The following is a 72,089-nucleotide window of genomic DNA, read 5'->3' as shown; positions in this document are numbered from 1 at the left end:
TACTGGTGGTAATAATCTAGTTAGTTATCTACACTGCTATTACTTTTCTAGTTTCATACATATGTATAGATATTTTCTGTTGGCAGAAAGTACAAAGTTTTGAAGGTACTCATCTGATCTACGGGTTTAAAAAATATTTCTTTACTGTGCTTAAAGGAGTGCTACGTATACGACAAGGGCTCAAAAGCTAATTAGTAAATTTAAACGACTTAGTTATTTATGCTTTTAATTTGGGTTAGTTCATATGGAAATAAATGACCAGCTTGGCCTGTGCGTGAGTCTGGCAGGACGTGAAGTCTCTCTCCTTGACCTGCTGACAGACGTGCTCTGTCTAGCATGAAGACTCGTCTGTCCAAGACTTCAGAACTTCACTTCTAGAGCAGTTTCCAAGCACAGACTTAGGTTTTATGAAGATTTTATGAAATGCTTCTATGAAACAGAGTTGATAGTGCCAAATACTTTACTTTTTGGATCAGGATTTGTCTCTATTTCATGTTGATGTTTCTTTACCATAGTCTATGGACCACATTCTGTTTTCATAATGCCTGCAGCACTTTCCTGTAGCAACCTACCCAGTCCTTAATGTATTCTCTTCTGACTTATTTACCAATTGAGGGGAGAATGCTTATATGAGAATGTAGGATAAATAAACAAAACGAATAGGACTTTGTTCCTAAGTAGCTTAGAATTTCCTAATTTTTTCATTTACTAATTCATCCACTCATTCTAACAAACATTTTCAAATATGTATGTTCTGTGGCCTCGGTGCTTGCTATACTATGGGTGTAAAAATGGTAACATAAAGGATTTTCCATCCCTTCCATCAAGAAGCATGCTTTGCTGAGAGAGAGAAGTGGCCACTGAGTGCTGTAGGAGAGAGGAGCGCAGGCTTTCCAGAGCAGTTCATTTCCCAGAGGAAGTCAGTTTTAACTCTGAAGGCTCACAGTAAGCCAGATGAGAATATTCTTAGCATAGAACAGCTTGGCATTTTCCAGTTTGAATCATTCTTTCAGATAGAGAGTACAGCTTTTGTACTCTTTGTGCTTCCCTGACCGATTTATTCTGAAATGCTCTCTGGCCCCTCTAGTCTGCAGAATGTACAATAAACATGTTTTATTGTACAGACACCCAGGACAGGTAAGGAGCAGGAAAGACTGATTGTATCTTTCTCTATCTGTTTTCTAGTGCTTTTCTGGGTACATGTCTTTCCACTTTCCATTCCCACTCATTCTGACCAAACTGCTGTTCTTTTATGTACATTGCTCACACAATTTCCTGTCTTTTACAACAGCTACTCCCTTGGTCATATAGGTCCATATCTCCCTCTCCTGTCTGTGCATTACTAACTCCTGTGCATCAAAGTCACATCTCTTTTATGTACTATTTCCTTGATCTCTATGGTTAGTTGCTCATGCAGCATGCTGTCACAGAACTGCAAGTACTCATCTGAAGTGCCCTTATAATATCAAAGAACAATTATCTTTACCACTCATTCTCCAGCAGATGCTGAGCACCTTGACACTACAGACTGTGTCTCATTGATCTTTCGATCCAAAGTGACTTGCATGGTGCCATGTGATAGACATTCAGAAAGTATTTAATAAATGAATAACTGAAATGGGCATCAAATTGCCTATTGCCTCACATGGTTGTTATTAGTAATTTTTATTTATCCAGTCCCTAAACAATATCTTTTGGCTTCTGTAGGCTCAAATGCACCCTGCATTTAATCACAGATTATATCATTATCCTGAAGGATAGAGGAACATCCATTACCCTCTTAGTAAACATATTCCAACTTAAAATCTTTATGAAATAGGAGAGCTGAAATTGGGTAGAACAAATACAACCTACTAATTAAATTACCTGGAAAAAAATCTTTTGATTTTGAAGAAATTAAGAGACATTGTACTGTGTGCTTCTGTTGGCGACACAAATTAGTTCTCATTGGGTAAAGAATATTAATATATGATATAATGTCAGGAATAATTATCTTAATTGGTGATGACAAACTGTCTTTCTAGTCTAACTTGTATTGAAATGAAATTGTTTTAGTCCTCTCCTGAGATAAAGTAGGAGTGGGGAAGATATTATGTCTCATTTTCAGGGTAATTTACTTTAATGAATAAATCACTCTTGGTGAGATCATTTGTGAGTTACCTATAGGAGATTTGAAAGCCAGATTTACAGTTTAAAGTTAGAAATAATTTGCTTTATGAAATAGTATCTTACAGGCTCTGTGAGTGGGTCCTCTCCAAGAGTTGTTCAGCTGCCTCATAATAAAAGGAAATGTCCTTTCAATTTAGAGGATGCAAGTGATGACAACACATTGAATGGAGGATATAGAACTTATGAGTGTAGGTTGTCTGGAGCTACTGGAAGAAAAAAAGTACTCATGGCAAATTACCAGCACAACTAAGTGTAGCTTAAAAATTTAAAACTGCAAGAAGTATTAATCTCAGAGGGATATTTTCTGTTTTTTCTCTGAATTAAAACAAACAAAAACAAAAACAAACAAACAAACAAACACTTTGACAGGAGCATGAAATTCCCAAGGAAAATAATGATAAATAATTAAAAAAAAAATCCAACCTAACCCAACCCAACCACAGCCAACTAATTTCAAGTATCAAGATGTATGTTAGGCTACCATAATATATTTAGAGTGGTTAGTGGTTGATGGCTTGAAGAAGGCAGAATGAATGGAAACTTTTGAATTCTTATCTTTTTTGTTAACACATATTAATTGTACATATTAATGGGTTCAATGTGGTATTTACATATATGTATATAGTCATTAATCGAATTTAATCTCCCTTTATTTACTCAACTCTTACCAAATTCTATTAATTAATAGTTTTAAATTCAAATACACTGCAAACTTTGGTTTCTTAATACCAGAAATAATAATAGCTCCAGAATCATTTTAGGTCACCTCATGTTGATAAAGCACATGTCACAACAAAATTGAAATATAGCATTTAGTGATTCCATTCAATAGACTAAGAAGGGTGACAAAAAATCACTTAGTTGTAGAGACTAGAGAGCTTGTTGGAAATGTAGACTCAGAAATCCCAGCTAAGTCCTATACCCTGATGTGTGTGAACAACCCCTTCAGGGTACTCACTGCAAGACTTTACCTCAACCATTTTGCCCCTGTGGGCCTCAAGTTTTCTATATGTAAGTTGGGTGAAGGTGTTGTTAGTCACTGGCTTGGAAGGTGACACTGGGAGGGACAAAGCTTGGCTGTAAGATACTTGGTGTAATGCTTTGTATTGTGTGAAATTCATTATGCATGAAAAATTTTATTCTTAGTTGTTAAAATACCATGTCTGGGAAGGTGATATTTTTCCTGTGCAGTGCTATGCTGTGATAGCAGGGGATATTGATCAGCAGTTCTGGATACCAGGGAGATGAAGGTGTCAGAGAGAGAGAGAAAGGGAGCAAGAGTCTTTGAGCTCAGAGTACTACAGCTGCAGTGATCCAGGAGGGCAGGACTTGGTTAAAAGCAAAGCTAACGGAACCTGAGCCCTGGAGCTCAGTGAGGAAGCAATTTACACAGGGAGCAGATCAGAGGAGCTCGACACTTGGAGGGTATAAAAGTCCAAGAGGGAGAGAGTGTGTTTGATGTGATTCAAGAGATATTTAAGCACGAGGTAAAAATGATAACTTCAGTGCAGGATTGTGCAGAATTGCCGATGAGAAGGGGACAGACTCTCAGGCTGCCTGACAGCTTGAATCATGCAATGGACAAAGTTCTGAAGGTTATACCAAATCAATCTCTTCTGTGCTGTGTAGGAGTAGGAGGAAAAGGAATTGGAGTCTTAACAGTTTACCTTCCCCCATCTCTCTTGGAACTTTGTCAGTGATGGAATCATTTTGCTTTTCTTCCTCAGAATCCTCAAAGTACCATCCCAGGTACTCCCACCTGGTCTTTCCTGGCCTCCATATCGTAATCACCACTGTATATCCACCTGGTCTTTTTGTGCCTCCAATCTCTTGCTCTTTTAATACTAGCCTGTAAGTCCCAGAGTCTTATATTTCTCACTTGACTTTCTGTATCCACCTCTTCAAAAATGTCACCATACGGATCACAGGTGCTGCCTGGCGCTGACTAACAGCTGTTCAGTTAAGCTGTTCCTTTTCAGTCCCATCTCTTGCCAAGTTTTACCAGTGTGTTAGATGTGCAGAGAGACCAGAAGGAGCTGAAAAGCTGACATTCTACATGGTGTAAAAAAAAAAAAAAAAAAAAAAAAAAAGATTTGGATGGTAGCTCGGTGAAGTCTTACACAATTTGGAAAGATTATTGCACTGGGCCTCTACTGGGACCTCTGAGAGAAACCAGCCTCTAAATTGTTGTGCATTTAAAATAGACATATTCTCATATTGCTCCATCTTTTTAACATAGGGAAAAAAGCGGATTTAATCTTGAAAATTTAGTTGGTTGGATTGCTCTTTAGGAATGCTATTTAAGGGGTCTCTGACACTTTTGCTGCGAAGGGGCTTTGGTGTAGGAAAATCAGCTCTTGGGCTGGGATTGGAAGGCAGGGTTCTGACTCATTAACTGAGTGCCCTTAGGAAAGTCACTTTGTCTTTCTGAACATCTGTTGTCCTTCTAAAATCTGTTTCATCCTCCTGGGTGTTCAGCTGCCAGGCTGAACACTGTATTTCTCAGCCTTTTCCATAACTACTCATAGATTTTGTGGAGTTGGGAATGGGGTGTGGGGATGGGAAAGGAGAGTGGAGGAAGAGGAAGTAAGCAGGGTCATTGTGATGTGCATTTATAGCAATTCTTCAGGATGAGTGTAATTATTATGTATCACAAACATGTACTCATTAAGAACACTCTCATCAATGAAGTGTGAGGTGATGTGTGGGGAGATTGCCTCTTGTGCTGTTTCTTCTTTTCTGGGTCTGGGTACTGGAGCTGGGGGTGACATAGCTTCTATGGTGCACATGAATTAATGTCTTGCTAATTTTGAATAGAAGCTGAATAAAAATTTCCAGCAATGTGATTCAACTGAGGGAAAAATGATTAAATCAAATAGAAAAAAATTGATGAAACCTCAGTGATTTTTGGCATGGCTAAAATTTGTACCAACGATACGAAAAGTTAAAGGAGTTCACATGGATTGGAAAGACATCATATTAGTGTGACAATACTCAGAACCACACTATTCAAAAATTATCAGCCCCTCTAATTTACTCTACAAAAATATATGAGATATTCCTCAAAGAAGATAAAAAACAGATTGATGGAAGGTGACTGGTTGTAAAGGGAAAACTATAAACTTAGTTGCAATAAACATCTTGAAGCTGTACCTAAATCATCAAACATGCTTGTTCTTTATATAGTTAATGGACATGCATCTGAACTGTTAAAGAGTAAGTACACAAACATTTTAGGGACTTGATTATTATTTCCAGGTAGCATGGCCATAGAGGGACAATTCTTCAACATCCCCAGCCATAGGACACGTAAAGAGAATTTGAAGGAGGAATCCTGGCTGTTGTCTAGAGCCTATGTGGTGATAGAGTCTGGTAAGATAAAGGAAGTGTTAGTAACAACATTGGTAGAATGAATGGAAAGAGACTAGAAGAAAGCCCTAGAGACAACGTTGGTAACTTCTTTTAAGAAACACAGCATCTCTACAGCAATCATGCATAGCAAAACAAAGACATCAATTACTCTGGCACTAAAAGTGATTCTGAGGGCTGGGCTCAGTGTGAAAACATTTAGAGGATGCTGTACACAATTTATTTAATATATTTTCCTTTTTAAAGAATGTGAAGCTATCTATGAAATAAATATATATATATATATATATATATATATATTTATTTTTGGTACCAGAAATAAAACTTAGGATCTTGTGTTTGATAGGCAGGTGCTTGTGCCACTGAGCTACACCCGTGGCTCAGCAATTTACATTTGAATAAATCTAAAATATTTTTAAAAATTAAAATGAAAGATTCAAGTAATAAAAATGCATTGTGTTATAGTTTATCATCTTTCTTTTTCTCAGTGCTTCATAAATGATGGCACAAAGTCCAATTGACATTCTGCTAGATCAACCCAGTTCTAAGACTAGAAAATTGATGACTCTGGAATGATCCAATCTTGTACATATTCATTGCTACTATGCATGTTTCATGAACTCTCAAATGTATTTCTCTTGTTTGTGATCTAGGATCATTTAGTTGCATTGTATTTCCCTCTCCACCTCGTCAGGTGCCTTTTTTCCAGAGGTCTGATCCCTGAAGCATCAGCATCAGCTGGACCGAGGGTGTTCTGGGAGATCTTGGTCTCAGACTGGAAGGTTCTAACAGCCATCTCTCCCTTGATTTCCCGAATCTACGGATAGCTGTAGGAGTTTCTTGTAGTTACTATTCATGTATTATCTCAGGATTCACATTTTACTTTCTTAGTTCATTCTGCAATATCTGTTTAACCTATTTCCAATATCAAATTTTTTCTGTTAAAACAGCTGTTATATTTTCTGTTTTTTTGGATGGGCCTTGACTAATATATCTTTAATTTCATCCCAGAAAAAATATTTACTGTTTTGAATTTGGCATACATCATTACATACAGCTTTGATACTTTCAGTTTATATGTAGCCATCCAAAACCAATATTAAAATAGTGCTTATTACATTTAAAATTGATATAAATAAAACATTGTGTAGGTATAATTTTACAAGTTGTTCTTTTCTTACTATTTTTTAAATGAAAGATACATGTTGAAACAAAGATCTAATTGCTTCATTTAGACTTTAGGATATGACTAAATTACATTTGCTTCTATTTATTCTCCCACCGAAGAGTTTCCTTTATTGCTACCTCAAGCATTGCTGCAAGGAGGATTTTTGTTTATGTATCTTTGGGTACACATGCAAAAATCTCTCCAGGGCATAATCCTAGCAATGCAACTGCTGCAAAATAGGATATACAGCCATTCAGATATATTAGGTATTGTCAAATTGCTATATAAATTCATCAGCACTGTGTAAGAGTTTTGTTTCTTCCTATCCTTGCTAGCTATCACTTTCAAGTTATTTTTGCAAAATGATGGTATAATATGCTATAGAACTTTTAATTAATTTGTGTTTTCCTGATTGCTAATCAAGATAAGCACTTATTGTATTAATGAAAAAGAAAGAAAGTGCTCAAAAGAAAGAACAACTGGTAGGTATGCACATAGAACTCTGCATTTTTAAGTGTGCAAGACAGATAACCATACTACTAATTCGCTATTCATCAAAAGAATAGTTTGTGCTGTCATTGTTTGTCTGTTCATTTTTTATGCTTTGATTTTGTAACTTGAGCAACTACTTCTAAGATAACAATGTGTAATATATTAACTGGTATTGATTTCTTACTGTTTTCTTCTTGAAATTCCATATTATTTCTACCCTTTTTTCTGCTTGGCTTTTAAAAAAAAATTCAAAAGAAGCATGTTAGCTACTTGGGTTTCCTTTTCCATATTTCTTTACCTGTTGTGTTGTTTAAGTTTCTAAATGGCTATAGAGTAGACCCTGACATCAGGATGTCGGGAGCAGAGAGGACTACAGAGGCGCAGAAAGGGGACAGGGCTGTAGCTCATGATTTGCAGCCTGAGGACCTGCAGTTGTGTTGCGGTACCACTCTAATCAAAATTAGCATTTGTAAAATTGAATACATAGAGTACTAATGTTAAAATTACTATAAATATAACGAACATCTTAGTATTTAAAATGTTTATATGGGTATAATAGATTTAAAAATGCATATTTGCACACACCTATAGTTCTAGCACTATGGGAAGCTGAGGCAATAGGATTAGAAGTTTGAGTTCAGCCTGGGCAACTTAGAAGGTTAGTGTGACCCTGTCTCAAAATAAAAACTAAAAGAGGGTTGGGGCTGTCACTCACTGTGAAGGCTCTGGATTTAAACCTGAGTAAAGAAAAATTTTATATATATATATATATATATAATATATATTCATATAATACATAGATATAGAATACATATATATTCTATTTCTATTCATATTATTTAAAATATTCTTTTCATGCCATGGTTTGTCATTTAATTCTCTGTTCCTTATTTAAAGCTTCATGGGGAACTTTAAATGTTAAAAGAGATAAATTTATTAATCTTTTTCTTCATGAGCTTTTACTTTTGGATGTCTTATATAAGAATCTGCTTTTACCCCAGGATCATGAACATGTTTCAGTCCTTTAAAAGTTAGAATGTTTTGTTCTAAAATGTATTTTGTTCTTCAATCTACTTGTATTGAATTAATATATTATATTAATATAAGATCATATTATAATATAATCATAATATAATATTATCATTTTCCACACTGAAGCCTTTGTGTTGTAGCACAATTTATTCCATCCTACTGATCTATGGGGTGTTCCCACACCACAGTGTCAATTCTTATCACTTTATAAATTTATGGCATGGTACCAAAGGTGAGGGATTCATTATTATGTAATTTCTTCAAAGTTATCTGGGTTATTTTTGGTCTTTTATTCTTCTACATGAATTTCAGTGTCAAATGTTGTGAAAGATCCTGTTGGAATTTTAACTGGAATTGTCCTAAATTTATAAGTTTGCAATTTTTAGGGGCATTGTATCTTTATGTTAGGAAAGGAACCTTTCACCAGCCAAGATCTTGTTCTTCAGTGTGTGATCTTTGACCAATCAACACTGACATCACTTGCATTTTATTAGCAATGTGTACTTGGGGCTCCAGTTTATAATTACTGAGTCCAAATGTGCATTTAAACAAGAATTCCATGTTTGCATTCACTCTCAAGTTTGAGAAATGTAATAAAACCATCCCTTTCCTCTTTGTAAATGTAACTATTGATTTAGGGCTCAACTTTATTTTTCAAACTTTTTCTCTACTAGATTCCCTTAAAATATACTAGGTTATCTCTATACTCCCACTTCTGACTCTGGCTTCACCCAGCTCTTATCCACTGTCATTCCTTGACTTCTTGTTCACAACCTGTGGCAGAGAAATCTGTGCTTATAGCCCACACTTCCTCCCCTTCCAGTCCTTGGTCAATCTTCTTGCCCAGTCATTTCATTAGAAACACTGGAGCTCCAGTTACAGCAGACCTTGGTCACCTGAGGTCCACACACACCGGTGTTTCCCAGGGCTTACTGTCCTTGATCTTATTGCAGGATCTCTGCATCTCACTGCCTTCCATTCTCTTTTCACAGTAGTTGACTTCAGGCTGAGATCCTCCCCTGTACACCCTGGCAATTCTCTTCTAACCAGTATTCTCCCCAGCCTATGTGTTTAGTCCTCTACAAAATTCCTTTGGTTCTCCCAAAGGTAATTCAGAGCATGTTATTGTTTTACTTAAAACCATTCTCTGAGGCTCATAGAGATAAACTAAAATTTCTTGACCATCTACGAGTGCCTTGCTCACTGAACCCAGACCTGTTTCTCCCGCATTTCGTTCCTCTAAGCTTTGCTTCCATGAGCCTGAGTCCAGCCAGACTAAACAACTCAATTTTCCCTCATCCCATGCCATTTCCTGCACTTCTGCATCAACATTTCCTTCTAGAAATTTCCTCACCTCTTTGTTTATGTATCAAACAGTCGTCTTGTGAGTCCCAAACTAAATGTCCTTTCCTCTACAAACACTTGCTTCCTGTGTGGGCAGAGGGGTTTTTTTTTTCCTTCCTATGGAAGCTGACTGCACTTATAGCACAATCAGTGTAGCAATTACTGTTTTCTTTTTCCTTTTTCAGCCTGTGAACAAGTTAGTGGCAAGATTTGATTGTCTATGTATAGACATACAAGTTATAAAAAAATAGAGTGAATGCTTAAATTTTAAAAACTTATTACAGTAAAAGATATACTGTCATGAATCCTCACTCAAAATAATTCCTCCTCACTTGGAACACATTTATCTCATTCTTCTTGCCACTTTCTAAAGCAGTTCTGGAAATCCTGTTTTGTGGGTATCTAGCTTTGTCACACTGTCTCAATATCTTGAATTGATTAAAAATGTTCATTGTTCATGGTCATTTTGATCTGAAGAAGAGCTGGAAGAAATACGCTGCCAGAGACAGTGAATAAGGTGGATCAAAACACACTGTAATGTTTTTAAAAACTTGCATTTCTAATGGATAGCACCCAGCAGTAGCATTCACAGTAATTTTCATGAGAAAATGCAAAACTGAATCAAGGCAGTGGGGATACTTGTTCCTGGTGTTTACAATGTTTGCACACAGCTGTCTCTGCTCCTGACATTTAAGAACATCATTCTGAAATCATAGCACACACCTCTGACTCTGTGTCTGGCTCTGTCTCTCTGTCTCTCTTTCTGAGATGTTTCAGCTGGATTGGATCATATCCCTTCCTCTCAGCCTCTCTCCAGGCACTTCTCTCTTTCATATTTATGCCTCTGTCATCAACTTTAGTCATGTGCAGGACCCCTGAGAAAAGGGATTGTGCTTTACTTTTCTTTGTCCTTTGGTCAAGTGTTCAGTGCCAGCCCTTGATGTAGAAGGAACGTGACTGTTCTCGATCGAAAGGAATCAAATTGTTTTAACTCAAGCAATGAAATGTTTTCCAAGTACACAAGCAGATATCTAAACTGGCTAGGACATTATGTGGGTGGAGCACATACTGAGTGATGATTAACACAGACAGGCAAGCCCTTGTAGAAATCAGAAACAATAATAGCAGAGAGATCTTTAGGTTTAAAAAAATTCCCTTTCCACTAGGAAGCTGCCTCCCAATAATGCTCTTAAACCACAGTGGAGTGCTGGGTGGGAGGAAAACCTGCCTTTTCACCGAGCCTATCTGGACTTCTAATTGGACTTTGGGGTAAGGTATGCAAAGCTTTTGAAAGGTTGTTTTTAGAAGATGTCAAAGCGGGATTGTGATTAAATCTTTCTGAGCTCTAGGAGACCTGGAAAAAATGCATTTCCTCCTCCTCAGTTCCCTTGTCTAGAACATCACGGTTGATGAGAGCTCCTCTCTCACTCCCACAGTCCTTGGTATTCTGATCTCTGGTTAAATTAAGCAGTCCTGGAGAGGAAAAAGAGCCTGACTTACTAAAAACAATGAGTTAAATGGAATAAACTGAGCTTGTGGTATGGTTGATGCCCTTAGCAATCCAATCAGTTCAGCCTTTATCCTAATTCTCATCTATACTTTTGACCAGAAGAAGAAGGGGGGCCTATTAATTATCAAGTGTGCCAGTGATCAACATATCCTTTGATTTTTCTCTTGAGGCATCAGAGATTTCAGTATTTCATTGTAATATGTTTTCATCATATACTGTTTGAAAAATTGTCTTCAGTTCTTAAAAATAAGCCTGCAGTTCCCAGTTCCTTTCTTGACAGGTTAGGAAACAAGGCTGTGCCTGCCCACAAGTGACCAATCCTCAGATCCTGGCAATGCCAGGGGAGCCAGGTGAACACTGGCTCCTCTCACAACAGGTATGAAGTCCCAGCCAGGTGACTTTGGAGTACTAGCACTTGAAAATGCCTATCAAAGTATTGGCACACAGCCACTCTACAGCTCAGAAATCATATCTAATTTGAAGAATTTTCTCATCATATTAAACCCCACCAAACCACAAATATGGTATTTTCCTGTAAAGACTGAAAGAGAGCAGCCTTTAGTTGTCTCTATTTTTTTTCTAGTAGAAGCAAAAAGGAAAAATTAAGATAAGTACAAGAAAACTAACTTTGTTATAGTCACATAATCAATGAACTTCCTGGATACCACCTAGTCTCAAGATTAGAGAGGCATGGATCTTTCTCCCACAGAAGGCAGAAGTTTGCTGAAAGATGTTATTTCATTTAAGTGCAATGATTGAAAGTGTCTTGGACAAATTGGGTGTGTGTTTGCCTGACTAGCTCCATACTCATTAATTTCTCAGCTTGCTCTGAACCACTGGAAGTTGACCATGATAGACTAAATCAGAGTTTTCTTGCCTTCTGGTTCCAGATGAGATTTGATCAAAGGAAAGAATTAGCAACAGATCACAGGAGAGGAAGGCCATAGTTTGTGAAGCTTACTCCCTGGCTCTTCACTAACGGTCACTGTATGTTGCATGAGTTCCCTGGATTCTGTCAAGTGATCTAACCCTGCAATTTAGTCTCAGCTTGCCTCCTAAGTTGCAGAGACACAAGGCAAACACAATTGAGAAGGAGTCACATTTGGGAGGAAATAGCCAGAGTGTGTGGTGTGGTTGCCAGCCAGAAGAATGGAAGCTTCAAGAGGAGGGTTCGCTGTTCTGCTTCCTGAGGTCAGAACAACTGCTAAAATGAATCTGTTTCTGTGCATAGACTTAAAAGGATAATCGGAGTTTGCTGACCTGTATGGAATGACCTGCCGGAGTGGATATGTGCTGACAAGGTGAGGGACTGGGAGGCAGGTTCACGGCAGGAGATGAGCTGGGCAGGATCAGGCAACAAAACACAATAAGCTGCCATTGTTTCCTACTAACTAGAAGACATTCTATTGTAAGAATAATACTTGACTTTGGTAAAGACTTAAATGATATAGAAGCATAACTAAAAGGTAGAAGTTCTTTCTTCACATCTTGGACTTACTCTTCAGAAGGATTGAAAACCATTAACATAGTTCTACGTTTAAATTTTTTCAGATATTTTCTGCATATATTCATAAATGACGTCATGCTCTACATACTTGTAACTTCTTTTCTTTTGGCAATTTAAGAAAGTATAATTCAATTTCCTCTCAGCTCCTCTTTCAATTATAGCCTGATACTCTACACTGGGAATCATCTTAGTGTATTAATCAAACCAAATGTCTGCTGCTATAACAACATAAGTATTTTGCTATTATAATCAATGATGAAGCAAATTCTTTACATCTCTGTCTATATGTGTCCACATGTCTAAGACAAATTCCTAAATGTGGAATAGATATGTTTTAGGGGCATGGATAGTTTTAATTTTGATGCCCATTACATTGTTCTGCAAGAATTGCATGTTTTATACTCACACCAATATAGGAGAGAGCTGAATACTAAATTTTACTCAGAAAACCTAGTTATTATTTGTTAACATTTCACAAAGTTGATCAAGATGAAGTCTCTGACCTTGTAATAATTGTCTGCTAGATGGACTTCTATTTATCTTCTTATGCCTCTGATCTCTTTCAATCAAATACTTAACTTTGGCATAGTAACTTCTACTGGTTAGGTGAAAATTAAAAACCCCACTTGTAATGAAAAGAAAGAAAATCTTTTATGTACTAATTAATTTTTATTTTTATGAGTTTCCTGCAGGGCATTTTTATGGCTTCTGAAATGTTTCTTTTCCTATCTTATATATGTGACTATTTTGTTTAATTTATATGTTTTCTCCCCCGCTGTGGTCCATCCTTGGTGTTTTCACTTGTTATTTAACATTTCTTCTTTTTTCCTTATTACTGCTCAAAGATAATACAGTACTCTTGATTTCTGTTGCCGTTGTAGTTAGGGAAGCAGAAAATAAATAAGTGAAAGACAAATCAATATAATTTCAGGCAGAAGAAAATTCTATAAAAATAAAATACAGATAGGTTTAGAGGGACTGTGTACTGGAGATTGTGTATGGAATCTGGTGTTTGGATATACAGATAATGCAAGGCCATTTTGATGAAGTAACATTTGTGAATATCTTCAATGATCAGGAGGAGTAGGACAGATAAGAAAGATGGGGACAGGGGAGTGAGCTAACAGAGAGGAGGGTGTGCAAAGGCCCAGAAATGAGAAGGAATTTAACACCTTAAAAGCTAACCAGTTTTATTATATGTGCTACTGAGAAGTGCAGTGAGAAGCCAGCCTGTTAGGGGGCTAATTAGCAAGTGAGAGGAGCCAAAGTCTTGCAGACCATTCATTATAAGTAGTCTGGATTTGGTGAGGCTGAAGGGAGACCGTTGAAGTATTCAGCTGAAGAGTGACTTGATCTGACTTGTGTTTTTAAAAGTCCATTCTGGAAACACGTGCTACACGGGATGCTTTTGTCTTCTGTAGCCTACTCGGTCTCAGAAATTTCCCTCTAGTGTAAAATAATTTGCCCTTTATTTTATTACTAGGCAATTACAAACCAAAAAGTAAGGATCAAAGGGCAGATGTGCCTTTGTAGTAGCCTTCTACCTTGCCTTAGGTCCTTCAAAGAATTTTAGCAAAGAAAGATGAATTACATGATGTCATTCACAATAAGCTAAAGTATTTTGAGTAGGTCTGTTAATAATTAAATGTCATTAAAGACAATCATTGTTGTTCTATGAACAGTAATGGCAAACATTTTAGTTTTCAATGATACAAACAGCCCATTGCATCTCAGATGCCAAAGGTTTGCCCTCACTGCTGTAGAAACGTCTAAGTACAGTCTGCTGTTTACTGTGAGCTGCTTTCTTCAGCCCTGCAGAGATGCCTGAAATGCCCCATTTCTATGACAGTTTTTTAAAAAGCAAATAAATCTTTCTTTTTGTTATCTCTTTCCAATCTTTGCTGAATTTTTCTTTGTTTGAGAACATTGCAAATAAGTCAGTTTGAGTATAGATTATAACAAGAGGTACAGTCTGTGAACTTGCCAAATGGTGTTCTATGCAGATCTGTGAATGTTTCCCCAGTTCTCTCTCTTCTGATGTAGATTCATTTCCAGGAAGACTTTTGGCTGTTTCTCTAGGTATTCTTTGCACATTTGTTGATATGTATCAAGCTAATTGCTGGCTAATTCTATAATAGATGCATGCCAGCTGTTTTTTTCAGTCTCATTAAGGTTGTACTCTATTATTTTCTGCTCTCAGACCCCTACTTATATCTCTACCAACTTGCATAATGCATACATATCTAGTATCTCAGAAAGCACTGCCCTTTTCCCTGCAGTCAGCTCCGAGTTAATAAAAATCCTTGCTGACTACATTGAGTTCAGTTTAGGACTCTTGATTAACAGCAGAAACCAAGAGACTTAATTATTTTGAACTCAAATCAGAGAATACATAACTGAAAAGTGTGAGCACAGAATGAGTTTGGGATTGAGAATGAAAGGGAAATGATGCAGGAAGTAAATAAGCGGTGCTGGGTTCTATCCTTGCAGGCTTTGCTGTGTTGCTTTCACTGTGTCTCACACAGGGGCTGTTAGTACACCTACAATTTTAAGGTGATTCTGTCATGCTTTTCTCACTGCTTTTAATCCAGAAGCCCAGACGTTTGCAATCTGACATTTCCTAAGCCTTTGTCAAATCCTTTAATATCATAGGTGAAATTTGTTTTTTAGTTATCTCTTGAGGACACAGCATTTGCCAATAATCTGTTGGAGACATCTTTTATAATATTGCTTCCCAGCATACATTGACCTGAGCTATTCAATTTAAAATTACAATCCTCCAGACCTCCTTACTCCCATATCTCCTTTTGTTCCATTTCTTAGCATTTATCACATTTTGGGTTGCTAGGTTACTTATTTATTATATTCTTTATCTTTATCTTTCTCCCTCATTGAGATCTGAGCCTCAAGAATGCAAAGATATTTGTTTGTTCACTCACATATTCTATGTTTCACTTAGAACAGTCCTGGAACATAGGAGATGGTTAATAAATGATTATAAAGTTAATCAATTAACGAATGTTTCACAACAGGAATGGATCATAATTAGGAGCTATCATGATTATTTCTTATTTTGAGTGCCTAATTCATCTGACCCCTCAACTAGTCATCAATTATAAACATTTTTAGGGTACAATATCAAGCATATTGATACTGTTCAATACGATTTCCTTAACAACCATGTACCTATTAGTCTTACTCTCAGAAATCATAAAACTAGCTATTATCTACTCAAGAGACATATTAATTTAAAATTTTACCCCCATGATTGTGTAATACTGTGTCTTGATATATTTTTCATTGAATGTCACTTTCTATTTTATTTGCATATGACCATCTCTTTTCTCCCTGGATATAGCATAGTAAAAAGCACTTAGTAGATTGCAATTAAGCACATGGTGATTAACTGTAAAATGTCATAGAAATTGTAATGCTTTAACTATTATGTTTTAAAATATAAATCATTAGTCCTGTTATTGATGGCTACGTAACCAAAGGGTTACCTCATGAAAAGTAAATCACGCATTTGCTTAACACAAGTGTCGCCTTCTGATTATTTCCCCTGCCTATAACCTTTTTCTCTACCCTATCGTCAACAGCTTTTCAATTTCCCTCTGCAATCCAGCTCTGACGATCTCAAGTTCATCTTAGATATTTTCACTTGTCCCTCGTCTCCATTTAATTAAACATAAATTCTATGAATCTTATTTAATGCATATTTAATTGTCTCATATTGTCTTCACTGCCTTGTGTCCCATTTTTACGTATTCCAGAAAACCAGGAGAATCATTTATTTCCTCCCTGTACTCTGGGCATTTCTGATTGTGGAATTGGGCTCACACTGATTCCTCTGACCAGGAATTCCCTCTAGTTTGGATTCCATGTGTCAAATTCTTTTCATTTGACCCTGTTCAAAGACCTTTTAAATGAAACTTATTCTAATTCTTCCAGTTGTAAATGCTTCTCTACATCACCATAGCGTACTTCCAATACATACTTAATTTTTGTTCAATCAAGTTAATGTATACATTTGTAAAGTTTTCCTTCTCTACCAGAAGCTAACTTTGGGTAGAGACTGAAGTCAAGGATCATATGTATGGTGCTGACAAGTGATATTTCACTGTTACAATGAATTGAATAAATCAGGAACTTTATCCCAAATAATTGATTACTTTTCATCTTTCTTTTGGCCTTATTTCAAAAACTTTGCAAGTTGAATTTCTCTGGTCCGTCATGTCAGCCTTGAGGAATTACTTCATGTGGTTCTCTTCTGAAATATTTAGCTCTGATTTAGTGTGAAGATGAAACAAAAATAAATAATAGAATGAATATGAAGGTGCTTTAAATTTTGAAAAATACTGTGCAAATGAAAATTGTTTTTATTTTGTAGCTTTAATATAGTGCTGGAAATAAGGTTGGCTCTCCATAAACCTTTGTTAGTTTGAATAGAATGAACAATTAGCTAGACATTCCAGTTGTATAGTAATAATAAATTGATTGCTACTATTAGGTACTTCTACTAGGCATTTAAACAAATTTCTAGGCATATAAAGGATGAGATACTTGTTTGACTTGAGAAGCTTAGTGTCCATTCAAGGAGGAAGTCATGTAAAAGACATTTTATCCCACTCATGATTGTAGTATGGTGGGTTAGGAATATGAAAGACAAGCACTTAATCTATTTCAATGTTCAATGAATACTTTATTAAAATATTTTTAAGCTGAATATGGAATGATGCATAAGAATTGAAGGGTTTGTAGAAAATGAACTGTTCAAGAAAGATATCGTTGATATAGTGGGAATGACGCAAATCCCTGGAGAATAGAACTACATTACATGACTATATTACATGCAGACTATTTGGGCTTACTGAAATGTACAGTGGGAGTTAAGGAAGAATAGATTATAAAGAAGGTAGCTTAGGAAAAGAAAGGACTGAGATATTATGCTGCAGGTAAAGAGGAGAGAAATGCCATTACTCAGATTTGTTTCCTAAGGGAGAAATAAGGACGAAAGATTTGAGGGCACCATACGAAGGACAAATGGACTGACTGTCAGGTGATTTTGACTGTTGAGAGTAGGGCAGTAGGAACAGAATGAGGAAAGGGGAGGCTTTGGAGAATTAATTAAGGATAAGATTGGCAGGATCCAGTCATTGGTAAATATGGAATGGGGGTTAAGAAAAGGGAGCAGGGCAGCAAGAGGCTTGGGTTTGTGCTCTGGTGAGCTAAGTGAGAAGTGAAGGGCAGTCACTGACAGAGTTGGGAAATTCACAAGAGCAGTTTGGAGGAGGAAGTATGAAAACTGCTTACACTGAACTTCAGGGAGCTCTGTGTCGTCTGAGTGGCACCTGAGGATTAGAGGACAGAGTTCAGTGACCAGTGAGAGTTGGACACATGGTGCCACACATCAGTAGTTGATGTGATATCAAAATGAAGGTGGATTAGGTAGCTGAGGGTGATCTTATGATACAGGGGAAGGAAATTCCCAACCTACCAGTTGTGCAGTAAGAGTTCATGTTCTCTAAAATCAAAGAATGAATTTCAGTAACAATGCAAGTTACGAGCAGAAATATTTACTGAGAGAAAGAAAGCTTCTGTCTGGGGGAGAGACAGAAGGGGTCCCAGATGAGTTGCCAAAGACTGTCCTTTCCAGGGACTTTTATAAAGTAAAACTATGAGGTGAGATGGGTCCAAAGTGGACAAAACATGGGGACTCGCAAGGCAAGTGGCATGAGGTGGGACAGAACTACGGTCAATCAGTAAGATTAATTGCTCAGGTAAATTGACTAAATTGGGGACAAATGGAGAAGCTCACATAGCAAGCTGGCATGCTTACAGACCAGTGACTCTTCCTGGAGGGGGTTGGGATGGTGACTCCTGGCTTCCCCTGGGTGATAGAGACCTACTTAGAATATCAATCCTTAGGGTTTGGGTGTATTTGCTTGATCTTTTGTTTTGAGGCCTGGCATACAATGGGAGGTGTCTGTCTTCCCCACAGTTGCAAGGTATCTGGCCTTCTCACTCGCTACTTTGAGGACCTATCCCTGTCTCACTGCCTATAACATTTTTAAATCTAACTCAGTGGCCTTTAACACTTATATAGGAAGTTAAAAAAAAAACTCATAGGCTAAAGGCAGAAAGTTGTATCATTATAGATGTGGGGAGAATAGAGAGTTCACACAGGAAAGGCTAGAAACATAAGACAAAATACCCAGAACAATGTTAGGGAAAGCATGATGAAGATTCAAAGAGGAAAAAGAGATCTAGTCCCTAATGAAGCAGAAAGTTATAACAAAACAAGCTGTCCACTGGATTTGATTTTATAGATGTTACTACGGTCCTGTGCTAGAGGCATCTCAGAGAGGTACTTGGAGCCAAGCACATGTACTGGTGATTGAGGCATGAACAGAAAGTAGGAAGTAGAAGTAGTTACTAGACTGCCTTTCAGAAAGAACATTAAATACAATGGATTAAATACACTAAGTACAATATTTTTAAAAATTTTTATTTTAAAGAGAATAAAACCAAGTGCAATAAAACAAAATAGAGTCAACCAAACAAATAGTGTGATGCAGGACTTCAAAAAAAGATAACAGGAGGTCAACAATAATTATCATAATGCTTCTTCCACTTCAGTTTTTCCTCGTTGTTTTCTACTGCTGCTCTATGAGTAGAAAGCTGATCTTTATTATTAGGATCATCATTTTTTATTTTGTTATTTAGCCATAGATTATAATGAAGGCAATTTTTATATGAGTGCAATTGAAAGGGCAATAAAGTCTTATTGGCTGTTTGATTATGTAGTTATTTGTTTGTTCCATAGTCATTTATTTGGTCATGTAATACAGTAAGGATCTCTAAAGTAAATGCTGAAATAAAGGTGCAAAAGGGTAATTTCTGTCAAAAAGACTGATCATGCTAAAATAAAGATAAATTTAAAACGTTTTATCTCAATGCCACTAAGTAAGAATTCTCATAGAGGTTTGCAAAAAATAATAGGTGTCTTCCTTGAGATTTTCTGGGGATGCCATACTAGAAGATGATATTTGAATGGTCCCTGAAGATGATAACAGGGGCACATACAGGGGTTGATATTCTAAGCAGTGGGCCCTGTACGTGTAGGATCTTAATCCCATTGTGAAAGGCAACGGGAAATATGAAGTGTGAATAGTTGATGGTGTAGGGAAATCAGGGAAGAAGGGACAGAGAGGTACGTGGGTGGGACGAGATTCTGAAATTTATGTTACAGGCTGGAGGTTAGACCAAAATTCATGTTCCTTTTATTTCCATCTCAGGTTGGCATGCAGAGGTTGCACTCAAGAGGGGAGGCCACAGAATCAGTTAAAACCGTGCTAGAGGCTGTTTATAACAGCCTTGCTCTGAGACGCTGAGACAGTCACTCGGCCACAGAATTGGAGCAGGGGGAGCTGGACTCAAGGAAGGTGTTTCTGAAGAAGCATCAAGAGGATGCAGGCTTGAGGGTTAGATACAGAATATGAAGTATGATGGAAGGAAAAGAGACGGGAGGCTCTCGCTGCCTGACCAGATTAATAGGCTTGTATATCAGGACTTGTGGGCTTGGCCTGAGAGCAGAAACGTGTTTTTATTTGCATAGAAGTTTGATATGCTTTTGGGTTACTGAATAGGGCTGGAATACAGGTAAGAAGCTGTGGAAGAGAATGATGAGCCAGAAGTAAATAGACAAATGTAAAGTTAAAGCAGGTAAATAGAGAGAGGAAAGAACCATAGGTGGACCAGCAAGCATAAGCAGGGCTGAAAGAGTTAATGAAACAGAGAAACAAGCACCACAAGAGCACAGTGAAAAGTAAAAAGGAGGGAAGACAGGTGCTTAGGAAGATACAGGGAAAAGGAGAGAGAGAGAGAGAGAGAGAGAGAGAGAGAGAGAGAGAGAGAGAGACAGAGAGACAGAGAGAGAGACAGAGAGACAAAGAGAGACAGAGAGAGACAGAGAGACAGAGAGAGAGACAGAGACAGAGACAGAGAGAGAGAGACAGAGAGAGAGAGAGACAGAGACAGAGAGAGAGACAGACAGACAGAGACAGAGAGAGACAGAGACAGAGACAGAGACAGAGACAGAGACAGAGAGAGAGAGACAGAGACAGAGAGAGAGACAGAGACAGACAGACAGAGACAGAGACAGAGAGACAGAGAGAGACAGAGACAGAGAGAGACAGAGAGAGACAGAGACAGAGAGACAGAGAGAGACAGAGAGACAGAGACAGAGAGACAGAGACAGAGAGAGAGACAGAGAGAGAGAGACAGAGAGAGAGAGAGAGACAGAGAGAGAGAGAGACAGAGAGACAGACAGACAGAGAGAGAGACAGAGAGAGAGAGAGAGAGAGAGACAGAGGCAGACAGAACACAGGGAACTGAAAGGATGGTTCCGAAGAGCCTGTGTGTGGAGTGAGAGAGAGCGTTGGATGGCCTCCAGGGACCGATGCAAGCTCTGCCTGTGGGTCCCAATAGATCCAAAAGGGTAAAGAATAGCAGTACAAATTTCCTACAGGCTAAGCAGGGCACAAAGCATTTAACAATGATTCTTTCACAATAATATTTTACTTAACACAGCTATGACAAATACGTTATCTCCATCTAACACACAAGGTAATAGGCTAAATGGTTTATGTATATTCACATAGCTAATAAATGGCAGAGCAAGAATGACCAAGCTTTTCCTTTTTGCTTCCACATTTGGAGTATTTAATAACCACACTGGCCTGAATCCTGCAGAACTGAGTGGAGGGGTTAGAGGCATCTTTTATTTAGCTCAAATATAAAACACTCAGCCCAGAGGACAAGTCCCGTATATCTCCTTGGAGGTCAGCTCCCTTGCAGAGACACTGCTGGGGGTGGGCGGGCTGGAAGTATCCTTGAAGATCTGCAGAGTCCTCTCCAACTCTGACATTATGTGATTGACTCCTACAGCAAATTGCTGGAACAGAGTGTTTACAAAACAAAGCAGCAACAGGCCAGGCAGAGTCCTGTTTGCTGCTGTTCTTAAATTACTCTAAGAATCTCTCTCTGTCAGCTACTATTGTACTTTGTTTGAAACCTTTTGTACTTGAAAGTACAATAGGTTTGAAACCTATTGTACTTTGTTTGAAACCTTTCATCATGCTTGGAAAGAGATAGGGCTATTACATTTTCTTATTTTCTACAAACTTCCTATATTTTGTCCCTGGTTTTCAGCTTTTTTTTTTTTTTTTTTTTTTTTTTTATCTTGATGCCTTCCAGGCTGCAATCTCCTCTGGATCATCACTGTCAAGTGGATTGCTGAAAACTGCTATTCAGCCTGATTGGGGGACTTGGCCCTACCTGCTTGCAGATACCTCTTTGCTAGATACTTTCGGATTCAACTGCATTTCTTGCTTTGAATCACCGAGTCCTCTCTGACTTCAGCACCTTCATTTTTAAGAAGGTGGAACATATTTTCAGAAGGAAGCACTCTACTGTGAATTTAGGAACTTTTAATTCATGCAGTTATTTCCTTCTGGAATAGAAATACACTATTATAAGGAACTACATGATTTTTAAAAAAAAATCTCTGGATGTGTGGCTCCTTTTCTGTAAAATTTGACTCTTGGAAAACAGTTGTGATAATGTTTATGCAAAAGTGACAAGTGATACCAAGAAAATCTAATTGAAGCATGCAGGTGTTTTTGAGTTTGTTACATTCAAATCTTCCAGGAGATTAATATCTGTTTTATTAAGTTAGATACACAAACATTTTTATCTTCTTTTGACATATGAGCTATGATATTTTATCAGCAATATTTATGGATGTGTGGAACTAACACATCAAAGACAAATCTCCACAGGTGCTGCTTCAATTAGAATTCAGCGGGGCACAAATCCAGAACTGTGGGGAAGGATGTGTTTAAAGCTCCAGGTCTTCAGAAACAGGGGCTTAATCTTCTATCATCAAAAGAACTTGAGGATTTCCCACATTTTGCCTGAACTGATACCCTACCAATTTGCCTTCTGTCTGGCACTTAAATTCACTTTCTCTAGTTATTTTTCACTGATAGGTAAAGACTGACTGCTAACAATATGAAAATTCAACCTTTCTTCAATGTCTGTTTTCTGGGGGTACTGCACACCACGGGAATTTAAAAATGATTGAGCTGTGTCAGCTACACTTCAGCGAATTACAATTTAGTAGCACAGACAGGTAAAGACAAAAAGTGATCTCTTTGCTCCAGCGTAGAACCCTCAACCTACCAGCACAGCTCCTTCACCCTGCTGGCATAGACTTCCTGGCTTTCACTGCTGACCTTTAGGCCTTCCCATCATGGATCCGTAAAAGAGACTGGTGTGAATCCTTGTGGGCTTTATAACTCCAGTTAGACTCATGGGAGATATTGTCATGAGCTCTGGTTCTTCATCTAGACTCAGTGGGACATTGCTGTGGGATTCAGGCCTTTGACTAAATATTCTATGTCTTTAGTGTTGTAGATAGATTTTATGCATTTCTTTGTGTTAACTCTAGGTGACCATCATAAAACAATATTATAAACTCCATGTTCTGATTCTTATTGTTCTCCTCCCAATCCTGATCATAACACTGTCTTAATATTTAGATCCTTGATCCACATTGACTTTAGTTTAGTGCATAGTGATAGACATTGATCTAGGTTCAGTCTTTAGTGTGTGAAAAGCCATTTATTCAAGCATCACTTATTAAAGAGGTTATCTTTCATCCAGTGAACATGTTTGGCCCCTTATCAAAGATAAGGTGACTGAACGTGTTTAGAGTTGTGCCTGCATCTTCTAATCTGTTTCTTTGTTTACTTGCTATATTCTAAACTTAGTTGGTAGAGAAGAAAAGTTATTTTATGATCTCCTAAAATCCTTGTGGAAGCCATTCTAAGAAGAGAAAGCCATTGTCAGAGACCAGAATAGGTAGTATAAAAATGCATAGAAACACTTTTGTCTTGAATTGTAGTGAAAAAACTGTCATTTCTTCTCATGTTATTGATCAGTTAATGTATTTAGAAAATTCTGCAGTGTACTTATCAGCTTTTTGCTGATGTAACATTGCATAATGAACAACTCCAAAATGCAGTGGCTTGCGATAATAAATATTCTTTACATATAAGTGTGAGGAGTGGCCATGGCTGCTTTCTCACTGTAGAAGGAGTTATTCTCATGGCAGATGGAAAGAATGCAAAGAGGAACAAATTGAAACATGTAATACCTCTTATGGTCTCTTCTCAGAGCTAGTATACTGTCATGTCTACATACAAGTGGATGCATAAACATGATTTGCTGACAGGACCAATGCAAAGGCAATGAGTCATGGAAATAATGTCCGTCACACACCATAACTCATGACAAAGATGGAGGCATAAGGAAAGGCCATATTACAATCTCCCCATACCTCTTTGACTTTTATTTGGCTTTTTACATATATTTTAAAGCTATTTTTATGCTGTTTGCCTTATCTAATTTACTTATTGGACCTGTCTTTGATAAATCTCTGAATAGACTTGTATTTCTTTGATTTGCTTTCCTGCTAGAAATCACTATAAAAAAACTCTTGTGAAGAATATTGCCACCTAAATTACTCATGCAAGTAATTTTATTATTTCATTCATGAACATCTGAAGAAACCAGTGAAATTGGACATACCTTTTTTTTAACCACGAGACATATTTTATTAATTATTCTTAAATAACTCAGGCTCTGAATGATTGTTCAGTAATGGTGGACAGATTGTCAAAGGTCTCCTTGATTCCTTCTTGTTGCATATTAGTCAGCTTTCTATCACTGGACACAAATACCTGAAATAATCAGTTCATGGGGAGGAAAGACTTATTTTGGTTCATGGCTTTGGAGGCTTCACTCAGTTGACCCTGTTAATTTTGGGCATATCTTCATTGACGTAACTTCCTTCCACTAGCACAGCATTCCATGAAGCATTGCAATCATGTAACAGGCTGCCAACCAAAACTTTAACACATGGGTACTTAGGAGACATGTATCAAAACCATACTGAAGCAGGGTAGAGGAATTAAAAGACAGACAGAAAGTGAGCAAAGATATCATGATTAAAGATTGTACTTTTTGGGGGGACCAGGAATCAAATTTAGGAACTTGTGCTTGCTGGGCAGGCACTTATGCCACTGAGCTATACACCTTATTCTAAAGATTGTATTTTTAAGAAGACTGCAGCTTCTAAGACCTGTTGAAGTTACCCAAGGCGTCCATCCACGTAAGCATTCCTTTGGTTAAATTTAGGCTTCTTCCTTACTAGGCTTATTTCACATAAAAATTCTTCAGGAATACTATAAATCCACAGAATGGCCTAATCTGAAAAAGTAAAAAAAAGCAGAGCCTGATCTAATAAAGGAATAGGTTGAGAAAATTTAAAGAATGTGTAAATTACCTATTCAGAAAAAAGTGCCCCTACCTCTCAAACGTTCCTTTGCGGGGGGTGGGGGTGGGTGGGGGGTCATCTCTTCTCAGAATTTCCACCCATTCAAGAGAAGCACAAATGTTTCTTGTTTCAAGAAATAGTGCTTCTCATTTCTCTGAGCACTTGCAGTCCTAAACCTCTGCTAATAAACGCTTCCTATGCCATGTAGTGATGCATGCTGAAAATTGTTTTTTCAAAAGGGGAGTTAGCAAACCCACAAACTTATTCTACAAAAGGGTAAGCTTTATTCTTCACCTCAGCTTTGGGAACCTCTCAGGCAGCCTGGTGATGATACCACCTTGTGATCCTGTCAAATGGAGTTTAGGCAAAACCTGTAATCTGCTTCTAACTAACAAAACTTGATAATGGTGATAAGATTTATGCAATTAGGCCAGATAAGATTGTTTTACAGAGACTCTCCTCTGCTGAGTTTGAAGAAGAAGGAGCCATGTTTGGAGTACTTACATGGCAAGGAGCTAGGAGTCAAGGGTGAGCAAGACACTGAGATTTTTAGTCTAGCAGCTTACTGGGAAGCTAAATATGGCCTGCAATGGTGTGGATTGGATTTTAATATCTGTGATAGTATAAACAAATTTTTTATGGAAAATGAGAGATAGTAGCCATTGTTCATTTTCTGTTATTTGGTTCTGAATGTCCTGCAATACTTTCATTCTCTTGAATGGCTTTATACTATTTTTATATGTTTGATATTATTGCATGTGAAGGTATGCTCAACTATTTCAAAGAAAGAGCCATTATGGTAGCTACTGTTAATATCTAGTTGTCTTGTTGTAAAGTGTTGTGTTGCTTATATTGTTCTGTTCTGATTTGCTTCTTTCTGTCCTCTTTTGTTTTATTCTCTTTAAAATAAAATTAACAACAACAACAACAACAAAAAAAGAAAATGAATTATTCCATAGTTGGTCCTCATGAGTCTACAGCCCCAGGTGACATCTTGGAACCCTCTGATATTAGGAAGGAGAAGGCCCAGGCAAGGCTTTCCATACTTCTGATTCAAGAAACTGTGAGATTGTTACTGGAAGCTAAGCCAGTTAGAAATATTATAAGCAGTCAGACAGGACTAGTTCCTTGAATAAGCCGCTACAGAGGACCAGATGTCTGATGACCTTGCAGGAGACAAACACCTCTTGCTGTGGGCCATATTTTTGGACAGAAGGCAAAAGTAATGTAGCCTCACTAGATCACTTTGAGAAGTCAGGAGTCATAATTCCAACCCCTAGGGAAGTGTGACTGCTCTCTAAGAATGCTTGCTTTGCAATTTCCCATTTTCTCCACCTTTGAGCCTTCTAATCTCATGATTTTGCTCTATAAAAGTCCCTGAAAAATACAGAGTCCTTTCTAACCTGCTCAGGACCCCTTCTGTCTCTCTTTAGACAGAACCTTTTGTATTGGTCAGGGTTTTACTAGAGAGAACAGATATAACCCGGAATATACAGAAACATTAAGATTGGCTTACGAATAGTCAGTCACAGAGTCCGACGAGGAAGTGTGCAGAGGGTGTCTATGCACTGGAGGCCGAAGGGTTCAATCCAAGATCTCTGGAGTTCACCCTAGTGTCTTGTGCAAGTCCACACCAGCAGGCTGATGGGTCCGCGACAGAAGGCCGAAGGCTCTGTGATGAAAAGCTGAAGAGTCTACGCTGGGAAGCTGAAGAGTCTGTACTAGAAGCCAGGAGGCAAGGTCCAAACTAAAGGCGAAGACTGGCGCTTCTCCCAAGAATGGCATTGATTTGTCCTTCCTCCTCTCCTTTTATACCTCGAGGTGATAACTCATCCTAGGGTGGGTCTTCTTCTACATCCTTGGGTGTAGAATTGCTAAACCCATTTAGTTAGCTTCTAACTGTCTCAAGTTGACACAATCAATCAACCACTAGACCTTTCATTCTCTCAATAAATATTTCTACCCTTAACCTCCGTTGTTTCTAAAATTCATTCTTCGGTTTTAGAGAACACAAACTCATGGACATAGTAGGTCAGGAGTCTCATTCCCCTATATCACTACTATATGTCCAGAACAAGTTCCTGTTCTCTAAAATTGAAGAAGTGGTCCTGAGCGGGGTTACCAAGGACTCTGTCTTTTTCAGGGACTTCTATAGAGTAAAACCATGGATTTAAGGCAGGGTGGGGGGATGACAACTGGGAACTCACAAGGCAGATGGACATAAGGTGGGATATAACTATAGTTAGCCAATAAAATCAATAGCTCAGGTAAAGTTGATTACATTAGGGACAAATGGGAAAACAAGTCACATAGGAAGCTGGCATTCTTAGAGAACAGTGACTCTTCCCAAGAGATTGGAATGGTGACTCTTGATTTCAAAGTGATCTATACTTAATCCCTGAGGATTATATTTAAGGGTGTTGTTTCATTTGTTTTGCCTTCTGTCCTGATATCTTGCCCACAGAAAGAGGTATGTGTCCCCTCCAAAGTCATCAGATATCTGGTCCTCTGACAGCTTCCTGGAGGGCTTAGCCCTGTCTGACTGCCTATAACATTTTTAACTGGCTCAGCTGTCTGTAACATCAGGTCAGGAGTTTCATTCCCCTATATCAAGATAGTAAGTGGGAATCACTTTAAACTGATAAAAATATGGTAATGCTGCTATGCAGCTATAGAAAACTTGATTCATTGCCCAATTCATAGTACCAAGGGTAAAATGGCTTCATTACTTTCTGTTTACTGCCATTTCTATTTCTTTCATTTTGATATCCTACTTATTACAGTTGGCTTGAGTTTTGTGTTACTATTAAGAACTTCAGGTGACAGGATTTGCTTAAATACCATTATTGTAAGCACTTGCATTTACAAAGAACTAAAAATATTTGTTTATTTGATAATTAATTATTATATATCTAAAATTTAGTGTAATGGGACACATGGAAAGAACATGTCCTTACTGTCATGAAGCTTACATTTTATTGGAAGAGGCAGTGAACAAAATTAAAATAAGGCACTTTCCTCCAAGTCCAGCTAGTTTGGGACCCTCGCTTGGCCCCAGACAAGGAATTCTGTGGCTTCCAGGTGAACTGGACCAGTGCGGTGGGTCCTAAGTGGGCCTGCAGTGGCCTCCCCACTCCTGGCCATGCTTGGCGGACTCTGGAGTTCTAATTAAGCAAGCGGGTGCCATAGGTTCTAGAGGCTAGGCTTAAGGCAGCCTGCCCCCCCCAGTGACTCTCTCTCAATGCAGGGAACTGGGTGGCCAGAGTCCCAGGAGCTGAGGGCATAGGAGAGGATTTCCAACAGACCCTGCAGAAGCCTTGGAATAACACTTGAAACACAGAAATATAGAAAAATGACAAAACAAAAGACCAAATTACAATCTCAAACCTCCAGCCCATCAAAGAAACCTTAGGAGTGATGTACATAGAAGAAAATATATGCCATACACCTAAAATATCAGACATAATAGCAATTGAAAGAAAGAAGCAACTCTGGGAAGCTTTAAAGGAATTCGAACTAGAAATAATCTCCCAGGTAAAAGAAGAAACGATAAAAGAAATGAAGGAGATGCTAACATATCTAAAGAAGATACAGTTAAAAAATTGGAGGAACAAAACAAAAAGATAGAATCCCTGGATGAGCAATATAAGAAACAAACAGAATACATAAACAGAGATATACAGGAAATCAAAAATTCCACTGAAAGCTGTAAAAACTGCCTCAATGAAAGTGAAGATAGAATTTCAGACCTTGAAGACAAGATTGCAGCTAGTGAACAGGAAAGGAAAGATCTTTTAAAAATAACAAGGAATCAGGAAATAATTCAACAACTGCAAGATGATGCAAAGAAAAACAACATAAGATTGATAGGAATTAATGAAAAAGAAGGGGACAACATAAAGTCAAGAGCATATTTAGAGAAGTAACAGCTGAAAATTTCCCAAACATGAGATTGGAAACCAACATCAGGATCAATGAAGCACATAGAACTCCAAATAGTCATAACCAAAATAAAACTACACCCAGACATATAATAATCACTCTTCCAGAAATCCAATATAAGAATAGATAATTAATTATTAATTATTAAAAGCTGTCAGAGAGAAAAGACAGATCACTTATAAAGGAAAACCTATTAGAATCACAGCAGACTTCTCAGCACAAACAAAGTCAAGAAGAGCATGGAGTGAAGTATTCCAGATCCTAAAGGAAAATGATTTCCAACCTAGACTGATGTACCCTGAAAAACTGTCCTTCAAAATCAATAGAGAAATAACATACTCCCATGAGAAAGAACAGCTGAAAAACTTCATGATCACCATGCCAACTCTGCAAAGAATATTGAAAGACAGTTTAGATACACTTAGGAAAAAACCACTAAGCAAAACAGATAATTAAACAGAACAGAAAGATAAAGATGCAACAGCAGAAAGATAACATGTCAAAAATAAACCAACATATAACAATTATAACCATTAATGTAAATGGTCTTAATGCACCAATTAAAAAAAACAGACTGGCAGAATGGATCAAGAAACAAAATCCAACCACATGCTGTTCTACAAGAAACCCATCTAACCCAAAAGGATACTTGCAGATTGAAAGTCAAAGGATAGAAAACAATAGGAACCCTTCAAAAAGAGGGAGTAGCCATTCTGTTTGCAGAAATGTGAACTTTAAACCAATAATGATCAGAAGAGATAAGGAAGGTCACTACATACTGGTTAGGGGAAAACTTCAAGAGGAGATAACTATTTTAAATATATATGCACCAAATTCCAGAGCACTCAGTTATATAAAATCAAGTATTAATAGAAATGAAAAACCAAATTAGCAGTAACACAATTATAACAGGAGACCTTAACACCCCACTGACACCGAGGAATAGATCAACCAGACAGAAAATAAACAAAGAAATAACAGAACTGAATCACCCTGTGAACAAATGGACTTGATAGATATATACAGAGTACTCCATCCAACAATATCAGAATACATATTCTTCTCAGCAGTGGGTCATTCTCTAAAATAGACCATATATTAGCTCACAGAACATATTTAAATAAATGCAAAAGAGTTGAAATTTTCCTTTGCATGTTATTGAATCATAGCACTATGAAATTAGAAATTAATGATAAAAGATACTGCAAAAATCCCACAAACACATGCAAACTGAATAACACACTCTTGAGTAATCAGTGGGTCACAGAGGAAATTAAAGAAGAAATTAATACCTATGAGTGAAAGAAAATACAAATACAGGATCTGGGGATTTAGCTCAGTGGCATAAGCACCTGCCTTGCAAGCAGGCAGTCGTGAGTTTGATCCCCAGTACTGATAAAAATGAAAAAGACAAAAAAAAAAAAAGAAAGAAAGAAAGAAAGAAAGAAAGAAAGAAAGAAAGAAAGAAAATACAAATACAACTTACTGGAATCCGTGGGATGCAATGAAAGCCATCCTCAGAGGAAAATTTACTGCACTGAGTTTCCACATCAGGAAAACAGAAAGAATACAAATAAATAACCTGATGCTACACTTCAAACATCTAGCAAAAGAAGAGCAAATCAAGCCCAAAGCCAAAAGAAGGGAGAAAATTATAAAAATCAGAGCAGAAATGAATGCAATAGAGACTAAGAAAACAATCCAAAGAATCAATGAATCAAAGAGTTGATTTTTTGAAAGAATAAATAAAATCAATAAGCCCCTAGCCAACCTTACTTAATATAAGGGAAGAAAAAGGTCAAATTCACACAATGAGAAATGAAAAAGGAGAAATCACTACAGACTCTATAGAAATACAGAAGATCATCAACACCTACTTTGAAAACCTCTACTCTCAAAGGTTTGATAACACAGAAGAAGTAGACAGATTTTTAGAAACATATGAAGTACCAAAGCTAGATCAAGAGCATGTAAAACTGCTGAATAACCCAATTTCTATCAATGAAATTGAAAATAAAATTAAGTCCTTACCTACAAAGAAGATCCCAGACCCAGATGATTCACTGCAGAATTTTACAAGAAATACAAAGAAGACCTAATGCTGACACTCCTCAAACTCTTCAATGAAATTGAAAGGGAAGCAATCCTTCCTAAGTCATTCCTGGAAGCAAATATTACTCTAGTACCAAAACCTGAGAAAGACCTAACTAACAAAGAGAACTACAGACCAATCTCCCTAATGAACACAGATGCAAAAATCCTCAATAAAATATTGGCAAATAGGATGCAGCAAATCATCAAGATTTTACACCATGACCAAGTGGGATTCATCCCAGGCATACAGGGATGGTTCAACATACGTAAATCAATAAATGTAATCCACCATATCAATAAAGCCAAAAGTAAGAATCACATGATCATTTCCATAGTTGCAGAAAAAGCTTTTGATAAGGTCCAGCACTCATTTATGATAAGAACCTTACAGAAAATTGGAATAGATGGTCTTTACCTCAATATAATAAAGGCCATCTATGACAAACCAACAGCCAGTATCATACTAAATGGCCAAAAATTGAAGGCCTTTACCTTATATCAGGCACAAGACAAGGATGTCCCTTATCACCACTCCTATGTAATATAGTACTGGAAATACTAGCCAGAACAATTAGACAAGAGAGAGAAATAAAAGGGGTAAAGGTAGGAAAAGAAGAAGATAAAATCATTGTTTGTAGATGACATGATACTCTACATAAAAGACCCCCAAAACTCCATTGAAAGACTCTTAGATATAATAAATAAATTCAGTAATGTGGCTGGGTACAAAAAAATACTCAAAAAAATCAGTAACATTCCTGTGCACTAACAACAAAATCACAGAGAGAGAGAGAAATAAGAGAAGCCACCCCCTTCACATTATCAACCAAAAAATGAAATATTTAGGAATTACTTTCACAAAGAAGTGAAAGACCTATACAAGGAAAATCATAATACACTGAAAAAAGAAATTGAAGACAATCTCAGAAAATGGAAAGACATCCCTTGCTCATGGATAGGAAGAATAAAAATTTTGAAAATGGCCATTCTCCCAAAACTCTTATACAGATTCAACGAAATCCCGATAAAAATACCATCAACATACCTCATAGATCTCAAGAAATCACTTCTAAAATTCATCTGGAGTGGGAAAAGACCTAGAATAGCAAAGATAATTCTAAGCAACAGAGGTGAGGCAGGAGGCATCACAATCCCTGACTTGAAGTTATACTACAAAGCTACTGTAATAAAATCAACATGGTACTAGAATCAAAACAGAGCTGAAGATCAATGGAATAGATTAGAAGATACAACGACAACTACAAACACACTCAACCATCTTATCTTTGATAAAGGGGCCAAAGAGGTTCACGGGAAGAATGATAAAAAAACTGGCTGTCCATATTCTGAAAACTAATACTAGACCCATGCCTATCACTATGTACTAAATTAAAATCTAAATGAATGAAAAATCTGAATATTAAAACAGAAACACCAAATCTATTGGAAGAAAAATTGAGTAAAAACTTTGAATTTATATGGGTAGGTAGAGAATTCACGAACAGGACTCAAACCGCATGGGAAATACTTCCCAGAATCAATAACTGGGATCGCTAAAAAGTTTCTGCATGTCAAAAGAAATCTCCAGCATAGTGAAAAGAAAACCCACAAACTGGGAAAAAAAATCTTAGTGAACTGTCCCTCAGACAAAGGACTTCTGTCTAAAACATATAAAGAATTAAAAAAATCAGACCCCCAAAATTCAAAGATCTAATCTAAAAATGGGCATCTGAGATGAATACACATTTCTCAGATGAAGAAATATAAATAAATACATGAAAAAATGTTCATCATCATTACTCATTAGAGAAATGCAAATTAAAACTACACTAAGATTTCATATCACTCCTGAAAGAATGGCCAGGATCAAGAAAACCATCAACAACAAATGCTGGAGAGGCTGTGGGGAAAAAGGAACTTTCCTGCACTGTTGGTGGGAGTGTAGACTGGTGCAACCATTGTGGAGGTCAGTCTGGAGATTTCTCAAAAAGCTGATATTGTGTCCCATTTGTTCCAGCTGTTCCACTTCTAGGCATATTCTCAGAAGAACTGAAAGCATCATACCACAGTGATGTATGTGCACCCATGTTTGTAGCAGCACAATTTGTAATCACCAGATGTTGGAAACAACCCAAGTGTCCATCAACTGAAGAATGGATAAAAAAGTTGTGGTATTTTTATGCAATGCAGTATTACTCAGCTATAAAGAAGGACCACATTGAGATATTTATAAATAAATGGGTGCAGCTTGAGACCACACTCATAAGTGCAATAAATCAAACTCATATGTATGACTACCGAATAGTTTACCTATTGTAAGGAATGATACAAATACTTAAAAGTATGTGGTAATCATGATTCTCTATTATATGGCTTTGAAGCCTTATAAAGTTTTTACTCATTAATTGGAATGGTTTTATTCTGGGCTGTTTGATATTATTGTCTGTGATGATATGCGCAGCTATTTTGAAGAAAACAAGACATCATAGTAGCTAGTGTTGATTTAATATCATCTTGTTTTGAAGTCCCATCAAGCTGTTTTTTCTTCTGTCTCCATTGCTTTTTTCATGTTGTATCTTATTGGATTTTATCATATGTGACAGTATAAACAAAATTTTTTATAGGCAAAGAGATAATATGGATACCATTGTTCGTTTTCTGTTACATGGTTCTAAATACTCTGTAATACTTTCATCCTCTTGAATGGTTTCACACTGTCTTGATATGTTTGATGCTATAGTATACGAAGTTATACTCAAATATTTCAAGGAAAGAGATACTATGGTAACTACTATTAAGTCTGGTTATCTTGTGGTGAAACACTATGTTGCTTAAATTGTTCTGTTCTGATCTGTATTGTTATGTTGTTATGTCCTCTTTTCTCTCAATCTCCACCTTTTTTAAAAATTTGTTTTTTATTATTTTTTAATTAAGGAAAAAATTAGCAGGATATATTATAGTAACTTTTTTGATCTCCTGTTAACCTGATTTGAAGCCCGGCTTTGCTCCCACCATCTTGTTTTGACTGATTCACTCTATTCTGTTCTGTTTGATAGTATCAAGTTTGAGGGTGTAGGAAACTACTTTGAAGGCAATAAGATTCACTATGATGCCCATTATGGTTTGACTATTATGTTCTTTTGAAGTTCTGTAGTGTCTCCAATGTTTAGGTTTTATTGGTTTTGTTCTGTACTGTTTTGTTCAATTTTATTATACCTGATGATATAGACAATTCTTTTTAAGGTAGCAAGAGGCATTATGGTAACCATTGTTGATAACCTTGTATTCTGTTTTTACATCATGTACTATGTCCATCCTTTGTTTTGACAGACTGCTTTGTTTTGTAACATTTGATTTTATTCTCTTCTGAAAAAAAAAGTAATAAGAACTGTGGGGGTAATAAAACCCAAAATGTGTAAATGTTATTGTAAAAAAGAGAGGAAAAGAAAGTGCTCTAGAGGATACACCTGCAAGTGTGTTTGGGTGTGTAAGATAGATAACCATATTACTAAGTTTTTGTTGGATCATTGGACACAACGGTTTGCAGTCTCACTGTTTGAATGTTCACTTTGCATGCTTTAATTTTGCAACTTGAACAACTATTTCTACGATGACGATATGTAATCTATTAACTAGTGATTTGTTAGTTTATTTTTTGAAATTCTATATTACTTGTTCCCTTTTACTCTTTTGTTTTTTTTTCTTTAAATAAAATTTTTTAAAAATTAAAATAATTTAAAAAATAAAACATCTGAATAAATGTATGGAAGAAATAGGTCACTGTGATGTAGAACTACTGGAGGATCTTTTCCAACAAGACTTTTGCAGAATTACCATTTCATCTGAGATTTAAAAGATAAAAAGATAAAGGATAAAAATCTATTGTCTAATTCCCACTAGTTTGGAAATGAATGAAATACACACACACACACACACACACACACACACACACACACACACACATATATATGTAGAGAGAGAGAGAGAGAGAGAGAGAGAGAGAGAGAGAGAGAGAGAGAACCAATGAAGTTCATAATAGTTATTGGGTTTGGATTTGAATTCAAGTAAAGAATTATTGGAATTCAGGAAAAAGACATACTGGGGAATAGTATATTGGATATAATCCTGTGATAATCTAGTAGTGACATGAGAATGCTATGTTACAAATTCTTAGGGTAAGGAAAAGAAGTCTTACAAAATTACGAAGTCCTGAGCAAATGCACTATTATACTCATATTTACAAGAGCAAGATCAAACAGTGTCTGTTCCTACTTTGTATTTCTTCTTCTTCTGGAATGTCTTCATAGTTCTCTGCAGTTGCTCTCCTGGCTTTTACTAAGCTATGAATATCTCATGTCAATGTGAATATCAACTTTTTGTCTTTGTCACTTCTGCAACACACTGCATTTAGATCAGAGGCCAGTACACAAAATGTGCTGATAAGGAAACAGAGTTTTCTCGTATTTTGGCTTGAACTCTTTCAATTAGTTTCTGGAGTGTTTTTCTCTGAAGCATTTTCAGGGTAGCAACAATATACATTTGGATCTGAAAGTGCTTCTGTTTTGGGAGTCTAGTGCCATCTTTAATTCAGATGTGTGCTTTAGGAACATTAATAATTGCTGGGAAAAACAATGGAGATTTGCTTGTATGAATTTTGTGTGTGTGTAATAGTATGTGAATGTGTATGAGCAACAGAGGTAGAAGATGAGAGTAGGGAAAGACATACAGGGAGGGAAAAGGGAGGAGGAAGGGGGCAAGCAAGAAAGGGAGGAAGGAAGGGAGGGAGGGAGGGAGGGAGGGAGAGAGAGAGAGAGACAGACAGACAGAGAGAGAGACAGAGAGAGAGACAGAGAGAGAGACAGACAGACAGAGAGAGAGAGAGAGAGAACAATTGGAGAATTAGGTGAAAAAGTCAAATGAGAATAAAGTAAAAGAAAAATTATTTGAAAGATGAGAAACAAAACCAGTCTGGCTTGAAGCAGGTATCAGGTTTGTAGAGATAATTACACCAAGACTATGTTTGCTGATTAGATGGGTAGAAAATTACAGACAAAAAGCAGCAGCCACTTAGAGAAATCTTTTCAGACAGATAAGAAGGACACAGAAAAGAAACAGGAATAATGCAAGAATCCAGTTGGTCCTTCCTTGCTGTGTTCTTGGTTCCAGTTAGATTGGTCAGCTGCAGTCCTAGTGACAAGGGATTCAGTCAGTCTTGAGGAAACCTGTACAAGCCTGGGCTCCCGTTCAAGGGAAGCAGTAAGACACCTGAGTGTAGTTATAAAGTATTACGGGAAACAAGGATCATTTGGGACTTGATCCCTGAAGAAACTCATTTCCCCAGTATGTGAGAAGTTCAGTACCTGGATTAGGGTTACAAGCGAGTAGTGACAAGGGAGAAATTGAAACAGAAAAAATAGAAGCCTGATTAATGTGTTAAAGTGTCAATGCAGTCTAGGAAGCACTGTGTCTATAAATTCTTGGTGACCCCAGGGAAAGTGGGAATAAGACAATAGTTCTAATACCCTACTTGGTTTCTGACAAAAGAAGTAAGTTTATCATTTCTGAAACTCCTGGAAGGTATCTATCAATCACATTGTTTTTCCTTTCTCTTCCCTAGTTCTCGCTTTGGACATATCACTTTCCATTTTCTTTCTTAATATTTGCTAACATATTTCCTCAAAATCATTTTAAAACCTTACTTTTTGATACATCTAACCTCCTTTTTGAGGGTGGGGTGGGTGCTAGGAATTGAACTCAGGACCTTTCACCTGCCAGGCAAGCACTGTGCCTCTGGACTACATCCCTAGCCCCAGTAATACAACCTTTAACCTTTGAAATATTTCTTCTTTAGCTCAGTATCCCTTTATCTCAGAGTATTAAAAACAAACATATATTAGATATTATCATTCAGTTAAATTGAATTCAACCACAGTTTTTAGATGCATATGTACCAGATGCTAAGTGTATACCTGAAGTGATGAGGAGGTGGCCTTGCATCTTCAGACCCATCACATCAGTTTAGTGAGGACAGGCCTGTGTTGTACCGTAAGTGGCATGCTTGACATGTTCAACAGTGGGAATCCTCTTGACTTGTGAAAAATGACAAGGCGCACACTATGCGGTATGAGATGGAAACGGAGATAAGGTACAGGAAAGAGCAGTAGCGGCCATTTTCATTAAGGGAATAGCTTATGGGAGGTTGTTTTGAGAAATGGTTGGAAGGGCATGATTATAATGTGCAAGAAAGGAAGACAATGGTTAAAGATGAAAAGTGGAGTGACCCAGTGCTTTGAGGGTTGGTGTAAGTGCCAGAGAGCTGTTCAAGGATTAAAACAACTAGTGTTACGATTGGTTCTTTGTTTTGAAGATGGAATTCTATTAGCTGGGTTGAGTAAGGATTTGAGGACAGGTTAGATAGAGGAAGGAGACAAGTTAGTAAAGGATTGTCATTGTTGGTCTGAGACACAAAGTGAGCTGAAATGGGGCAGGGTGGTGGGTCAGATATATTTAGCAGGTAGGAACAAAAGGGATTAGTAGTTGGACACTGGAGGAGTGAGGAAGAAAGAGTCTCTTTGATACAAGAGGAAGAAAAGCTATTTGGGGAAAGGTGAGGAGTCCTCTGCACAAGCACTTCAGGAGTTCTAGGGCACGTGAAAGAAGGCTGACGGGAAGTGGGTCTGGTCTCTAGTACATGACTGCAAACTAAATCAGGGTAAATGAGATCAGCAGGGGCCTTCTAAAGAGTGAGGAGCATTCTTGCAAACACTCACACTTGAAAAACAAGTAAAAGAAGACAGGTCATAAAAACAAGAGAGAAAATTTCCAGGAACAGAGGAAACCTTTTAGTGTAAAAAGCCCGCTTGGCCTATGAGTTAAATTGACAGAACTGGCTATTTTGGTAAATGAATAGAAATATTATTAAAATGAGGGGAAAGCACAAATCTAGAGCTTCTGTTTACGGTTTGGTGTGCAGAATAACATTACTGAATGAACACTTATTCTTGGTATTCTTTGCCGAGTTTGGAGAGTGAATGGAAATGTGAATATAAGAGCTAGTCTGATCTGGAATGTACAGGAGAAAATAAAAAATGTCCAATGTTAAGGGAATTTCCTTCATATTGGAAAATATATTATTTCTTTTAATCTTCTTTTCTCTAAAAATTTTATTAAGGAAAACATTGGTGCTCAAAAGATAGATTTTATGCAAGAAACATTTGAGTGAATAGTAGATGAAACATTTAAAAGTATGTAAAATTACAATTATGTTCACTGGTTTCCTTGTCCTTTCATCTAAAGATATGTCTTGGATATCTTTCCATATGAGTGCACAAAGAGCTTCTCTATTTAAAAGTAGTTGTGCATCGTTTTACTGAATAGATGTCAGATAATAGTCAACTCTAACTAATGAAAACTTAAACAATCTGTAATGTTCTCCATATAAGCAACATTCTAATGAATGACCATATTCACATCTGTTTTCTTTAACCTGCTAATCTGCTATTAGCCCATTTAGTATAAATTTATAAAAATGGTATAAAATGATTTACACATTTGTAATTTCAATAGACACTGCCAAATTGCTTTGGTACAGTTTGTTCCATTGCTACTCTGGCCAGCAATGTATAGAAGTTCATGCTTTCTCCACTTCTTTATGAACAAATTTGTCTCTGAATTTTCAAAATACTGCTGATCTGATGAATGAAAAATAATGTGGTCTAGTTTTAATTAGTGTTTCTCTTACTATGAATATGCTTAAAGATATTTTCTATGTTTCAGAGCCATTTGGGAAATCTTTTCTGTGACTTACCTATAAATTCTGGATTTTCTATTAATTTTTGTTTTTGAAATAGTTACTGGAATTCATTATGTATTAATGAAAATAATTTGTACATATTTTTCCTAAGTTATTTTGTCTTTTGACTTTACTAATGTCACCCCTGCCTAGGGACTTAGATTAGACTTAAAAGTGTGGTTTTAAAATAAAATATTAAGAAAAGGTGGGAAATTTGAAGATATTCTTTTAACATAAAAGAACACAGAGACTAAGAGAACATTTTGGGAGGTAAGTTGGCTGTCATGATTTCAAAATACAAAAACATGGAACTAATTTTATTTCTTTTTTGTTTCTTTATTAATAGTAAATTAAACAGATGTTAGAAAGGTAAATAAAAGTCTTCACTTAGATTAGCTTAAAGGCAGACACAAAAAATTCTATTATGCAAAATAAAACCACAGTGAGATATCGCTTCATCCCTGTTGGAATGATTGTTAAAGAGGTGAAAGATGGCAAGCGTTGACTGTAAGGCATAAAAAAAAAAAAGAAATGCTTATACCCTGGAGGTAGGAATGTAAATTGTTATAGCCACCATGGAAAACAGTGTAGAAGGTCTTCAAAACATTACAAATAGGGCTATCACATGATTCAGAAATTCAACTTCTGGGTACACATATAAAGGGAATGAAATCAGTATGCCAAAGAGATATTAGCACTAACATAGTCAGTACAGCATTATTTACAATAGCCAAGAAATGCAAATAATTTAAGGGTCCATCAGATGATTAATAGGTAAAGAAAATGTATTGCATATACACAATGGGATATCAATCAGGTTTAAAAACAAAGGAAATTCTGCCACTTGTGACAACATGTATGAACTTTATGTTAAATAAATGAGCCAGACACAGAAAGACAAATGTTGAATGACTTCATGTGTATGTAGAATCTAAAATAGTCTCATAGAAGCAATACTACAGTGGTAGTTGTCAGGAACTAGGGAGAGAGATACAGAAAGATGTTGGACAGAGTTCAAATTTCAGTTATGCTAAATGAAAACATTCTGAAGATTTAATGTATAATATAATGATTACAGTTAAACAATACAGTGTTATCTACTTGAAATTTGCTAGGAAGATAGATCTTAAGCATTTTCTCCAGAAAAAGCAAAAAAAAAAAAAACCCCAAACAAAAACAGTAACTATGTTGGATAATAGGTATTTCTTGACTGGTGATCACTTTATAATGTACACTACTGTATATAAAAACATCACACTGAGGATTGGGGATACAGCTTGTTATGCAAAGTGCAAGAGACTTTCACAGAGGCTGAGAATAGATATAAGCAAGCTTTATTAGCTGGCAGATGGTGGTCAGCAAGCAAGCCAAGGCATCCACCTGAAGGCTTTGTTCTCAAGGGTTTTTACACATTTAGAAGTTTCTCAGTAACCATAGTAACTATGTTACTTCCAGAAGAGTTTGACAAGCATGCCATAAGATCCTTCACAGGAATCTCCGTTGTTAGTCAAACAGAATGCAGGCAAGGGTCAGAATGTCTGTTGTTTGATGTTATCGTTTGTTCTTCTCTTGTGGGATTTATGGTTAACTGAGAGGGGGTTTGAGGAGTGAGTTCATACAAAGATTAGCTTCAAACTAAAATGGAGACTTAAAACAAAATGGAATCACTTTTGCCATGTCAGCAGCAATTACATAGTCAGTGACATGGTAATTAGAGTTTTAGGGGGCCCAGGGTTTCAGAAGAACATTGAGCACATCCTAGGAACTTACCGTATATAAGCTAAATTTTCTGGTTACCTTTCCCATTGTGTTTAGATCTGGGCATCCTGATTCTGGGCTACTGTTTAACCCAGAAGTGGATCTAGACCCAAAAACTGGGCTCCAAGTCAGGTCCCAGCTTTTTTCCCAGCTGTTTCCTTGGTTATCTGACGTCTGAAACCTAGTGCAGAATTCAGGCTCCACATTACATGAACCTTCACTTCTTTTTCCAACCTATTCCCTAGCTACTTTGAACCTTAGAAATGTATATTTTATTTTTGTATGTTTTAAATATATATTGCATATTTTAAATAGATATAATTTTTATATTTTAAATATAATTAATTGTATATTTTAAATATGTACAATTTTTATAAAACTGAAAAAATATCAGCTTCCCCCGCTCCCTTTAACAATAAAAAGAAACCTAGAATTCTAACTAGAGACAGGAGAATTATGTTTATAGAATAGAAAACTAAGAAGCCTTCAGTTATTAAAATCAAAGTAACTTTTTTAAAATCCATAACAGATTTTATAGTGAAACTGTAGGTCTTTGAAAGCAATATTGAGATATATTCTTGATAACGTGGTAAATAAAGACTTTATATAGCTTTTAGGTCACATTTTATAATCAATTTGGTTCAGATCAGATTCGTTGTTGCTACCAAATGAGTTTCTGAAAAATTTGTTTTTACAGCTTCTCAGATTTCAAATTTTCTATTAAGAGATTGCAGACTCACACTTGATGTATTATCAGAGTTCTTTTTCTCTAAAATAATTTTCCCTGCATTTACTAATGTCAGAAGAGAATCCTTTTCCCTTAAGACTGAGCTTACTTCACTCTTTGAAACGTGATTTTAAGAGTAGAAATGTACACTCATATTTTTATATGTATGTGAAATATGCTCAGATAAAAAGGTTTATTCTTTTCCTGTTTTATAATTGCCTGATCATTTATGTTGTAGCCTACAGTTAATATCACACTGGGTAAATACGTGTATTTATGTGTGTATTGCATGTATTTACACAGTGCATGACGCTCAGGATTGGGGAAACAAATGAATACTTCTGTCCTTAAGTGTTTATGGTTGAGTAGATATACAGAGACAAATAAGCTGATCAGTAAGTGTATCGCAGTGAGATATCGTTGAGTAAATATAGGCAGAGGGTGCTTTGAGAGCACAGAGAAAGTTCAACTAACACAAACACAGGGAGGTAAAACGTTTGCACTAAGTTCTGAAGAATGAAAAAGAGGTAAGCAAATAACTGGAAAAATAAGTGAAGGAAGAATTAAGTGCACAGTATAGGTCTGGGGAAGTTTAAATGACTGAATTGGTGGTAGGAAGGTGTCAGGTCATGGAGACTCTTAGGCCCTGATTTAAGGGAACGACTGCTGTTTTGAACTCTAGTTGAAGGAAGTGCTCCAAAACTATTTTAAGCATAAAAAAAATCAATGTACAACATTTGCCTTTGGTAAAGATCACTTTGATGTCATCGTGGTAAATGAGTTTGGGATGCCTGATGGGAATCCAGGACACTCAGGCAAGGAATGATAAAAACTTGACCCAACAGAGGAAGTAGAAAGAAGAAAGAGCCAAGAGAAACTAAATTATAAAAAACTTTCTCAGAATTGGTAATTGGTTTAATGAGGAAGCACTAAGACATGAGTCTTAATGTTTTTGCTTGAATAGTTGGATGCATAGTGGTATCTTTAATAGGAGGGAGCTGGATGGGGAAATGTGATCCACTTTAGCTTGGATATCTCTAATTAGAGACCAGGATGGGATAGAGTAATGAAGAAACCAGGAGATGGTTATAATGATGGTTATATGATGATTCTGTGAGAGAACACTCAGATCAGAGAACACATGTAGGAAGTTATCAAAACACATATGGTCATTATGCCAAAAGTTTGGGTCAGACCATTCAAGGTAGGTTTCAGAGAATAAAGACAAAGTCTAAGTGAGTTCCCCAAACTAGACAACTATGTGTGTCTTCTGTAAAATTGGCAGCCATTATTTTTAAAACAGTTTCTTGATAGGATCCCACAAGCACTGGACAATGAGCATTTCCAGTCAGATAGATCCACTGTGCATTTTGGTTGACGTGGAACAGAGAAAGGCTAGAATGGAAATGTCATGGAGGGTTTCTGACACTGTTCCTCTTGACCTGAGATTAAGGAGCAGAGCTGGACTCTGTTTCCTACATTCTTGCTTTGTCTATGCAATTTTGGCATCTAACCTTTCATCTTTGAGATGATTTTGTCTGGGATATCTGCACAATTAACTTGGGCACCAAATAATGATCCCAGTGGTGAGCATGAAATACAGTGCCCACAATGCTTTTAAGTTCTTATATATTGACAATAGAAGAAAGCAAAAAATGTTGCAGACTTAATGTATAAGGATATTTGAATTTTGTTGTGGCTGATCAAGCCAATTTTAGAATTCAAGTCTGGATTAAATTTAAATTGAACTCAAGTGTCAACTGTCACATTATTGTTCTCTAGCTCTGTCTTAAGTGTCGTTTAAATTTTTCTATACCAGAACTTAATGGAAATGTAGAAAATTTGATTCTAAAATTTCTCTTTTTTTCTCATGCCAGGCTATTCTTTTACTAATTTGTGGTGTTTTAGAGCCATTGTTCTTGCTTACTTTTCTTCAACTCATTGAATGATTTTATTTACTCTGGGACTTTTGCATATTCTTCCTAGAATTGCTTCCCATCCTTCCTCTTCATGGATGACACTTTCTCAACCTTGAGGTTTCACTCTATAAGCTCCCCCTTTTTTTCCCAGTTTTCAAGAGCAGTATTATTTCCCTCTCTCACTTCTTACCAGTCTGTCAACTTACCTACTTTCTTTGTCTAACATCCTATACTAAATTTTAGCTTTCACAAGGTGAGAATCTATGTCTGTATTGGTCAGCATTTTATCCACACAATAATAATGGAGGGATATTCCAAACTCATTCTCATTTGAACTACCCACCATGCTCAAGATATAGTATTAACATCAGTCTCTTTGATAAATGAGAAATTTGGGTCCCAGAAAGTTCAAGTGACTACCCAAAAGGCACATAGTTAATGCTTGGAGAGATGTAATTTAATTCAAGATTTCTAGTTTATAATCCTGCTTTCATAAAATCATTGTTTTGAGTGCATTTCTCTCAAGTAAGCATTCTATAACAATGGTTCCACCTTTCTGTCTTTCTTTGTGTCTGTCATTCTTTGTTAGTCTTTCCCTGTAATTTTTAGTGGCTGTCATTGAATGACACAGAGAAATGATTTTGTTTTCCCTGTGAAAGGGAAATACCCATGCCTTTCAGAATTGATTAGAAGTGATGTCTTTCCTGGGGAACATAATCAGGCTTGGACAGTTAGTTTTGATGAGATCTGAATTTATTTCTCTTCCTCTGCCCAAGGATTTTTAGCCTTGCCTTTTTGATGACCATGCAGGGGGAAAATCAAGATGATGCTGGTCATATTGGAAATGGTAATAGGGCCTACAAGGTCAAGGGTCATGTGTCATTGGCAGGGGGCTGATTTGGAAACCTTTCTCCATTCGTGTAATTATTTCAAGGAGCTCAATCAAACTCACTGCTGGCCTTGTGTATATCAAAGTGAGAGTTAACTAATTGCCAGTTTCTCCCTTTAAATTACTCCTTTCCTATCATTAAATAACTCTAACACAGAGATGCAAAAGTGTCAACTCTGTGCTTACTTTCACAATATCTTCCCTCCAAACTTCTCAGATAGCAAGAGAGACAACCCTGACAAATCAGAATTTCAAGGAGTCCTGACAGTCATCTAACGAGAGTAAGACAAGACAGAAGTTGCTCTGGGTAAGGCATATTTGCCTCATCCATCCCTGGAACAATCTTCGAATTTTTAAAAATAGTTTTAAAAACTACTTTTGACTTTTATATTTGTTTTAAAGCTGCAAAAATATCTCCTCCTACTTTTTTACATTGCTTCTTTATTATAGTGATAGTGTGGAGAACACTTTTGACGCTATCATCACAGTTTGGTCTTCATAAAACTTGGGGAAATAGAAAAATCCCCACAAAGGCACCAAAACAGCTCTTCCCACAATACCAGGGAAGATTTCCAAACAGCTCTGTGTGTACTGAGGAACCAGTACATCACTATGTTTTACAAAGTCATGTCAGAGTGAAGATTGAATTTCTAGTATCTTTGAAAACCTGTACCTGTAACTCAGAAGACCTGGCGAATCATCTTTCTGTTAATACAAATAAAAAATTAAGTTGTTAGTCTCCTCTGCTGGTCCACTGCAGTGCTCCTTGGAGTCACAAACTGTCCTAGTTTAGCGTTCCGCACTGGTGTCCAGTTGAGTCTGCCCCACAGAAGCAGGTTCATGCCATACCTCTTCCTGAAGATATCTTTCTCTTATTTTTGGGAATAATTTGATTCCCTATCACCTCTATTCTCTGAAGATCTCAAGACAATTTACTAACCTGGAGTTTACCTATCTTTTCTTTAGGTATAATAATAGAGTCTATGTTCTTTCTCAATTTTGCATTCCTGAGTAGAAATCTTATTTTGATTTTATTTATTACTTATTTTACTTTAAAGTTTAAAATTTGGATTTTTATGTAAAAATATTTTTGAAGGTTAAGTATTTTGAAAAGTACAAACTTCATTGTCCTTAGTTATTCTTCAGAGAGCTCATCGGTGATTTTCAATAATCCAAGCAACCTATTAATTCATAAATCACAAAGTTGAGTTTCAGAGAAATTTTGTGGTTTGTTCAAAATAGCTGAATAGGCAAAAGGCAGAGATGGGATTAAGTTCCTTTTTGTTTTCCTTACCTTAGTAAAAAAAAGTGCAGAATAATGAAGTTACACTGTAATAATTTTAAGTGTACAATTTGGTGGCATTGAGTGCATCATGATGTGCAATTGTCTTCTTAGCCATTTCCAGAGTTCTTTGTACCCTTTAAACAATAACTGCCTCCAACCTCCCATTCCAGTCCCTGGGAAGTACCATTCCAGTTTCTGTTCTTACAAATTTGTCTATTTCACAGTAGCAGAGATGAGGCAGAAGGAAGGCTATAATCTCTAATATAGAAAGCCTTGATACATTAACAAAAAGAAACACAGGCAGAGTAGATTAGGAGGCAGGATCCATCGAGATGCTCTGAATAGGAAATATACTCAACCTGAATGAGGGTTAATAAACTGAAAGTCAAAGATGAGAAAACAATGCTATATGTGACAGGAAACCAGAGAGAAATAGGGACAACTGCAGATGGGTTAGAAAGTTATGACACTTTTGTGCAGTGTAGAACTACACAGCTGGAAGGAAGGAAAACCTTGTGGTTTTAGTAAGTAAAGGAGTACAGCTCAAGATCAAGCTCAGAGGTAAAAAGATTCAGCAACACTCAGATAGATAACAGGTTGACCCCCTATCTAAAAACTAAAGGAGCTAGTGGGACCCAAAATATACAAAGCACCCTGAGAAAGGGAAAGGTGAGGAACTGCCTAAAAAAGGAAGGCAGAGGACATTGTTAATAGTGTATCAGGATTTAAAAGTCACAGTAGTCTTATAGCTCTGTTTAGTTTGATTTTATTTTGTTCCGGTCTGTCTATTCATACTAGATTTGAGGGCACAGGCAGCTAACCCAAAAATAGCAGGCTATATACCATGGAAACTATCTTTAATTTCCTATTAACTTAAACTGAAGCCCTGTATTACTTACTATGACTGATCTTATTTGAAACTGGTTTGTTAGACCTCTGTTTTGCCTTGACTGATTTTATTCAAATTTGGTATGCTTGATAGTATCAAGTCTAAGAGTAGAGGCAACTGCTCTGAGGATGACAAGACATAATAAGATATCCATTCTGGTTTGATTATTAACTGCTTTCGAAGTCCTACATTGTCTTCAAAGTTGAGTTTTTATAAAAATAGCTATGTGATGCTATGCTTATCTATATGATGCCTGATGATGTGGACAATTCTATTGAAAATAAGAGAAAGCATAGTAACTACTGTAGATCACCTAATATTGTGGTCTTATATGTCTTTTTCATTTCATATTTTTCTAGAAATTTGTTTTGTTGTCTTGTTTTTTTCTGCCTTTTCTTTTTTTTTTTTTAATCGGTACTGGGGATCGAACTCACAACCACCTGCTTGCAAGGCAGGTGCTTATGCTGCTGAGCGAAATCCCCAGCCCTATGTGTTTTTTTCTTTTTTTGTTGTTTTGTTGTCTTGTTATGATCTGTTTTCCCTATAATATAGAAAGGATAGGTATACATGTAGAGATTCACACATGGAGAGAATTTCTAAACTATTTATGGGAACAGATTATATAATACACTATGTAATGAATAGATACTCTGAAGAAGAGACACGAAGAAACCCAGTGCTAATTTTGTAGCATTATGATATAAAATTTAGCAAAACTATTATTCACTGTTCAGTATGATATTAATCTAGTCTGTTATGTTCGATTTCAGCATAGGTAAAGACAAGGACAGCTACTACGAAGAGAATGAGAGACATTATGGCAGTCATTATTGACTTCCCTAATGTCAGACCTTGAAGATCTAAAAAGCCTTTATCATCCTCCTATGATTTGATTAGTTCTATAATGTTCAATATGTATTCAATGTGTATGAAGATGGGGACAACTATGTGGAAGAAAACTAGAGACAATATGGTAGACAGTGAAGATCTCCAGTGGACTTGTTTTGAAATCCGTGTTTCTTAAAATTGTTACCTTATGATCTGTTTTGTTCGGTTTTGTTATGTTTAATCTTACCCTTTTAAAAATAAATTTAAAAAATTGTCTATTCCCAGATACCTCATGAAAAGCATAACATAAAAACTGTCCTTTGGTTCTGGCTTACTTCCTTTAACGTGATACATTCAAGATTTAATCATATTATAACATGTGTCTAAATTTTCTTCCTTTATAGGCTGAATAATGTTCCATAGTCCACATTTTGTTTATTCATTCATTTATTGATAGACCTTTAGGCTTTTTTCATGTTTTGGCTACTGTGAGTGATGCTGCTATGAATTTGGTATACAAGTATCTGCTTCAGTCCCTGTTTTCAATTCTTTGGGGTGCATACCCAGAAGTGAAGTAATTGAATCATAAGATAACTCTATTTTTAAATTTTTGAGAAACTTCCAAGCAGCTGCATCCATTCATCAGATCACCAGCAGTATACATGCATTATGGTTTCTATACATCCTTGCCAATGTTAGTTATTTGCCTTTCATAATAACTGTTAATGGGAACAAAGTAGTTAAAGTGACATTTCTGGATTCCAGGAATAATTCTGTTTTTTTGAGTCACTGATGGTGAGATTAAAATGGAAAGTTACAGGAAAGAGCTTCACAACAACCAGTGTGACTTGGGAATCTTTCTCTTCCTGGAATTTATAACGGGGAAGTAAAATGCGGTGACATGGAACCAAATTTTCTCAATTGGAAACTATTCCTTAGCAGTTTAAAAAAAGGGAGGAAAGGCAAAAGCTTGTGTCTCAAACATGAATTATTGTTGATACTCTTGCTTCCCTGGCTGGGTTTCTACAGTGTAAATCCTGTACATGCATGACTCTGTGCATCCCTCTAACTTCTCTCTGTACTTTTATGTCTTTGTCTAAAAATGAGAGTAATGATATGCTTTCATCATAGAGTTCACAAGAAGATCTTATGACTTGCATAATTTCCCAAGGCAGCATAAATGGTATAAATGCTGATTTTTCTTCACCTGTAAAAGCATAATATTAATGATAATAATAATTTTAAACTAAGCCTAGGAATGCTGCAGATGGTAGCAAATAAATTTGGGCCAGGATAACTTACTTACACTATCACTATTCTTTCTTCAAAAGCCAGGGTTATTTGAGCAGCCAACATAGGCTCAATAGGTGCAGGAGGACTATGTCTCCCCTGATTTGGGTATACATTAATTTTTTAAATTCTAAATAATTTAGAGGAGAAAAAACAAAAGTTTACCCTAGTTAGAAGAAGTTCCTATAATATGTAAGATAAAGATGATGCTCGAAGTTTTGCTTGAGTGAAAAAGTTTGAAATGATTCATTTGCTTTATTTCCCATAATATCTCCTGAACACCGATAGCTCAGAGCTTCTTCAGGGGGAAGAAGAAAATCTTGATTACATTGTTTAGTGGAAGAGGCATTTTTTTTCTCTGTAGGCATCATAGTGTCTATATTAAAAAGCACACACACATACATCATCATATAACTTTTGTTTTACTTCTTGGCTTAATGATAACATTGTTTTTGTGATTCGTTATTCACTTTTCTGTTGTATCCAGAACAGCATCACTTTTGAACTTGTTGCCTGCTTCACGTTTTCAGGCCTTTTCCATGTACTGAATTATTAGCACTTCCATCCAACAGGGCTGAGACAGAGGCTGAGCAAGGAACAAATGTCACACTGAAATTAGGTACTTTGAAGATGGTTTCATTAAGAGCGCACCACGGCTTCCTCAGTATAGAGAATCCTAAGGCATAGTGCATCTCTCCAAGCTAGTAGCAGAGAACACTGTAGTGGAGCAGGAAGGAGAGTGGCCCCTGGAATCCCAAGGAAGCCAGTTACTTTGAGATGAGCAGAGGACATTGTGAGGTGAGGAAAAGTGACTCCATAGAGAGGGAACAGAGAACTAAGTAGTCCTATCTCTCCTTTCCCTTCTAGTCCCTTCCCAGCACTTCCTATTGGCTGACTCCAAAAGAGACCAGGGAGTGGGTGCCCACTGCTGAGGTCCCTAGGAGTTAACCTTAGCTGGTTGGGCAGTTCACAGGGAATGACACCTGCTACTTATCCCGAGGAGTGTGTTCCAGGCAGGGGAATTACAGTTTCAGAAAAACTGACGGGAAAAAAACAAACACAGTGCGGCAGAGGCCTGGTGAGCACGGGACAAGAAGATGTTAGAGCAATCATAAGGATTGTGTAGGGCCCTGTGGGTTCCAGAAACATTTTACAATTTATCCTGGGGGTGTAGGAAGCTGATCTAGTCACAAATGCTATACAGCAAATTATTCCAAAGCTTAGTGGTTTAAGAACAACCATTTCGTTTTTGTTCAACATTATGTGGGTCAGCAATTCAGACAGGAGTTAGTTGGGTAGTCCTCATCTGAAGTCTCTTATGTGGCTATGGCCAGGTGGTGGATGGGGCTTCAGTCACCTAAAGTCACAACTGAGAGGTGGTCAGGATGTGTCCCTTGTGACTGGCAGGGGTGCTAGGAGTCCAAGTGAGGCTGACAGATGGAGGGGCTGTGTGTGACTTTCTAGAATAGTGGTCTTACTAGTTATATGTTTATGTGCCTGCTGCTTCCTAGAAAGCAAATTTCTCAAAGAAAATACATGGGATCTTAGTAGCTTTTTAAAATCTTCTTTTGGAAGTCACATGGTATTGCTTTCATGCATTTTATTAATTTATTAGAAAGGAGTCACAAGGCTAGTCACGTGTTGTCTCAGTCTTTTTGTGCTGCTGTAACAGAATAAGAGAGGCTGAGTAATTTATAAAGAATGGAAATTATCTTCTCACAGTTATGGATGCTGAGAAGTCCAAGATACAGTTGTGGTATCTGATCAGAGTCTTCTTGTTATACCTTCTTATGGTGGAAAGCAGAAGGGCATGAGAGAGACAACTCTCTCCCATAAGCCCCATTTGTAGCAACATTAATCCATTCATGAAGTTATAATTCTCATGACGTAGACACCTCTGAAAAGGCTGCACTTTCTGATTCTGCAGTGCTGGGGATTAATTTGCTAATGTGAATTTCAGGGGACACATTCGGATCATAGCACATGTAGTCAAATAAATTTCAAAATAGGATTTGTGGTGGCCATCTATGGAAAATGCAATCTCTGGATGCATTAGAACATCTGGAGAAACAGTAATGTGTGCTAATTTATGGTTTATAAAGATTATTTTTTTCAGACTGAATATTATATGTGTATGTAAAATGGAGGTAGTGCAGGCAGGAAATATTGATGGCACAGTAATGCAGTGAGCTCGGAGACCAGTGAGTACACTTAAGTTAAATTGTACAGACTGCATTGATGATGTATAGCGGAAGATGGGAGGAGCACAAAGTGTGACTCTAGGTTTTGGGTTTGAAGCTACTAGGTAATTGCAAATGTCGTTTACTGAGACCAAACAGTCTGGAATAGGGATAGTTTTGAAGGGAAAAAACAAGGTTTAAGTTTAAAATGAGCGTAAATTGTTTTAGAGACATTGAAGTAGACTTTCAAAGATTGGCTAAATATTGATATCTAGCTCAGTAGAAGATTCAGTAGAACCTTCTACTGAGCTAGAGATATAAATATGGCAGTCATCTGCATGTTGATGATATATAAGCCATTAAAATGAGTGAAAAATACTTTGGAAAGGTTTTCAGGGAGAAGAAAGAAGACGTCTTAGGTATGAGCACAGAAAATTTGTATTTGAGTATATTTTCAATGGAATGAGGTACACTACGTAGTCATTGATATGGTTATTCATATACACATTGTTATTCAGATATATATCATTATACATGTTTGTAGTTATCCAGTTATGTAGTTAGCCATGTGTATAAGTACCCATATATATGCAAATATATACATACACAAATATATCTATATGTATACATACAAATACATCTCTCCTAATCTATATTGATTAATACAAAATCTCAATGTAAAAAATGGAAATATACTTCCCCAATTACTACTTAAAAGAGTCTTTCCCTTCTTGATCCTTTCATACGTCACAGTGTAAAAGGCAGTGTGCTGATGTTCTGTGATTTCTGTGAGTGAGGTATTTACTTAAAAAATTAAGCATTAGAAGTGTTACGTTAGAATGTAGATATCTGTCTGTTCCAGATGGTATATTTAGCATATTTTATTTAGAAGCTTCCTGGGTATAAAAGGAATAATACCTATGACTAACTTTAAAAAATGAGTATCATGCTGGGGATTTAGCTCAGCGGCATAAGCGCCTGCCTTGCAAGGAGGCAGTCGTGAGTTCGATCCCCGGTACCGATAAAAACAAAAAAAGAAAAAGACCAAAAAAAAAAAAAAAAAACAAAAAGAGTATCACATGGTTTATTTTATTCTAGGTAGTTTGTTCAAGTTCTTCTTTGTCAGAAAAATAATACTTTTGAGGTACATGTGTTGAGAAAAAGACGTCTGCATAAGACCTGCATATCTTAAAGCATCTCCAGGTTGAAGATAATACTAGGCATTATGCAAATAGATGTTCTACTGTAATGTGTACGGAATATAGCAGTTGGGCTGCTGGGCATTAGGGTTTCATCTTCATAAACTCAACCAGTCATTTATTTACCCACAATATTAAAAAAGTATCTATTCTGAGTATGTACAGATTTGTTTGCCCTCATTCACCAAACAATATAGCTCAACAACAATTTATATAACATTTACATTATAAGGAGTTTCTTCTATAAGTAGAAATGATTTAAAATATACAAGAAGTGTGCAGAATATATGGAAATACTTCATGGTTTTTCATGAGGAACTTGAGCACTAGTGGACTTTGGTCTCTGCAGGAGGTTCTGGAATCAGTCCCTGACTGATCTATCAAGATGATTAGAATAGGGGCTGGGGATTTAGCTCAGCGGCATAAGCACCTGCCTTGCAAGCGGTACTGATAAAAATGAAAAAGACAAAAAAAAAGATGATTAGAATGACAAGAAAAAAAAAAAAACCCTGTGCATGTTCTATATAGATGAAATTTTCCTGAATATTTTTGATTCAGGGTTGGCCAAATCTGCAGATGTGAAGCCCACAGATGCAGAGGGCAAACTGCAGTCAGTTCTGCTTTCAGAGTCCCCAAATCCAGTGTCAATCTCCTGCTTCAAATTTCCACTGGAAAGGCAGACATCATTCTTCTCATTTACCATCGGCCCCCGCCCTATGTATATGATCAACACATACACTTGCCTAGGCACTCACATAAATGCACACACGTGCATCTTAGTACATGAGTGAACTACACTCACTAGCACTGAAGTAAATCAAATGGGGAAAGTGTTTTTTTTTTTCTACTAAGTGTCCAATTGAAGTTTCTTTTTCCAACCATCAAGCCCTAGTTTAAAAAATGATTCTGACTGGCTCTAACATAATTTTCTTACAGTATACTGCCTCTTTTTAGGGTAATATTTTGAAGCCAAACTTCCCTGATGCTTTTATTTTCCTTTTCGATTGTTCTGTTTTCATGAGTGTCTGTTTTCTCCTCTTCATCATGTGGAACCCGAGTTTAATGACTTAAAACATGTGTTTCCAAAGGATGCTCATTCAAGTTTCTTCCAGTGGCATCTGTCCCCCAGAAAGCTCCTATTCTCAGGACAAATACTGTTTTATTATTACCTGACATATCTACTCAATGCAGACAGCTAGTTCTATAATTCCATACGTGGTTTTTATTCTAGTTTGGAGATGGTGCTCTAGATGGCCTGTGGGAGGTATATTTTGTCACCTGGTTTGCATTCAATAAACAAGAAAAGAGTGTCACAAACAAGTTACAAGACTTACTTAAATTCACTCCAAACTAGATAAATAGTAAGTTTAAGTTTTTTCTTCATAAGTTCTCATTTGTTGTAATCAATCTGCCTCTCAAGGTCATCTAGTCTGTTCCCTGTGCCATTTCCTGAGTTCTTTATTCCTGAGGCTTCTAAAATAGAGATGAATCAGGAACATAATAACAGTAGCTTAAGGGAAATTATTGGGAGTCACCTTTAATTCTGGCTCTCAGACCACAAATAAACTCAAGTAGGACATGTGGTGTGGCTAGCACTGGGCAGGTAGGCCTCAAGTTATTTAGGGTGAGAAGATGCTTAAAGCTTAGTATAGATTTTAGAGCTACATATTTTGAGGCTGAAACAACGATCAGTAATAATAAAGAAACTTTTGTCACTTTTAAAAATGAACAGTTGGCCAGAATATATTTCAAAATACTTAAGCTAAACGTAAGAAGATGGGTAAATATTCAAGAGTACACATTATGTTACTCCATTGTGTATACCATTCTAAGTAGTAAAAACTAATCCATGGGGACAGCAAAGAGACCAATGATTGCCTGAGGGTAAGAGGATGAGTCCTTGGAAGGGAGACAGGATGATGTTACCCAACACAGGAGAAAACACTGAGGGTGTGCTCACGCTCCTGACTGTGGTGATGGTTTCATGAGTGTATGCCTAAATTATCAACACTGCAATGTAATGAGTATTTCTTTTAATCTTTTTTGGGGGGGGAGGAGCTTTAACTCTAAGGTTATACAATTCTTGGTAGATAAAGTTTGATGCGGTATTTCAAAAGTAATCTTTTAGTTGTCAGATATTTGCCTGATTTCATTTAATAAAAGCATGTGTTATTTTAAAAAAACCCTCTACCTTCACTGTAAGTAAAATCTATAGAAAGCCAAAATAGAGTATCTGGCTGCAAGCAATAAAGAATTTGCCAATTAAGTCTTCAGAGAGGAGGTGGCAGGTGTGCATCAGGATCACGAAAAACCAACATGCTTTTTCCAAATGGGACAAAGGAATTGTTAGGGGATAGAAAATAGAGTCTAAAAGCACATAATGTACCTGAGAAGCTTTCTACCTGATAGCTACCTATAATATTGACCTTCACATAGGTTTACTATTAGGCTAATATAAAGCATGGTGGTGCTTCAAAGTCTTAGATGTGCATATTTAAATCCATGAAATTGAAAAAATAATCACACACACACATGAATGTATTCTCCCACCTTAGAAAATACATCAAGAATGCCAGTCTTGTAACCTCACTATTTTGTCTCTGATTCCTTAAGAAAAGTTAGCCTCAGGTAAACCTTACAAGCTAATTTTTCATTAGTAGATGCAATGCTGAGATTGCTACAGTGAGAGAGTTTGGTAGGAGAAGGGAAAAAAAGCAAATGCAAAGGCAGGAAATTACTGCTTGCTAGCAGGAAACCAGTTAGGTTCTTTATCACGAAGCTGCTTTGCTTGGTGTTGTAGTCAGGGGTTGTGCAAAGAACAATTACAATCAGGACATGGAGTTTATAGTATTATTTTCTGATGGTCACCCAGCATAAGAAAATGCAGGAAATCTATCCACAACACTAAAGACATAGAATATTTAGCCAAGGGCCTAGAACCCACAGCAATATCCTACATGAGTCCAGATGAAGACCCAGAGCTCATGATAATGCCTCCAATGAGTCCAACAGGAGGTACAGAGCCTACAAGAAGGACTCACGCCAGTCTCTTTTATTGATCTGTGCTGGGAAGGCCGAAAAGTCAGTGGTGGAAGCTAGGAAGCCCATGCCAGCAGGGTGAAGGAGCTGTGCTTGTAGGTTGAGGATTCAATGCTGGAGCCAAGAAGTCTCACTCACAACAAAGACAGGCTGCCCTGAAAAGCACCACAGCCATCCTCATCGACACAGAGGCTCTGAGCTCCTCTGATGATAAGCGCAGTGGAGTACATGCCAGGAAGCCAGCATGATGAGTTCATGCTGGAGATCAAGTGGCACACCTCTTCCCCTCTGGAGCCAGAAAGCAATGCTCAATGTGAGGACCAGAGATTTTCTAGGAGAACCAATGGCTGAAACAGCAACACCTAGGAGAACTCACAATGCCTCGACGCCCCTCAATGCAATCGCTTCTCCTCCACGTCTCTATTTATGGTGGCAACTTTCCTCAGGTGGAACATCTATGCTCAGCACCATGCTGATATAATCCAACTGGTGTTAAACTGACCACCGGTTCTTAATCCATGACACCTGGGAACAGTTTTTGGTGTGGAAGGGTGGGAGTAAGGACGTGCAAGGAATGTATCCATCAACTACATCATCTCCTATTGTTTTATTTTTTTTGGAGGGGACATTCGACGTCTAGATTATTGTTCCTTATTACTTATTCTGTTTTATAGAAATACACATCTAGGCACAGTCTTTGCCATGTGACTTTGCAGTGCTGCCTGGGTTGGGCAGGGCACATACATCCTGGCCTCTTCTCCTGTGCTTGGGAGTGCAGTGTAGTTCTCTGAGCAGTACCTGCTACCTTGTAGACAGAATTTATTTTTGCTATTCTGAATGATAAATGTCTAAATTCAGAGTGGCAGTATGGTTGAGCTCTGGAGGGACATTCTTCTATATCGCTGACTCCTCTGCATGGAGGAGAGCAGGAGGGAGACCTTTCTGGGATAGCTTTTATCAGGTCACTAGTCTCATTCATGAGAACTCCACCACCATGATCGAATCACTTCCCAAAGGCCCCACCTCCTGATGCCATCACATGGGAGATGATGACTTCAGGGGAATGAATTTGGGGAGAACATAAACATTCAGTCTATTATACTGACTGGTTGATAAAAAACATGATAATAAGATGCATTGACAAGATTATTCATAAATTGTAAGGCTTGGATTGAAGAATTTTAAGCCATAAACAATCCTTGAGCTCAAAGGAATCCTGCTCACTATTTATACCTCTAAAAATCGGCAGGAACCTTTCAGATGGAGGAAAATATGCCAGCAGTGCCCATGAATTGTGGAAGAAATGATTTAATAGTATTTTCAGTCATTTATATTGTTGAATGAAATCCTATACTGCTTAGGTCCAAGGTAATATTGCATGTTCATTTTTTTTTCTGATTGAGTAAGGTCATATAACTAATCTGGTCAATGAGTTATGAATAGAAATGACGAGGGTTATTTTAAGGGTTATACAAGGGTCTCAAGAATCCTCTCTCCCTCTCAAATGGTGATTGAATGTTAGGATGTTTGCTGCTCTGTTAATCTGAGTGCAAACATAGTGAGCAAAATTTCAGAGCTGACCATCAATGGACCTATGGGATGATCAAGTTATAAACTTTTGTTGTGATGAACCACAGAGATCTTTGATCCTGCTGGTTACAGCAGTTTAGCCTGTTATTTCCTGTCAATTTTGTGCAAGCACCTGACGAAGCTTCTGGTAAATATATAAGGAGTAAATACCTAACTTTTAGGATGGAGGATCTTATTACGAAACACATTCTCTGTTGAAACATGTTTCAGTGTCTTATCCTTAAAGCAAAAAATAGAAGTGGGAAGCAAAATGTCATGAAACTAAGTAGAATTCTAGGGTTTCTTTTTTATAGTCATCAATTTGAGATTATAATGAATAGGCATGCAGGCAGATCATTATTGCACATGACAAAGTCTGCAAGTATTGAGACAAGCAACTGATTACACAGAATGTCTATGCAGAAGTTTGTATATAAATGCTGCCAACTTCTCCTTAGTTAACACCTGTGATCATTCCCAGCTGGTTGTTTACCTGGATGACGATTTGGATAATACATTGATTATTCATTCAAAGACTATTATGAAAATAATAGGACAGGAGATGAGAAAGCATCCCATGAGGTGTCTTATGATGACATTCACACTGTTGTCCTTTGTACTGCCTAAATGCTAGTCATCAAAATCACCTGTAAAGTTAAACAAAAAATCATTTACTTTGAAATGCTTTTTAAATCTGCAAAAATGTTGCAGCATAAATCCACAGAAATCTTGTATTTCATATTTGAGATATATATTATTTCTAAACATATTTTCACATTCATTTCCTCTCTTTAAAATAAGAATATTCTTTTAAGTTACTACAGTAGTTATCAAATTATAAGAATGTAAAATGGATGCACTATATTTTCTATTCTATGATCTGTTTTCCAATTTTGTCAGTTTTGTCAATAACGTTCTTGATATCATTTTTACCTAGTCCAAGACTGAGTCCAGAATATATGTTGTATTTAATTTTCATGTCTTCTTCATCCTTTTTAACTTATAATTTGCTCCCAGCTATTCTTTTTCTTTTATTGTATTGATAACATCTGAAAAATGTAGGTCAGTTATTTTAAAGAGCAATCTTTACTTTGGATTTATTTAATATATTCTCATAATTCAATTAAATTCAGGTTATGTATCTCTTGCCAGAACACTACAAATGCTATGTATGTCTTTTGCATATTTTTATATCAGGAAGTATACAATGACTACCCGCATCTTCTTGGTGTTGTTAATTTTGATCACCACTAAAGGTTTTCATTTTTTCTACTTTGTCTTACTGTTTTCCTACTGTAGTCTCGTGAGAAATACTTCATGCTTTGTCGGTGTCACTCCCGGCCGGCAGGAAGGACACACAACAAAGTCTGGCAGTGGACAACCTTTTCTTTTATTTTCCTTCTCCGTACAGCCTGCCCCGGGAATCCTCCCGGCCGAAGCCTCTGTTGGTCCGCTCTCCGCGGCTCCTTGCGTGCTTCTTCTCTACAGTCTGTCCCGAAGCCTCTACCGGTCCGCTCTCCGCGGCTCCTTGCGTGCTTCTCCCTACAGTCTGTCCCGAAGCCTCTACCGGTCCGCTCTCCGCGCCTCCTTGCGTGCTTCTTCTGCTTCTTTTGCTTCTTCTTTTTTTCTTGGCGGGAGAGGCACTCACTTTTATAGGGTTCAGTTGTTGCTAGGCAGACTATCTTACAGGGCGGGTTGTGAAGCAGGAGATCTTACAGGGCGGGTTGTTTACCAAGCAGGAAGCAGGAGATCTTACAGGGCGGGTTGTTTACCAAGCAGGAAGCAGGAGATCTTACAGGGCGGGTTGTTTACCAAGCAGGAAATAAGCGCCATCTTAGCACACTCGATGGGAGGGGTAATCTAGCTCAGGCTTTGCTCTTTCCTACAGGCCTCACGTCCGCCAAGTAAGGCGACCGGGCTTGGCCGCGGCTCCCAACAATGCTTGTGCACACACCCCACTCCTCACCAAACATTACATCTTTGATTAGTAACAAGTGTTAATTTTTGCCCAAACCAATCTTCTTCCTTACCAATTGGTTTTCTACTGTAAGAGTAACCCAAAGTCCTATTCTATCTATGTAAATACTTGTATTCATCTATGTAACCATTTATTACCTATATATCCTATCCTATCCTATCCTATCCTATCCTATCCTATCCTATCCTATCCTATCTTGTCCTGTCCTGTCGTGTCCTATCGTGTCTTATCCTATTCTTTTTTTCTATCTCTTTATGCATCTATCATCCACTTAGATCTATATGATCAGTGTGGACCCATGGATTCCTATTTTAATGAATAGGATTTAATATACAAATAGAATTATTTATTTTGATGTGCAAATGGTACCAACTTTGGCTAATGAGGTCCCCTTTAAGATGGTGTCTGTATCTTTCTCGCATATTCCCATTGTGCATATATATGTGTGTGTGGGGTTTTGGCAGCATGTCCTTCCCCTGCACAGCTCTGTGTTCCTCCCCTACATTAGACCTGAATTAAAAATCCTAGCCCTAGCATAACTGAATTAAATGTTAGGGAGTGCAGTCTACACACTGTATTTTTCAAAGAAAAGCTCTCAAATGATTGTATCGTTCAGGTAGCTATATAAACTATTGTATTATTTCATAAAACAGACAATGAAACACCTCTGAATCATGTTAATGATCAGATTTCATGATTTTATCATAGGTAACTGGTGTTTCAGTACTCTGTTTTACAATTTAATATCAAAAAAATGACCCCCAGTGTAGAGAACCCTTTCCCATCTTTAGCACAGCCTGGAAATTAATATTTGTGATCCCATGGAAAAGTTAGTGGAATTCTAGAGTGTTAATTCCAGTTTGTCACTTCCAGCGCAACCTGTGATGAGAAGAGGCATTAAGACATATCTTATAATTATGGGGGGGTCAAAGGGGTCTTAAATTTGGCCAAGATGAAGGTTCATCAGAAGAAAGTCCTCAACCAAAGGCCTAACTTGGATTTTATTAATTCGTACAAAAGGGAGTGGCTTGAGGTGAGAGACTGTGAGAACGGCTGGAGATATATGCGTTCTGTGAGCTGAGCTTATGTAGAAGACCCAAGAGCACTTCTGCAGCACGCAGAGACGAGGATACTCAGAAAGCCCAGGCTACGTAACAGAGCTGCGGTAGCGTGTAATGCTTAGGGGACAGCGCTTCAGCTCTGCTGTGCAAACTGTTCCGCTCTCGCAAGTCTTAGTCTTTTATCTCGAGGCTCAAACCCAGTTGACAGCCCTGGAGAGGTGCTCTACATTCTGCTGGGCTCAACCATGGTTTGATGGGAATCACAGGGCAGGGGAACAGTGACTGTTACCTGGCTGCAAGGATTACACACCGGCACATCAGCAGCGCTATTTACACTGCTTAGAGTCAAATGAAGGGAAAAGGAGATGGCTTAGTCAGCTCCATACATATCAGCACATGGGAATGGGGCCAGGTTTAGCCCAAATGGAGATACTTGCTCTGAATTCACGGAGAGTCCTCCAGGTGGTCCTCCATACCCGGGCATTGTTCAGAAATGTTGTGCTAAAATCACTGTTTGGATTTGTTGAAATATTTTATTTTTCTCCTTCAGTGGTTTCCTTCTAAACAGATTCTCATTTTGTGCTATTTCAGTATCTTCAATGACACCTTTGAGACTCAGTACCTTCTTGCTTCCTCTTTGATTTATCATTACATGGCATCAAAAAGTTTAGCCTAAAGAGTATGTAATAGACCATTATTCTGCAGGAAAGGAAGCAAGTTGATGGATATGAGAGTTTATCCATTCAGTAAGCCCACTAGCATTTATTGGACACTCATTATGAACAAGGAATTGTGACAGGTATGGGGCAGGTGTTAAAGCACTGAACAAGCTTCTGTCACCTTACAAATTACTGTTTAATTGGTTAAGTCAAAATTTAAAATGGAACAAATAGTTGTAAAAGTAGAAATAAAATGAGAGGTCCAGAAAGTGTTTTCTGAGGAAAAAATAACTGAACTAAGAATTGTAGGAAAAAGAGGAGTAACACGTGTGGCATATTGCAGTGGGTCAGAGGGCTCCCAGAGGAGGAGACGGCCTGTGCCAAGGCCTGTGGCAGAGGGGGGCATTGTCTATTATAAAAGCTGAATAGAACACTGTGGCTAGAAATAACAATCAATGTGGTAAAAATGCAAAGGAAGCAAACAGAGGCAAGATATGCAGACTTCTGTAATGCATGTTACAGATTTTTGTCTTGAAAGTAGTGTAAATCCTGGGGTATGTTAATCTGGAGTGTGATTAGTTTCTGTTTTGGAAAAGTCACATTTCAAAGTCACTATATAATGGGAGGAACAGATGGAAGGAGCCAACAGAAAACCAGAGAAGGGATATTTTAGTAGTAGATGGAAAAGGGATGACAGATTCAGGAGATAAATAGTTGGGAGAGTAAGAGAGAGGCAGGTAAATAAGCAGATTCATTATTCCAGCATATGCAGGACTATCTTGTTAGCATTGATGACATTGTGCACACTTTGAATTTGAAGCATATTTTCAGTACATAAGTAGAGATGTAAGTCAGGAGAGATATAAATTAGAGATACTTAGTGAAGTTGCACATAACTTTGTAGACGATGTAAACTGAGATCATCCATGTGATAGGAATTACTTATGAAGAGAGAGAAAGAGAAAAGAGACAGGAAAGAGGAAGGGAAGAGAAAACAGAGAAGAAAGGAGAGAGAAAAGGCAAAAACACTGAAAAGGAAGCCTAGAGAAACTAGTGTTTATGGGAATGGAAGATTACCTAAGATTATCCAAGAAATTGAATGACATGATATCATTGTTGACTTCGCCAGAAGAGAGCAGCGGGACGATGGAAGGGAAGATAGAAATAATGATGGGAGTGAAAGCTGAAAAGAGTGACAGGTTGCATACATCATTCTTGGAAGTGCTGTGGTTATGAAATGGAGGAGGAAGTGGAGCCTCACGTTGCTGATTCTGTATATCCACACAGGATATATAAACTTCCCAGTAAAACTGTGCTAGAAGTTCTGTTTACCTTGCTTTGAACTCTGAACAATACATAATCTGTGTCTCTCTATACAGTCACCTGGGAGAGAAACCTTAACCTTGGTGGGAGCCTCTTACTTAGGTTTACTGATGTTCAAGCTAACATGATGTTTGTTTACTCAACAACCCTTATGGTAATTTTTCAAAATGTCGTTAGTCTTGTTTGTGTTCTTGAGCAATATTCTAGTTAGGCAGAATCCTTACCAGTTTTAAATTTCCCTTCTTTATACTTAGCAAAGTGCTGGACACTTGAATTTATTTACTGTGGATAATAGGATTTTTTCCCACTCTGTTTGCAGTGGACTTTTGGCCCTGCTATGTATATTCTAAGCTATCATATAGTAAAATCGATTTTGTCTGAAATGGTAGCATATTTGAAATTACAGCTGAAAATCACTCCTCACTATCTGGACACAAGGAAAGGAGCAGACAGTGTGTGTGACACTAGTGTTTCCTGTGTATCTTTTTTATGCCCAGTATAATGGAGAAGCAAGAGGAACAAGACTTTTGAGTAGCTAAAGCTTTTCTCATTCAGATCAGAGGTGTCAGAGCACTTAGGCTGAGAGGCAGGTGGCTTACTGACTTGGGGTGTGCGTGCGTGCGTGCGTGCGTGTGTGTGTGTGTGAATGTGTGTGTGTGTGTGTGTGTGTGTGCGTGTGTGTGTGTGCATGGCAGTTAATTAACGGTTCATTCCCTGGAGCTTTCTGGCCACTCTTCCCACTGAAACATTATCCAACAGGAGAAGAGAGAACTCCCAGAATTTAAGGATCACGAAGGTAGGCCTTAAAACCAACTAGTTGTTTGCCCTAAGACTTCACTTGAATCTGGTCCCGTTGATGAAAATTGTCCTAAAACTTAGAAAACGATTTCGAGTACAATTGTATAGTCAGTTAATTAGTAACATGGCTCTATGGAATTAAGGTTGATCTGGAACTTGAAACAGATGCTGTTATTTTAAAAATGTTCATGCACTGAAGCTTCCTCTTTACTTAAATGGGCTAGATAGCCAACAAAAACGTGAGTTTTCACTCCTATTTCTTTTGGGCTGAATATCTCTGTGAATAAATCCTCTAAAATGATTAGCAATTGATAATAAAATCCTGTCTAAATGTTCATTGTTATTAAAATTTGAATGTGAGCTGAATCACTCCCATCTAAAAGGAATTCTGCTTGCTTTCTCTATAAATCTCCATGAATGAATCTTTGTATGTTCTTGTTGTTTACAGGTAAAGGAAAGAGGATGCACAGGACCTGACTGTGGGGTCAGTTAGAAGTGAGGAAGGCATTAACTGCTTAAGAAAAACAAACAGCAATGTAAAGCCCAGTGTCTCCAAAGAAGGCCAAACAAGAGTAGTAAGGGATGAAAATGAATCCCCACAGGAATCACCTCTGAGGAAGAAACTTTGATGACAGACATTAAAAGGCAGGCAGAGTCTTCTTGAAAGCCAAACAGACAGTGCAGATTGATGACTGACTTTCACAAGAAAATAGGAAATAGATTCTGTCTGAATACACAGCCAGGGGCAAGGCAGAGGAACCTGTTACTCTGTCTAACCAGTGAATCTAAAGGACATTTCCTCCAAACTGACAGTATAGAACACCCTTTGCAGAGGGCCGGGAGTCTACACTGTGGTGCTCAACCGAAGAAAATCCCGAGTGAGGTGTTTCTTGCTCTGAACTCGTCTCAGCAGGGGTGTGCTGTAAGAACTACTGGCCCGTGTGCGTCCTGATCAGTTCTCATCACTGGGGAAAATAGCTTGTTACACTGAAGGCTGAACAGTCACGCTTGTCAGAAGGTCACCCTGGGGAAATTGCCTGTTGGCCAGGAGTGCGCAGATCTATTTGATGTGATTTCTCTTTTAACTTTCTGTTCAGTTAATAGTATTTTCCTGAGCTGCGGCTGGTGCCAGGAAATGAAAGTTCCATTCACACCGACGCTGAAAAGAAGGTCTTTTAACAGCCTGCAGATCTCTTCTTTCTATCATTTTCCCATCATGAAAACACACAGTGCTTTTCTTTCATTCAAACGCTTGCACAACCCCTGCCCCCTCCAGGGCCATCACAGCGGTGAGGCAAGGAAGCGAAGGGATGCAGCTAGATGTAAGTGCCCCCAGGAAACTTGTGAAAGGCATCAAGGGTATTAGAACAGGACATGGCGTCTTGGTTCTGTGACTTGGGGGCAAAACCAGAAAACTGATCAGAAGCAGGTAGAATGCAATAGAAATAACAGATAGCCGAACTGAGTCAGTTGCAGAGGTTGTAAAAAACTGACCAGTACACTGCTGACCAGTAGTTAGAGAACAGGTGAAAGCTGTGCTCATCTGGTTAGAGACGACTCTAGAAAACCTGGAGGGCAAATGCTCATGATAAAGTTGCCATTTTCCAAAGACAGAGTTTTGAAAAATTTAATATATTCCCAGGATACAGCTGTAACTCTTCCTTTGTTATAAATTAAGCAAACAAAACAATAATTTGTAGATCATCTTGTGATAAATAACAGCAATTTTTAAGATGGATGAAATGCAGAAACATAAACTCCTTCATAAAGGCGTGCAGCAGAACTGCTTATTGGTCTGTTGGAGACAACCTGCAAGATTGATTGGCTCTTAATCAGGATACCTTGGGTCTATCAGGCTCAGAGAAGAGGGTTTATTTTCTATTTTGCTGACTTGCATAATTCCCCTTAAGATAAACAACAGCAAGAGCAAATCAGTCAGGACCTCAGCAAGTAGCAGTGGCTGAGTAATACATTGCTCTTGTCTCTTGTGTGTCCAGATGGTCCAAGTCTAAGGCTGAGTCTCAGTGATTTAGCGGTGCCTTTTCTGTCCAGTTCCATCCTCCAAGCCATGGCCCTTTTAAGGTACAGCTTGAATCTCCTGTGTGTGACTGCTGCTCAGGCAGAGAAAAAGGCTGACTTTTAAATTTTTGAGATTTGTGACATTTGCTTTGAAGCTATTCTGAACAAACCCCCACAGGGAATTAGTTCATATGAGCCATTTAAATAGATTTTATAATTATGCATTAGCTTTTATTCAGAGGCCATCCATGTTTAATATTAGCATGAAAAATATTTCTGATTGCTCTGCCTACTCATCGTGGAATTGTTTGTCAGATGATTTTCAAGGGCAGCTCATCTCTTGATAGCTGCTACCAAGCATCAGAAGATGGGGCCCAAGCTTCTCAACAGACAGACAGCACATGTCCTGCTCTCTTATTTGTTCAAGCAAGGAGGTCAACAGAGGCTCACATCTATCAGAAATACTCAGAGAAGTCGAAAAAGTTAGAAGGGACAGCTTTAAGGAGGCAGAAGTGGCAGCTGAAAGCATCCTAGGTTGTGGCTCACTTTTTATGAATAAATCTGTATTACTGGAATATAGATCTTCACTGATCTTTCTACCTGTGCCAGTCTCTAGAGCTGTACTGTCAAATCTTATCTGAGCCATGTATGCAATTTTAAATTTTCGAGTAAGCACATTAAAAAGTGAAAACAAAGAGTTGAGATTAATTTTAATGATATAATTCATTTAACCCAAGATATCCTAACATTATCATATAATTATATAAAATTCATATAAAATTATCAAGAGTAGCTTTGCATTTTTTCATAACAAATATTCAAAACCTGGCAGATATTTCACACTTGCTTCTTTTTTTTATTGGTACTGGGGATCAAACTCATGACTATGCACTTGCAAGGTAGGCGCTTATGCCATTGAGCTAAATCCCCAGCCTGACATTTGCTTGTTAGCATTGATTTCTATTACAAGTATTTCTCGATTTCATTAATCCCTTTATTCAGCAGTTTCTAATGACTGGATGTTAGTACATTGCAGTTCTGTAATTTTCTACTTTCCTTAAGGAAAGTTTTCATTTTGATATGTATTGTTCTTAGCATATTTTTTTAGCCTTCAATTTAAAAAGCTTTTAGCAATATGTGTTTGTGATACTCCTATAAATACTTTCATTACATATATATCAAATCTTGATCCTTTCTACTTCCTTTTGCATTCCCTGCCCCCCAACCTCCCCCATCCTCAGATCTCCTCCTTATCTCCGCAAAGTCTATCTTGGTTTTCTATTATCTATCTTTTATCTTGCTTTTTAAATGCTTTATATTTTGAGATTCTCATATAAAAGAAACTGTGATATTTAATCTGTGCTTGATTCACTTCATTTAATATTATGATCTCAAGGTGCATTCACTGTCCTACAAATGACTCAAATTTATCCCTCTTTCTGGTGGAGTACTCCATTGTGCTTATATACACAGTGTGTATTTATACCCATTTTCTCTATCAATTCATCTGTTGATGGGACTATAACCTACTTCTAAGATTTAGTTGTTTTGAACTATGCTACTATAAATATGGATATATATATATATACCTATCACCATATTATGATGTCTTTAAGCCTTTAGGAAGATTTCCAGAGGTGGTATAGATGGGTCAAATGGTATTTCTAGTTTTAGTTTTTTGAATAATTGGCACATTTATTTCTATTGTGGTTGTACTGGTTTACATTTCCTCATAATCTGCCAAAATTTGTTGTTTTTGAGTCCTTGATGAGAGCTATTTTTTTTAGAGTAACATGGAATCTCAGTGTTGTTTTATTTTGCATTTCTCTAATGGCCAAAGATGCTGAACAGTTTTTAATGTACCTAGTAGTTATTTATAATTGTTCTTTTGAGAAGTGTCAATTCATTTCAACTACTTATTTTTGGATTGGGTTTTTATTTTTGAGTAGGTATAAGTTTTTTAAGTTCTTTATGTAGTCTAGATATTAGTCCTCTGTTCAAGAAGTAGACTGCAACTTTTTTCCCCATTCTGTGAGTTATCACCTTACTCTCATTTCTTTTGCTGTGTATACATGTTTAGTTTGTATGATCCCATTTGTTGATTCTTGTTACTAAGTCTTGTACCATTGGGAATGTATTCAGAAAGTCCTTGACTTATGTCTATATGTTCATGAGTTTTATTTGTTTTATCTTCCAGAAGATTGTTTTTGTTTTTATATGTAGATCTTTGAGTCCTTTTGATTTGATTTTTACTATGGCATGAGAGACATGGGTCTAGACAGATTCTTCTATAAGTGGGTAGCCAATTTTTTGGTACCATTGTTAGAGGTTATCTTTTCTCTAGCACATGTTTTTGGTTCCTTTGTCAAAGATCAGATGGCTAATAGTGTCTGGGATTCTTTCTATATCTCTAATTCTATCTCATTGACATACATGTCTGTTTTTGTGCCAGTACCATGGTGCTTTTATCATTGTAGCTTTGTGATATAACTTGCAATCCAGTATCATGATTCGTTCTAATTTAATCTTATCACCCAGGTTTGATTTTGTTATTCTGAGTCTCTTTTGTTCTATATAACTTATGGGATTATTTTTGTTAGATCTTTGAATAATTCCATTAAATCTATATATAATTTTTTTGTAATATGGTCATTTTGACAATATTGTTTTGTCTATCCAGGAACAGCATATGTCTTTCCATTTTCTGATGTCTTCTTCAGTCTCTTTTTTCAGAGTACTATAGTTCTTTCTCAGTGGGTTTATTTTTGGTGTACAGGAACACTATTTGTTTTCATGTATTGATTTTGCATCCTGCTAATTTACTAAATTTATCAGTACTAAGAGTTTTCTAGTGGAGTTTTTTGGGTCCTCCATTTAAGGGATCATATCATCTATGAAAAATGGGGACAGTTTAACTATTTTCAGATTTATGGTTATTTCCTTAAGTCTGACTTATAGGAACAGAATTACTGTTTAGATCTCATGATCTAATACTGTGGTTTGTACTATATGAACTTTCATTAACAATCTGTCAGACAGCTTGCTCTTTCCCCTGCCTATAACTAATGGAGGAATTAGTAAACAAAGCTGTTAAAATTCTTCATACCAATTATTTATAAGACAAGAAATTTAGAGAAGATAATGAAAAAGAGAATCTTTTCCCTTCTTTGAAAATCAAAATTAGAAATTATTTATTATCTGTTGGATTTGGAAGGTGGATTGAGTGGATGAAAGAAGAGAGGAGAGAGAGAATGGAAATGGGGAGGGGAGAGAGAGAGAGGGAGAAGGAGAGAGAATGAGAGTGAATAGGGGAGAACAGGAGACATGGCAGTAGAATTAGACCCTGATGTGGGAAGCTCTGTGCTTCATCTTTTATTCTTATGAGACTAGCCCAAGTCCTGGGCAGAGGCAAAAGATGAAGAGGCCCTGTATGCCTTGAAATTTGGAAGTCTAGGAGTAAAGGTGATAAACACAGTCCTTGCAGAGCTTCTTGCCCTGGGAGGTGCCTGTTCTCCTGAAGGGGTTCTCATGACAAGACAGACCATCAGTGCAGAATATCTATACTGCATCTGGACAGGTAGATTGTAGTGATTCTCCTAAAGAGTTCTCTCTATCTCGAATGGTTTGTGGGAAACAGCCAGTTTTCCTCAATTGTGAAAAGTGGTTTAAATGAGACTGAAAGAGTGAAGAAGCAGAAGTGTCCATGAGGTCGAGGCCAGGTGATGTGTCTTTGGATAGGAGTAAGCACTGTGCAGTCCTGATGGGGGATGTGACACTCTGACTGATAACAACACTGATGTCAGTGACTTTGGCACCAGTGTCATAAGGCAGATTAAGACAGAGGACAGATCCCTCCACACCACACTACACCTTATGGGGTAAGCGGTGGAGACAACCCTAAATGTAACTGAGTTTTAAAGTCAAAATGACTATAAGAGGTCGCTGAATTAGGTGGAATTCACTTGAAATTGAGTCTATCACATATTTTTCCATCAAGTGAAAGTAAAAGTTGGTAAAGCTAGAATCTGTTAATTAAAAAATACTCACTTATCTTTTTGTTAAAAATTGAAGAAGCAGTAATATTCTCTCTGTTTAAAATACGCATTTTAAAAACTTTCTGTCATTTTTACAGAGGTGAAACATAAAAGAATGGCTTACATTGTTGGAGTCCTTGTAATTGCATATAACTTCCAAGATACGTTTATTTTCCTGGAGAAATATAGACAGTAACTAGACACAGGTTATTTCATTTGTCTGTACTTGATATGCTATTTTGTCTCTATCAAGTTTCTCTGTTTCTTGAAAAATTATTTCACTTATTTCTTTTGATAAGAAAACAAATGCAGAGTCTTTCAACATGAGCTCACTGAGGCAAATGGAACAAGGCATGAGGTTCAGAAAACTCTTCTCAGGAAAGTGATCGTTGCCAATCTTTGAAAGTTAGCAAAGTTAGATCCATCTCTGGATGGTCCTGCTTAAGTGGCCAGGAATTGGTAGTAGATATAGATGTGACTGCTGCTGGTTTCCTTAATTTTTCATAATGTATTGGATAGTTATATGTGGAGGGACAGGTTATCACTCACATCACTATCATTGCTTAAAAGTGTAATCAATCATACACTCAAGTCAACTGTAGTAAAGAGTGCTGCAGAAAGCATGTATCTTTTTTCCCTCCTTAGGTTTTATTCTAAGAAAAAGATAATGTGAACAAAAGGCGATCTGTAGAATTTTAAAGAAGAGAGAAACACAAGAGTATTCAGTCTTGTGACTTTCAAGTTTTCCAATCCAAGAGAAATTTTTGAAAGAATTTTAAGTTGGCTTTATTTATTTACTTATTTTTGCAAAGGTAAGTCAGTCATTTGAAATAATTAAAATGTGTAAAAGATTTTTAAGAGAAAGTGTCAATGAAAGCCAAGTTGAAATCTATGATTCTCAAGAATTTTGACATTTTGGTTTTTTGGTCATTTATATATTTATCTGTGTACATGTTTGGTCCTGAGTACTTCCTAAAGTATTTTTAGGACAAATAATTTGTAGTAAAGTATTACTGTGTTAGTCAGCTCTCTACTATTACAAAAAAAAAATTCCTGGGTTGGTCAATTTATAAAGTGAAAAGATTCATTTTGGATCTCAGCTTTAGATCTCACTAGACCCCATCACCTCAACCTTCCACCACTTCCCCACGGTACCACCCTGGGGAACAAGTCTTTAATAACAGCTTTTCGGGAGGTACACATTAGACACCCAAACTGTAGCAATTCCTGCATTAACTTAAAATAAAATTCATAAGTAAGTAATTTATATACATACACAAATAAAATTTGTTGACATGGTTACTTTCATACTGCTGGGATAAAATATCCAACAGCCACAAGTCAAAGGAAAAGGTTTAATGTGGCTCATGATTTGTAGAAGTTTCAGTCTATAGTCACCTGATCAAGACAGAGTACCATGGCAGAGAGACATGGCAGAAGAAAAAGTGTCCATGACAGGGCAGGCAGAAATCAGCCTCCTTTTCCCTTTTTATTCCAGTCAGGTTTTAAACCTATTGGTTGGTGCCATCCAGACCCAGGGTAAGCCTAACAATCATCATCAGTCAGAATATACTAAACCAGTCAGTTGAATAATTCAGTATCACACACTCATAATCTAACCACTTCCCAAAAGCCCTACCCATGAGAGTCCATAAGGCTTTGGGGGATATCTAGATATAAGTCATAACACTTGTAAATGAAAAAGAAAATCATTTATAAGAAGCATGCATTTCAAAACATGAATTCACAGATATGATCCACTGTTCTAGGAAATATGCCAAATGAGTCAAAAGCTTATAGTGCTAGGAGTAAATGAATTTATATTTGAAGAATATTAGAAGCAAAAAGAAAAATATCAGACTAAAGGTACAGTTGATACTACAGTAGAAATTTGTAGGACCACTACAGATTAAAACTTCAAAAGCTTTTTTGCTTTCATATGAACATCAGGTAGATTTCTAGGCTCACTAATTATAGTATTTGTAATCTACTTCAGTGTGAGAACATCAGGATGGAGGGTGGGAGGACAATTCTCATGTCAGACTGGTTTAAGCACTGCAGGCTGCCCAGAATCCCTATTTGCTCCTGCTGAATGCCAAAAAACATCTCTCTTTTGGACGGACTGGTCATGTGTTAGGCCACAAAACAAGTTTTACAAACTTAAGTAGACTACAATCATAAGTATCTTTTCTGAACCACAATGATATAAAACTAAAAACAAGTAACAATATGAAGTTTGGAGAATTCACAAATACATGTAAGTTAAACAATAAGTTCTATACCAGACATTGTGAATGACCTTATGTAGAAGGTATTTTCATTTATTTTGAAATTATGTTGATAGTAAATCTGCCACTAATATGTCAATGCATTTATAAGGAAGCACTTATCTTGCAACATAGTATTCAAACATTTTGTTATTTGTATTTCAATATAATTGAGTTCTTTTGCAACTCCCTGTATCTTATTCCACCTGGAACAATCTTAAATTAAATATATGTACCCTTACTAGGGATTCACCATACTTTAGAGAACTTTTATTAGGGGTTCACCATATTTTAGAGTAATAAGAGTACTTTAGAGTACTCTTATTTGGGTTCACCTCATTAGAGGACTTTTAGAAGGATTTATGCCCCACAAAATGTTTAAGCATCTTTAATTTAAAAGTATCCACTAAAAAGAGCCTCATGAGCCAAGAATGAAACATGCATTTTTGTCTTTAAATATGTTTTCTAAAATAAACTTTTCAATCATAGTATATCTGTCTTTTGATAAACCATTTAACAGAATCTATAGTGAAAAAACTAGCTATTTTGAAATATAGAATACACTATTGTTAACTATAGGCACCCCTCTTTGTAACAGAACACCAGGGCTCATTCCTTCTACCTACTTGGTTCTCACTGACAAAGCTTTCCCATTCTCCCCTTCTCTCTCCTCCTAGTCTCTGATGACTGCCATCCTATGCTCTATTTCTATAAGTTCAACTTTTATTTTTTAGATCTCACATATCAATGATATGGTACTTGTTATTCTGTGTCTGGCCTATTTTGCTTAACATAAAGTCTTTGAAATTTTATTCTTTTATAGCTGAATAGTATTCCACGACACCAAACTGCACATACAACTGCTGTACGATCACTCAACTGGGTAGAGGTGAAACAGTCCATCGATGAAGTTAGAAACCTTACGATGCAATTACCTGTAAGTCCTATTGCTGATCTTTACCTCTCTGGGGATCAAGTCCTTAGTACAGATTTGGGCTTCCTGTGACAGCCTGCCTTTTGGCTTACTCTTATCTTCTAGGTAAGGGTATACTAGCCAGGGTCCTCTTCACTTACTTTTGTATATGCATGTGTGAAGGAGTTTTGTGTGGGAAATGGGTTAGATCTTGGTGCCTGTGCAGTGCATTTGGAAATTCCTTAACATTTCTGCCGTTGGACAGCCCTCACTGGTTTCTAGTGTTGATATAGGCAGTTCCCTGTGTTTATGTCCCATGGAATCCACATATGAGGGTTGAAACCTTTTGTCTTTTATCTCAAGTCCCACTTCTCTCCTCCTCACACTCTGCTTAGCTCCTGTGTTCATTAACCCTTTGGCTAAATCTCTTTGGTGTCACCTTTTGTAATCTCTGTTTTGTTTCCATCCTCACTGCCATTAGCTTCTTTGTAAACTGCTAATAATCTTGTCTCTATTTTGCTTCTACTTCGTCCAAGCCATATTTGCTTTTTTCCCAGAGCAATTATTTTTTTAAATTTTTATTTAAAAGGAAAAAGAGAAAAACACAAAACAAAACAAAGCAGTGTAAGGGTACAAGTAATAC

The sequence above is a fragment of the Cavia porcellus genome, unplaced genomic scaffold (assembly GCF_034190915.1).
Source record: "Cavia porcellus strain 051 isolate PalLab524CR breed Dunkin Hartley unplaced genomic scaffold, mCavPor4.1 scaffold_21, whole genome shotgun sequence".
In the NCBI taxonomy this organism is placed as follows: domain Eukaryota; kingdom Metazoa; phylum Chordata; class Mammalia; order Rodentia; family Caviidae; genus Cavia; species Cavia porcellus.
The sequence above is the reverse complement of the archived record's forward strand: the minus strand, read 5'-3'. Positions refer to the sequence as shown.